Below are 64,971 nucleotides of genomic sequence, written 5' to 3' on the forward strand. Positions count from 1 at the left end.
AAGGGCACAATATGAAGCTTCAATTATTAAATCAATAAATGCATACATAGAAAAAGAAAAATTGAGACAGAAAATTACTAACGGTCAAAGACACCAAAACTCATGGTATGATGATGTTGATGATGACGATGATGATGACGGATAGATAAATAGACAAATAGATAGATTGATTGATTGGGCCGGCGGCCGGCCATCTTGCTTTTTAACATTTTTTATGCGGGAATTGCTTCCAATCAATGATGTAAGTAGTAGAAAATGATGTCGCGGTATAAGAAACATAAAATAAAAGGTCAGTGTTTTGAAATGGAAAAAAAAAAAGAGCAATATCGCAGAGTTGATAGAAAAACGTTAACCTCAGCCGTGAAAAACAAGAAAAAGAATAATCCCAGAAAATTAATTAGCACACAAGAAATATAAAATTAACAACCGCAAGAAAGAAAAAGGAGATTGAGAATCGCCTTTGGTTTCTATGGAGCCATGGAGATTGCAAACCGGAGAAAAGAGATAAAAGTTATAGTCCTACGAAGAAGCCATGGAGACTGTAAATTTGAATAGTAAAAAGAAATTGGAGCCAGTTAGAGAAAGGAGAGAAAATTAGAAAGGAGAGAGAGACCTAAGCCCTAGCTGAATGAATCACATAGTGGGTTTTACAAGTTTTTATTTAACTGACAAAGATATAATTAATCATGGTCACTCATATTAGAAAATAATTTTAACACTGGGATCCCTGAACTGTTTTGCAAAGAGGCATGAGAGCACTGTCAGATGATACGCTGAGGAACTGTTTTGCAAAGAGGTATGAGACCTAGGAATGGGTTTCAATCTTACCATTCCTTTTTGTTTTGATAGAAAAAGGCAATTTTGTTACATAATTATTAGAAATCATCCAGTACGATTTGTTTGACAAAATTACGTGGTGCATTCCAAGGAGAATCAAGACAAGTACCAGTTTTAGCATAATGTGCAAAACATGAGCTATATTATTTGACTCCCTTTGCTGCCCAATTCAAATCAACATCATTCCCATTTGCTAGAGGTGGCAAAATGGGCGGGATGGGCGGGATTTGCTTGGGTTTGTGATGGAACCGGGTCATATGGGTTTGGGCCCAATCTTACCCATATGTATTTTGGGACTAAGTTGGGCGGGATCACTTTGGGATGGGTTTAGATTGATCCCGCCCAATACCCAAATCTATTTTCTACATATTTTTTTTCCTTTAATTCATTTTTATTTTTTATATAATTTTAATATTTTTGATTTATTAAATTTTTTTTAATTTTATTAAATAAACATGCAAGTGCTTTATACTCAGGATTCCCATCAAAAATTGGATTAACAAATAAAGGAAAAAATAGATATACAGTCATATTCCAACATATATCAAGATGGCCAAGGTACTTAAGGTATTGAATATTTATTCTCATCATTGTCCAAAGATGACAGGTCTAAATTGACTGAAATGTTGAAAATTCTTGTGGATAATGACTAGGAAAACTACTAGATTATATTCTCTAGTATGACTATAAAAATTGTTAAAGATAATTTTTGAATCTAAGACTCCGTTTGGATTGGCTATTTTTTCAAAAAATAAGTTTTTCAAATACAATGTTACAGTAATATACAATAACTCAAAAAACATCCCATCCATATTAGTATATCAAATATTTCAAAAAAATTTTAAAGTAAAAATTTTTCATATATACTGCTATAATAAAATATTTCAAAAATACCCCCCAAAAATAGTTAAACCAAACAGAGCCCTTGTTATTTGAGCCCAATGGGTACCCAAGTATTCCCATCAATTAATGGGAACAATTGGGATTTGTCCCATTTTAAACCCAATATCAAAATCCAATACCCATCCCGCCCAAAGTCCCCATGGGCATGGGTAACCCATTGGGACTTGGGACAAATTGCCACCTCTACCATTTGCACACTAAACCTCCAAAATTTATCTAGCTTTCAACTATCAACTATCTTCCTCAAAAGCCTCAATTCAAGGGACTTGGGCTATTACATAGTAATTGATTTCTTCAACAAATCTTGTGTTGTAACTCTGATTGCGGTTAACCCGAAAACTAATCTCATTGTCTGCCTCTTGACATCAATTGTGAAACTCCAATTTTAAGAGTACTAAAAGCACTAAAGCAGGATTATAGAATTTAAGGAATAAAAATCATTGCAAACATGTGGTGGGAGAGAAGAGAAGAATTAACTCGCAATAATATGGGTTAATTCCACTTTGTCCCCCCAAACTTTGGACGATTATCCACTTAAGTCCCTAAACTTCAAAATGAGACACTTAAATCTATAAACTTATAAATACCTCCCACTTAAATCCCTGAACTTATAAAATGGGACACTTTAATCCCTAAACCCTCATAAAATGGGACACTTCGACCACCAATGGCATTCAGGATTTGTTAACAATTTTTCTTAAGTGGGAGGTATTTATAAGTTTAGGGATTTAAGTGTCCCATTTTGAAGTTTAGGGACTTAAGTGGGTAATCGTCCAAAGTTTGGGGGGACAAAGTGGAATTAACCCCAATAATATTGATTTCAAATGAGGAAGAAAGTCTCAACACAATAAACACCCAAAAAAAGACTCAGTTAACAAAATACTCTAAGTAATACATACATATCCTACTAGTAACCTACCAAACTTGATGAACAAGAAATAGCTAACACAAGAAATTGTCAAATAAAATACCAATTCCTAAATATAGAAACTACTAAAACTTGCCTCCCATAAAATTAAGAAACAATTAAATAGAAACTTTTGTATTTGGTTTATTTTTCCAACACTCTTGACTATTCTTCGTATTTTTGAATGGTAGAAAAAGATCGTATCTTTTAGTACCGAATGCTTTTATCCTTTTGTGTAAAAAACGCAGTAAAGATGCCCCTTGAGTAAATTGACATCATGTCTTGTTTATTTATTAAACGTTTGACCCTGCCGTGTTCCCAAATTTTCCATAGCCTAATTAAAGGATATGCTGTTTTGTGATGCGTTTGGGTAAGCTACTTTTAACTTCGACAAAATATCTTTGCTATAGTTTCATTTTGTATTTGTGTTTGTTTTTTTAAAATTTTAGAAGTATGATTATAGAGAGAAAGGATTAATTTAATTTCTAGAAGTGTTTCCATAAGATCTTTGTCCATTCTTGTTTATTTTAGTACAATAATTGGCTTTTAATATAGTGGGTCCTTTTGTTAGCATGATTTGCAAAAAAAAAAAAGCGCTACACTATTATTCTAAATACATTACAATACGAAAAGTGTTACATTGTTATTCTAAATAATTTAATCCAAATAATCTTCTATCCAAACATTGTTTTCCTTAAAGAGTTTTACTCTGAATAAGAGTTTATTCTTGAAATAAAATATTAAAATTGGTAGGCATTCAAGTAAAAGATATCGCTTAAATGGTTAGATAAACATTTCCGAAGAAAAATTAGCTTAAATTGATAGGCATTCAAGTAAAAGATATAACTTATTGTTTATGAAGAAAAATAAGATAAATAATTCAGCATTAGTTACCTAGTTACTGTCGTGGAGATACATCTTGATCTGTTATATGTTAGGGTCTATGAGTAGGAAATTGTGTCCCGTATTAGTTTGAGAGATAGAGAAAGAGCAGTTAATAGGTAAGGAATTGAAACCTAACAGATTAAGTTTTTGGATCAATGTTTGGTTTCTGATTGACATATTGGGTTCTTTGATAAAATCTCTCGAGTGTTTCTCTCTAACAAGTTGTATCATATATTAGAGCTTATGGTTACTAGATTAAGCCTACTCATTAGCAAGTGGATTCTTCTTGGAGTTGGACCGATAAAATTCTCTTCTTAGTGATAGATCGAAATATCAAGGAGTTTGTTTGATATTGGACCAGGTGCACCAAGTATTGGTAGGGGGTTCGTTTGGTATTAGACCAAAGAGTTAAAAGTTGGCAGGGTTTAAAATTTAATTTAGATGTTGAAAGTGGGCCCATAATTGGGGAGAGAATTGGTTTTGGATGTTAAGGTGAGCTTGTATCGAGTATTAAAATAGGTTTAAAGAAATGGTTGTAAACTTAAGTTCCATGTTAAGAGTTACTCATAAAAGGGGAGATTGTTAGGGTTCATGAGTAGGAAACTGTGTCACATATTGGTCTAAAAAATGGAGAAAGAGATCTCAATATGTAAAGGCTTGATACCCAGATCGAAACCTATCATTTTAACCTTTTGGGTCAACATAGTGTTTCTCCCTAACAACATGTTATTCTTGGCACGCAATAATTAGAAATGTTCTTCAGTTGACTTTTGCCAACTCTCTTACAAGTTAATCAGAAATCTTCTTCAGTTAACTTTTTCCCAACTCTCTTACAAGCTAAGCATAGACATGGCCATGGTTACACAATCGCCGGTTTCGGTTCTTTTAAAAGAGGGAACTCGAATTGGTCTTTATAGGAATAGTTAAGGTTACGGTTTTTGAATCTTCGGTTCCAAATTTGGTTCTGATTTTATTCCGATTACAGTTCCGATTTCTTTTGTTTACGGTTCCAATTTATGCTTAGACACTTGTTATAAAATTGATTCTAAAAAAAAATATATGACAATGAATGTTTTATTATATTACCATGTGCAAGGAAAAAGAAAAACGATGCAAATTTTATGAAAAAGATCTGATTGTTGATTAACTTAGATTGATCTTGGATTTAGATTAGTCATGGGGTATAAACTTACTAACAAAATAGGATGATGGGTTGTTGGGTTAGAATTACAACTACTTGTATTAAGTGCTAACTATTGATAATGAAATCTAAACTAATTAAATAGGTTTAGGTAGTAAATATTTTTTTAGCTGTTTGAATGGGTTCCAAACCGTCGGTTCCAATTCCGGTTCAAAATTTTGGTGAAGCTGAGCTTGAACCTTTGGTCATTATTATGATTACGGTTTCGGTACCCAAAATTTAGTTTCAGTTTCGATTCAACAAACCGCTAGACTAGTTCTGGTCTAGTGCTGGTTCAAATTTGAACCATGACCTCCCCTAGTAGAGCCTATTGGTCTATTTTACAATGGCCAACACGAGAAACCGCTTACGACATGATTAGCTACTTGCCAATGCACGACATTCATAAAAATTTTTGTATGTGGTTGTTATTTCTTTCATTCAGGATTTCTTTTGCAAATAAAGGCAGTGAAAAGTCCCACTCATGTCGAAACTACATCTCAAGGCTGCAAAAAACGTATTAAAGAAATAGCTTCTGATTAAGTACCAGAACTTGAAAAAGAAAATGCATATGCAAAGTACCTATTTCAAGTGACGTAACAAGTTAACTAATTTATTTATTTTGCCGACCACTAATTCTTGTCCTGTGAGTCAAGGCTAATAAACTTAGACACGAATTAGTGAATTGTACCAGAAGATCCATCTGGCTCTTTTCGAGGGATTTTATATAAGTTTAACCAATGGAAATCTTGATCATGAACATTGTCAACACACTCTAAATTCTTCATTTCATAAATTATAAATTCTTCCGATATGTGCTGAGATTGTTGAGCAGGTTGTTACTGTTTCTACCAATGATGGAGCCAAGGGGGGCAGAGGGGGCCATGGCCCCCCTAAGTTTTGAAAACTTTAATTCATAATATGTAAATATGTGTGTAAAATAAAATTGACTCCCCCTAAATTTTTACAATTTTAGTTTATATTATGAGAGTTGATATATATATATATATACGAATTAGTCATCTTTGAATTAATTTTTTTCTTCAAAAAAAGTTATTTATTTTTTATTGTACTAATTATTTAACTTTCAAAAATTAAACATATAATTTGATGTTCCATAGTAAATTAACCCAATGTGATGTATTAGAATAAAAAGACCCAATTCATAATTGTTAATGGGCTAAAACAAAAATAATTATCCGAATTGCTTGTTTTGAGCACTGCTTTAGATCCTAGAAATGGATTTATGCTGTTCAAAATTGATGATATTTGTAAACTTGCAGAGAAGTTCTATCCGAATGATTTTATGGAGCAAGAACTAGTACGTCTAAGAATAGAACTTCAACATTTTGAACTCGACATTCCAAATCATCCTGAATTGCAAGAATTATCTGGTATTCATGAGTTATGTCAAGGCTTGGTGAAGACAAGAAAATCAGTGATATATCCTCTTATTGACAGATTGATTAGACTTGTTCTTACTCTTCCTGTATCAACTGCAACTACAGAGATGGCATTTTCAATTATGAAAATAATCAAGACAAAGCTCCGAAACAAGCTGGCTTATAATTTCTTGAATGATTGTCTAACTGTGTATATAGAAAAGAAAGTTGCTGAAAAATTTAGCAGTGATTCAATCATAGATGAATTTAGTTCTAAGAAATAGCATAAAGCTCAATTTATTTCTAAGAAAAGATGTTGAAATTTCAAAGTATGTTAACATAACTTTTATCTTTTTTCAATTGAAAATAGTTACATATATATTACATGGTTATATATATATATATATATATTGCATAGGTGACATATTGGAGAGCATCTTCTCATAATGTGCAAATTGGATGGTTTGTGATGTTATAAGATATTTAATCAAAAGTTATCTTTTTTGTTAATTTTTGTTATGACTGTACCGCATATTTATGAATAGACATACTTTTATAATTAAATTTAATATTTGATATTTTTAGATGTCATATATTTAAATAGAAGAAAATTATTTTAAAAATAATATATTCAGATAATTTTATTAGGAAAAAATTTTGGCCCCCACAAAAAAAAATCCTGGCTCCGTCAACTTTCTACGCTCTGGTGGTATCTCAACTTGGTATAATCCCTGTCTATAATAGTGTTCCTCCATTTTTGATGCTGTGCTTTAGCAAAATTTCACTTACAGACCCGAGTTACAGGAATGCTGAAGCCACTTTTTGGTTTCAATTAAACACTTGCTAAAGGACTTCTCCTTTTTAAATTTTGAGAAAACTCGAGATCGAGTTTTCTGGCTCCACCAAAGTTATGTATGGTTTCGTTAGTACATATATTCATTGTTTTGACCGAGAATGTGTCGCTAATGTCATGACTCATACGTTCTTGTTACGATTCTGTGCTAAGACTATGCTGGTTGATGGAATTTTGTTTTGGTAAGCAGTTAATGGAAAATTACTATTCTCATTCACGAAATCCAACATCTGATTCACATACATGCAAGAGAAAACTGCTGCTATCTGCAGTGTTTTACAATTGTTACAGGAGAAGTAAAAATCAGAACAGCCGCACACATGTTCCAAGTTCCAACATGGTTCATGTGGACTACCAATGAGTTTTGATCAGATCTTCCAAATGTCACGATGTGACCCATCATATGGCATGGAGAAGAAGTTTTGGGCATATTCCGGAACTGTAAATTCTTTGTAGAGCGCAGGACTTTCTTCTGATATCAATTCTTTGAGCGGACCATACTTCCTTGCAGGTGTGGAAACACCACCGAAAAAGCACGGCACTGAAACTCTAGGTCCGATACGGTTTGCAATCACCCTGTGCTCTGCACTCTTAAACCTGTCATTCGAGATAATCTGACCAAAATTTGCATATTACAACATTAGTGACCATACGGAACAGGAAGATCAACTCCCTGCCATGAGGGGTAGCGGGAAAATTGATAAGTAAGTTATCTCAAATCTCTATCAACACAGACCTGAAGAAGATCTCCAATATTAACTGTCAAACTTCCTGGGAGGAGCGGCACATCTGCCCACTGGTTATCATACAAGACTTGGAGGCCACCAATTTGGTCTTGTAGAAGAATGGTAAGGAAAGAAAAATCTGTGTGCCTTTTAACTCCCTGAGTTTTGTCTGGCTCTGGACATGGTGGGTAGTAGTGCAATAGAAAATAGCACGATTCTGCACACCCCAAAGCATTTAGATTGTCCAGTTCCAAGCCAAGAGCTTCTGATAGTAACTCAAATAGAGTTTCTCCCAGCTTGTTTACATGACTTGCGTAATCAATTACTGGACTTCTGCCATGTGGTTTATGAGTACCAATGAGAATTTTTATAGGGGTCGATGCAAGAATAAAATACTACATAGCAAGAGGATAATTTCCTTGAAAATGAAAGTCAAAGTCTTGGAATTCCTAGACAAATTAGGATTTTAATGAGAAAAGTTACCTGCACACTTCAGGCAATTCATCAGGTTCAACTTGGTTAGAAGCCGTCAATTTGATCGCCAAACAGTCATTCCAATTAGCAGTGCTTGATTCAAACAGATCCCCATTGCTAAAATATCTCACCATTCTCAACAGATCACGAGAATAGTATTGCTTCTTCACCTCAGCATCTTGCTCGTGAAACCTGTGCGCTCCATCAATCATTTCATCCAACAGGCTTTGTGGAATCCCATGATTGATTACTTGGAAAAATCCCCATTCCTCCGATGCTTGTCTTATTTCATCAATTACACTATTGCTTTTATCTCTACCTTGTATGGCACTGAGATCTATGACTGGAACTTGTACCTGGAGATGGCCAATATTCTTCTCCTCGATGAGGTCTTCAGGAGGCCGAATGAAGATTCTGGGAAGATTAGTAATCCCTGAATCAACAAGGCCTTTCACACCAGCTTTGCCATCATCAAAAGCCTTGAGCTCTTTGAAACGATCACCATCTACGGTGGAATGATTTGCAATATCTTTGGCGTTGGAGTGATCCATCCTTTTGAGGTCAAAAGAAATCAAGCTTTACTCGAACAAGATTACTTGATAACTTAATTTTCAGGCTTCAAGTATTTACACAAGTTTATTCCAACCTAACATGTTAACCGAAAGTGTGTGTGTGTATATAGAGTATTGTATAATTCTATTCCGAATATCTTAAGCAATTTTCTAAAAGCCAAGGGTTTTGATAGATTGTTGAAGCTAGCGTTGCGAAGAATATATTACTCCATGGCGGATACTCTCCTTAGAGGTGTTAAAACGGGTGATTTGGACGGGTTATAATTGGGTCAACCCATTATATCTATTTAAATAAATGAGTTGGGTACGCTCAATTACCCATTTATGACTCATTTAAAATTTTACTTATTTTTTTAAAATTTTTTCACATGTTATTTAACATTAAATAATGGTATTTTATTGTTATTAGATTGGTAGGAATTTCAAATTTATCTCTTTAACACTTACTAAAAATTGAATTTAAATGTATAATTATTTTTGAATAGGTATAAATGGGTGAGTCGAGTCAACCCACTATCCAACAATTAAATGGATATAATTCGGTATTCTTTTAGACCCATTTAAAATTTAATGGACGGGTTTGGGTGGTTTATTAGTTGACAGGTTTGGGACGGAGTCAATATAATTGGGTTGTGATTGACACCTCCAACTCTCCTTACGGATTTAAAATTGAAATAATTATTAGTTGTACTCTTGATTAGTAATAGTTTTCTTGATTACTAGTTGTATTCTTGAATTGATTTTTTTTTTTTAAATCTCAGTTTCTTTTTTGCGTGCCAAAAGCAGTGAAAAAGCCCTTTATAATAAACAATTTAAAATCATGCCCTTTTTTTAATTAGGCACCTAATCCTGTCACCTTCACAAATTTCCCATATTCTGAAGAAATTTGTGCAGCATATTGTATATAAGCAGCGTTGACTTTAGAGATCACGAATATTTTCCATATCAGCCTGTGGATGCATCCACATGTGCGATGTAGCACTGAAGTACACAAAACTCAACCAGGATCCAAAAATATATTTTACTTGAATTCATATCGGATACGCACCAGCCATTTACTATTTATGATGCTTCGCAAAAATATATTTTTTCTGATACAATTAGTTATACCAATTATTAATTCAACTATATATCTCGCTATCATTTTCTTTTAATCTTTTTACAAGTGCTGAAGAAAAAAATCGAAATAATTGAGGAGTGGTGACTAGGGATGGCAACGGGACGGGGTTGGGGCGGGGGACCCCTCCCCCGCCCCCCGCCCCGTTGCCTATTAGTTCCCCCCGTCCCCCGCCCCGTCCCCCGTTTCCCGCTCCCCCCGCCCCGCCCCGTCCCCGCCCCGCTTGCCCCGCGGGGCACCCGCGGGGTTAATAAAATTTTATTATATAATTTTATTATAATTAAATTTTAATAAATAATCAAGTACTAAAATATCAACACATCACCAAATTATTATTCATTGTAATTTTACAATTGAAACTCATAAAAACAATCAAACAGAAGTTATTTGAATACAATCCAATATGATGAAATAAATATAACTAAAATAGTCAAATTTTCACTTTTAGTACAAATGCAATCACTAATTCTTTATTGTGTTTGTGCTTTTTTTTGAGAAAAAAGTGTTATTCTATTAAGTGTAATTAGAAATTTAGTATAAATGTATTAGTAAATTTAATATAACTAATTAATAAATTCTATTAGTAGACATGCATAATTATTCATATAATTGATAATATCAATTATATTACATAAACTAATATACATTATATAATACATCTAACTAATAATATCATTATCATAAGTTTATAACTAATTAACTTAACTTACATATTATATATATTTATATATATATATATTTTTTTTTTGCGGGTGGCGGTATACCCCCGCCCCCCGCCCCGTTTCTAAGCGGGGGAAAATAATTCCCCCCCGCCCCCGCCGCACCCCCCGCCCCAACCCCCGCCCCGAGAGCCCCCCGCGGGCACCCGGCCCATTGCCATCCCTAGTGGTGACCTGTTATTTTCGTGGAGATGCAGATAGAAGTATTAATTAGCTTCGGCATGCAATTATTAGAAATTTTTTAGCTACTCAACTTCATCTGTTGAAGACCTTTTACCAACTCTTAGAGGCTATTGGCCTGTTTTATAGGGTCCAAATGAGGAATCATAGAAGGGGATTGTTGGGAATGGCCTCAGGGTAGGAGGCTGACAAAAGAAGTCAAGAGATTAAGAGATATACAATGCCTGCACTTATGGCTTCAAGTCCAGAGTGTAAAGATGAGGCATATTGGACTGGAAATGCCTCTAGAAAATTTTCAGGCAAATTACACTTTACCCCCTGTAGTTTTATATTTTTTACATAACTCTCCTATAGTTTTAAAAGCTATACATAATCCCCTAATGATTTGGATTAAAGTGTCAAAGTGACGGAAATGATAATTCGTAACATAATCTTTAAAAAATGTCGAAATTACCCTTATAAATACATGACACACTAACCCCGTATGATTTTTTGTTTTAGCATATAATCCCCTTATGGTTTAATGCTTTATTATATAATCCCCTTATGATTTTCAAAATATATACATAACTCCCCTTGGTTAATAAATAATTTTCAACTTTGTATAAAGGTATTTTTGACATTTTAGGTGACTCCGTTACGAATGATCATTTCCGTTACCTTGACACTTTAATTCAAATCATGAGGGGATTATACATAACTTTTGAAACCATAGGGGGTTACATAGAAAAATACTAAACCACAGGGGGATAAACTGTAATTTGCCCAAAAATTTCAGTAAAATCTGCTGTGAAGGGGTTCAGAGTGTCCAGATTGTTTGGGGGGAAAAGGGACAGTGCCGGTTTTCGTTTATTGTTTGGTTGTCCGTAGACGAAGTCTGTCTACTAAAGACAGGTTAAAAGCATAAGGTGTTAAGATTGAATCTGATCTTTGTTAATTATGTAGAGGTGATACTGAAACCATCGAACATATGTTTTTTGAATGCTCAGTGTCCAAAGCAGTGTGGCAAAAAGTACAGAGGCTATGTTTGACATCAAGAGGGATGCTACAATGGCATAGTGAACTGGATTGGATCTGCACTGATTGGCCAACTAATTCATTCTGTGATCAGGTGAAGAGGCTGGATTCTAGTGCTGCAATTTATCACCTATGAAGCGCTAGGAACCAAGCTTCATTTTGTCAAACCCCTATGACTACTGTAGCTATTGTGCATTCAACTCTCTCTGCTGACTGAGATGTAGTAGCAGGTTGGAGTAAAGTTCCACTGTCCAAAGACGATAATTGGGAGCTAGCTATGGAACTTTGGCTGCCACATAGTTGTTTTAGCTGATGGATATGGTTTAGCTGATGACTTTTTTTAATTTAGTTTTGTGAGATACTATACTCTTTCATGCTTGATCAATAGGAAGTTAAAAGTTGCTCAAAAAAATGGGTTCAACTACATGGAAAATTTGTGTTTTGCCTTTTCTTCTACGTAAAAGACCAAGCAGTCATCTTATATGATACAAATCTTTTTTCATTACAACCTCAACAGTCAAGAAAATAGTACGACGAAGATTACAGGCTGTTGGAATAAATGCAACTTAACCCTCAACACAGCAAAATCCACCATCAGGCAGATAGCTGAAAGGAATTATTTTTACCATAATATGGTTACATCTTCATGTGCACTTCCAGGTTGACAAAGGTGGAGTTTCAGAATTTTGCCAAGTGCTAATTTCAGGCCCGCATCTCTCACCCTTGACTCCGGCCGAAGCAATAGATTCGAGTTCCACCTTATCCTCTGCGGACAGTTTTACGGATAAAGCTCCTATATTCTGATTGAGGTTCTGAATCTTGGTAGTGCCGGGTACGGGGCAAACATCATTTCCTTGGTGATGGACCCAGGCCAATGCTAGCTGTGATGGAGTACAACCCTTCCTTGAAGCAATGGCATTGACCCGCTCATACAACTTCTTGTTGTGCTCCAAATTCTCTGCTTGAAACCTTGGCAAATACTGCATTGTGTGAATTTCAATGTTAAGCAACTGTAAAGCCAGAATCTGGAGGGGTCAAAGCCCACACAGACAATTAAAATTAGAGTAAATTTTATATACACTAATAGTGTATGCACTATCACCGTTGAATTCATGACATATATGCTAAAGTTAAATTTCAATTTTAAATTTTGCATGGTTGTTGTTCATCCAATGCTAACGGTGCATACACTGTTAGTATAGCAAAGATTAATCCTTAAAATTATATCAGAATAATTGGAAATATTGTTTGAAGTGTACAAGTGCAGAGGAATGAACAATGCAGTAAGGTGGACAGAGTACTCCAGGTGGGAAACATCAATTGTAGAAGGTAGATTCTGACATGCAATTCCCATCAAAGACGAAGGTCAATCTAGAAATCAACTATATTTTGAACCATGGAGGTGGCACTACTACTAGGAAGTAAACTAATGCCTAATGAAGCTAGGTTAAAGGATTAACCAAAAAGGAAAAACAACAGCTTGATAGGACGACTTAGAAGTTTGTGCTCGGGACCAAACAATGAGCTTGAAACCTAAGGTCCATTTTCCCTCAATATTGTAAATAAACTTTTCCTTAAAGGTGCCATAGTTTCTTCCTGTTTTCATGTCCAGGACGTTCTCGCACGGCAAAATAGAACACTACCCATTGCTCTGTCCTTTTATAATTTTCCAGCATGCAAGGAAAACTTTCTTTTAAGAAAATATCTAAAAGTTTGACAATGCTTGTGCCATCTTTTTTTTAATTCTAACTATATAAAAAGCACACAATTCCTATCCTGTATGTACAAAAGGTTCAGTGTATACCAATACCCAAAATTGCATTTATTGGAATCCAAGACTACAAGACTTGTCAGATAGAAAACCTTGCTGCATCGCAGTTGAATAAAAATTCATTAAATTTGATCATTTTAGAAAAAGCTCAGGCTTGGGTATCAAAAAGTGCAGCAACATGTAACAGATAGAAAAGAATAGGGATATTGATCAAGACTGCAACTCAATGTGGAAAAAGTTGATGACTAAGAAACTCGTATCTACCAATTGTACACATACTACACCAAAAACTACTATTCTCTTTGGATATGCACAAACCTTTCGGAAGTCACCTTCGGTCAAATTCTCGATCAGCTTTGGACCTGAAGAGAAGAATCCTTGTCCAAGTGGACTGTATGCAACAATCCCTATGCCAAGCTCTCTAAAAGGTTACACCAAAATGAACTTAGAACTTCATATTTCTTCCAGACCATGTAGAAAATGAAGCAGAATAAATGCACTACCTGCAAGTGGGAATGATCTCTTCCTCGACATCTCTGGTCCACAATGACCACTCCAACTGTATAGCTGTTATTGGATGAACAGCATGTGCTCTTCTAATTGTTGAAGCAGAGGCCTCGGATAGACCTATGTACTTTATTTTACCCTCTTCAACCAGTTTTTTGAGTTCTCCTACCTGGGCAAAATTGAGAATACAACAAACAAGAAAATGCTAAGCTGGTTTATCTTTTTCCATACTAAGGCAGACAATTGAAATTATTCATGCATAAATTGAAGTAAAAGTAACACTAATTCAGTGCAGCGAACAACTTTGACAAAGTATACATCCAACTGAAATCACCACTTGGTAATAGTGCAATACGCAGCCAATAGTACTTCTCAAGATGATATTGTTATTAACACTGGTTGACTTGGCTCTATTGGACCATGCAAACACAATGCTTGTGTAGCATCAATAATGACATTGTTGACTGTTTCTAAATAATACTACTCAACTGAAATGAAAGGAATGCACAGGTCTTCTAGTTCTAAAGGAAATATGTACAATGTATAGCATCATATCCACCTGTACCTCCCTCAACAGGGCTGGCAAGCTAAAATACCTGTGCACATATACAAGACAAATATGTTGGTTCTTTTTACTTTTTGAGATGCCTGGTGCTAAATCAGCTTTACTGAAATGAAGATTAGTATGTACAGTAGTCCATAATGGTGAAGAAATTGTTAAGAACATCAAAATGAACTTTCTCTATTATCAATATATGTGCTGATTTCAGTTGGATGTGTACTTTGTCAAAGTTGTCAAAGAACATCAAATTGTCAAAATGGAGCAAACCGTGACTTCAATGGGCACGCGTGTATCGATGCGATGTTGATAATAGAGATCAATGCAGTCCACATCAAGCCGCTTCAAGCTGGCTTCACACGCAGCTCTCACATAGGCTGGATCACCGCATATGTCAAACTTTCCATCCTCGTAGGAGACTGCAAATTTCGTTGCTAGCTCCACTTTCGCTCTCATTCCTTCCTTCAAAGCCTAAAACCACACTTTCATGCCATTAATTATCAAAGACATACAAATAAACTTGAGGGGGCTAAGTGAGAGAAGCATATATATTCATGGGCTTAAGTGTGATTTACCTTAAATAGAAAATCACAAATCTACTTCTCTCAAGCAAGAGTAATTTAAAAAGGCAAATATGGTACCTTACCAATGAGTATTTCGTTAGTGTGAGGTCCATAGACATCGGAGGTGTCCAGATGGGTGATACCTCTGCTTACAGCATGGTGGTGGATGAGCTTGATCATGTCGGGCTCGGGCTTGGGCGGGCCGTAGAAGGCTGACATGCCCATGCAGCCCAGCCCTTGAGCTGAAACTTCACAACCTTGTGAGCCCAGCTTGATTCTTGGCACCTTCACTTCTGCTGCTGCTGCTGCTGCCGCCGCTGCCATTTTCAGACAAAAGACACAGACACAGTGGAAGTTTAAACAGTAGAACGGAGAAGAGTTGACTGTTTTAGCAAGTGAATGGTGCTTTAGGAATATGGCTTTTTATGGATGAAGTATGGCCAGCTGCTCTGGTGGCATTAGGGAAGGATTAATTAATGGCCATGATTAAATATGTCAAAATTCATTGTTAAGGAAAAAAAAAAACTTCTACTAAGCAACTCGGAAATTTCGATGCGGTTCTCCTAAGTAGCAAACAATCTTAGGCCTTGTTTGGTAAGCAAGTTTTTTATCAAGCTTGTTGTTACAAGTTTTTTAACAATTTTATTGGTTCCTCAAATTGAAAAACTCTCATATTGGTCTGTCAAACTGATTAAAAAAAAGAAAACTAATTAGTCATGCTCCATTTAATGTAAAGATATTTTAGAAACATATTAAGTTAGATTTACTCTTTCAATAAGGTTAATTAATTTTTTTAAACTGCGTGAAAAAAAAAATCAAATTTATCAAATTGGGCGCGAAGGAAGTACAATAATTATTATCAAATTCCCCGAGAAGGGCGATTTTTCCACCGTAATTGTTTCAACGATATCGATGTGATATTCGCTGGCTGTGATTTTGAGGTACACTAATTTTAAATTGTAGGCTTGTAGATTCCGTTGGCATATACATTAATGATTAAACGGTAAGTTTGTATCAAATTCAGTTGACAATTATATAGAATTGTGTATTTGTTACCTGAAAGGAAAACAAAAATTTGTGCATTTGAGCTCTAAATGGACATTTTATGTATTGAGTTGGAATTGGGTTGACCATTAATGCAGGCCCATTTGCATGTACAGTGATTGAGCTAATCTTTTAGATCTATAAGCATATGGACAAATCCTGCCACGCCTCAAATCCGGAAACCATAGATCCAAAGTCCACCATAGGCCGGGTCTGTAACGTCATGCGTTGTATCTGTGAAACCATTAGCGTGTTTACATTGTAGATTATTTGAGATAATTTTGTTAAAAAAAAATACTGTAATATTTTCCTTTCTTGAAGGACACATGGAGCGAGCAATGTATGCTGAGTAAGCAGCACACCTCCCCTGCAGGTTCATGTAGTTATATACTTGATCACACAAAATTGCATGGATATCTCAGTTTGAAAATATTGACATTGCTTCATAAATACATATGTCATTGAAAATTGAGTGGCATAAAACATATAACATAATATGAACATATTCACAGAGAAACTTGGTAAATCATGTAACTTGTCCATAACATCATTTCATCTCATAAGAATATAACTCATAATTTGCAATAGAATCATGAATATACAATCATTTTGATAAAACATGATATTATCAATATTTGATATGTTAGAGTTCAAGCTAAAAAACAAAAAGTGTTTGCACCATGATTCCAAATTGAATCCTAAGGGGCATTAAAACTACATTAGAATGTTTTCTGTCTCTTTTCATTTAACAAAATTTTTAAAAGTAACAAGCTAAAAAAAATAACATATAAATACTATATTATGATGTTGATGATCAAAATTTCATAAAAAACTTTTAGTACCTACAGAATAACACATTTCAAGATGTTACAATTGCGTGCAAATCACGTGAATTATTACTAGTGACATTCAGAAGTATAATAGATAACATTTAGGGTCCGTTTGTTTCGGGTGAAAATGTTTTCCAGGAAAATATTTTCCTAATTTCCCGTGTTTGGTTGCACAAAAGTTACTGAAAATATTTTCACTCATCTTATGGAAAACAACTTCCCTTCCAAACTTATTGAAGTTGTTTTCCGAAATGCATGCATCCCGCCTGTAGTATGTTCCAAACTTACTGAAAACATCTTGTAGTATGTTCTTTTTTTTTTTAGTGTAAACAGAAGGACTTGAACCCAAGACCTATTCCTTACACTCCCTCCCCTGTACCACCCAACCCAACCCAACCCTCCCCCTAGTATATTCAAAATAAAAAAAAAACCTCATCCTGCTCTTCCTATGCTAGTAATTAATTATGTATAATAGGGACATTCTTTTCTAGAGAAACTTTCAGCAGTGAAAGTGCAAGATATATGTCACAATAAGCATTGCATGTGATTGATATTTGACACTAAATGGCCAGCAATTTGTTTATTGCTTAAGGAGATATTTTTTATTCATAAATATATTTCTTCAAGATTTTTTAAAGTTAAACAATGTGATAAATTTTCTTATTTTGCATGGGAAGAAATATGTAGTTATAATGTGTAGAAATTAAAGATAGAGATAAAAATAAAAATATTTCAAAAGTTAAACAAACACCAGAAAAATGAAGTAAGAAAATATTTTCAATAAACTAACCAAACACCTGAAAATGATGAAAGGGAAATGATTTTCATGGAAAATTACTTCCACGGAAAATATTTTCCTAAAGAAAACATTTTACTTCCAATCAAACAGACCCTTAACGCATTCAATTGCAAGGAAAATTATGTTCTGCTTTTTTTACATGACCATATCTTCATTCATTACAACCTCTCTGAAGAAACTCCATTCTTCTTATAACTTTACTTGCCTTAACTCTAGAGACAATAGTATGATGAAATTTATTGGAACAAATACATATCACTCAACTCTTAATATAGTGAAATCCACCATCAGGCACATAGCTAGAAGGAATTATTGCCACAACAAAGCTATGTCTTCATGTCCTCTTCCAGGTTGACAAAGGTGGAGTTTCAGAAGTTTGCCAAGTACTAATGCCAGGCCCATACCTATCACCCTTGACTCCTGCAGAAGCAATAGATTCAAGTTCTGCCATTTCCTCTGCTGACAGTTTTACAGACAAAGCTCCTATATTCTGATTGAGGTTCTCAATCTTGGTAGTGCCAGGTATGGGACAAACATCATTGCCTTGGTGATGGATCCAGGCCAATGCTAGCTGTGATGGAGTACAACCCTTCCTTGAAGCAATGGCATTGGCCCGCTCATACAAGTTCTTGTTGTGCTCCAAATTCTCTGCTTGAAACCTTGGCATATGCTGCATTGTATGAATTTCAAAATTTAAGCAACTGTAACGCCAGAAATGCAAAAGGGAGTGAAGCATGTGTCGTCTACAAATGAAGACAATATGAATAACTTCAAGATGATTGATAGTATTATTTGAGGTGTACAACGTTCAGGGGAAGGAACAATCCAGTAAGGTGGAACATCAATTGTAGAAGGTAGATCCTGAGATACATTTCCCATTAAAGGGGAAACTATAATGCAAGAAATCGGGAGGGAGCAATGAACAGACGGTACTAATTACTTCAAGATGATCAGAAATACTGTTTGAAGGGCACAAGTTCAGGGGAAAGAACAATGCATCAAGGTGGGCTGAACACTCCAAGTAGGAAACATCAACTGTTGGAGTTAAGTTCTGAGACACATTTCCCATCAGAGAGGAAACTTGAAATACAAATCAACTAATTTTTGTTTGTTTGAACGATGGAGGTACTACCATGAACGATGGAGGAGGTACTACTATGAAGTATACTTCTGACCAATGAACCTCAGTTTTAGGATTGATGGTAAAGGAAAAATCATAGTTTCACAGGACAACATAAGTTCTGTGCCTGAGACTAAATGATGAAGTTGAAGTCTAAGGTCCATTTCCCCTCAAAACTGTAAAGAAACGTTCACTTAAAAAGCGACATAGTTTTTTCCTGTTTTGACATCTTTGCACTTTAAAATTCGATACTATCCATTGCTTGTGATTGTTGTCCACTATATAAATTTCCAGCAGGCAATAACAACCTTCAATTAATATAAGATCTAAAATTTGACAAAGCTAGTGCTATATCTTTTAATTTGAACTAAATACAGAGGACACCAAAATCTGCATTCATTGAATCAACTAAAGACTTCAAGACTTGTTCGAGAGACAAAAAAACGCCCGTTGAATTACTAGCTTAATAGAAATTTGATTAAATTTGATCATATTACTAGCCTTAATCAAATTATTGGACATCAAAAAGTGCAGCAACATATAACAGATAAACAAGAGTAGGGATATCAAGCAAGATTGCCACTGAATGTGGTAAAAATAGATGAGTGAGAAACTTATTCGAACTATAAACAATCTATACTCAAAAACTCCATCGTTTTGGATATGCACAAACCTTTCGGAAGTCACCTTCAGCCAAATTCTCGCTCAGCTTTGGACCTGATGAGAAGAAACCTCGTCCAAGTGGACTGTATGCAACAATCCCTATGCCAAGCTCTCTGAAAGATTATACCAAAAACTGAATTGAGAACTTCATATTTCTTCTAGACCATGCAGAAAATTCAGCAGAATATATGCACTACCTGCAAGTGGGAATAATCTCTTCCTCGACATCTCTGGTCCACAATGACCACTCCAACTGTACAGCTGTTATTGGATGAACAGCATGTGCTCTTCGAATTGTTGAAGCTGAGGCCTCAGACAGACCTATATACTTTATTTTACCCTCTTCAACCAGTTTCTTCAGCTCTCCTATCTAGAGAATTTCAATGGACAAGAAGATGCTAAGCTGATTTATTACATTCAACACTTAGGCAGATAATCGAAATATTACGTGCAAAAAGTAAAAGTTGCACTAGTTCAACGAAGACATGGACAAAATCACTAATTGATGAAAATGGCAATAAGCATCCAGTGATAGTTCTCTATGTACAGCCCACCAGAGGACTTAGTTCTACTGGACCATGCCAACATAATGCTCCTCCAATATGATTACATGGCATTGTTGACTTCTATATATAATAGTGGCTGTACATATCAATTATCAGTTGCCAATTTTGCTTGATTTCCTTTATACTTGCCTGTATTTTGAGTGATTAAACTGCAAGAAAGTTTCTACCTAATACTCAGGGAAAACAAGACAATTCTTTGCTGATTACATGAGAAAAAGAAGACAGAGAAATCGTTTCATAAAAGCTTAATGTAAGCAAGCTGCTGAAATCTTTGAATTGCTTGGAGAGGTCAATGGGGCAGTTGCAGCTGGCTTTCACAATTAGACAAAAAGCTGTGCTCTGAACAAAATGAGTACCATGTTTTTTAGATATCAATAATAAATGTCTATCCGCAGTGCTTTAGGCACCAACTGAAAATGATTGACAAGGTAAGTAAATAGCATATCATTACTCAAGCAGATAGCCTATCTCAAAGAAAGAGAATGCTCAGGTCTCTTGGCTCTAAAGAAAGCTGTACAATGTATAGCATGAAACTGAATTATTCTAAATTTGGAGTTGATCAAACTTTTGTTTCATGAAGAATGAGGTGGAGCTAAAATACAAGAAAGGCAAAATGAGCAAACCGTGACTTCAACGGGCACACGTGTATCGATGCGAGCTTGACAATAGAGATCAATGCAGTCCACATCAAGCCGCTTCAAACTCGCTTCACAAGAAGCCCTCACATAGGCTGGATCACCACGTACATCAAACTTCCCATCCTGAAAACTGACTGCAAATTTTGTTGCTAGCTCCACTTTCGCTCTTATTCCTTCCTTCAACGCCTAGAACCATGGTTTCATTATATTAATCATCAAGGACATGCACATTATTGCATGGTATAGCAAGTGGATTTGTGACTTCATGGATGGCAAAGTCCCTCTGGAGTTTTTCCAACACTTCATTGTTAAGGCTATCCCACTTCTTTATATAGCAAAGGATATGAAAATTATGTAATCCTTGGAGTTTAGAAGTCTGATACTCTTAAAGGACCCAATCCATTTTCTCTTTTTGTTTTATATTTCTTCAACTTAAATTGACAATCTAGCTTTTTCATTCACAAGATTTGATGCACAACATGAAGTACACAGAATCGTGCACATGCACATTAATACAAAAGTAGGGAACTGATCAATGTAGATTAATTAGTGCCCTTTTAGGAACCATTTGGATCAAAGGAAAGGAAAGATAAATAAATAAAACATCCTAGTGAAAAAGAAAGGAAAGGAAAGTAGAGGAAAATAGTTCTCATTTGTCTTATTTGGATAAGATATGGATGGGAAAGAAAGAAAACCTAAATATACTGTTTGGTAGAATGACAGACATGAAAGGAATGGTTTTCCTCTTTTTTTTTTTTTTTGAACAGCAAAAGAGGAACTTTACTTAACGATAAAATATTTACATAAGTTGCTTAGTCAAACATTCCTAGCCTGCTGTTGCATCCCACCATTCATATCTAAAGCAGGTTTCACAAATGGCAAGTTTATGTAAAATTTGGGCGCTTGAGGCATTTTACTAGAAAATCATCAACAAGATTTTCTTTCCCTCTGTTTCCGTCTACTTTTGTATGGAAATGATGTCTGAGCAAAACACAATCCATCCATTTCCTTTTCTTTCCGTTTTCCTCTCCTTTCCCCTCTCAAAATCAATCCAAATACAATCCATCCATTTTCTTACCTTTCTTTTCCCCTCTGTTCCTTCGTACAATTCTTTTTTCATAATCTTTAAAACTTTACTGCTCATAAAAAGTAAATTTTACTATCTCTTATTAGAGAAATAGTAAACTTTCCATAAATTGATGAAAATTTTAACATCAAAGACGAAAATAGTACTATTTTACCAACTCCATTATGATGTAGAATTTTGAAGGAAAAAAAAAAGAAAATAAAGAGATGGTAGAAGAGTTCTAAATCCTTCTAATGAGATAGAGCTATTCAACGTATTAAAAAAGAGCTAGACCTACCACCTTCTTTTCTCAACTTTGTTGCAAGTTTGACAATTGACACCACATGGATGCCATTGTCGGAATACTGAAAATTTTGGGTGACTGAGCTATTTAGAAAACAATTTATTAAAAAAAACTCTCAATTTTTTTTCAACCACTTTTTTTTCTCTTACAAGTATATTTTTTCAACAAGAAAAAAAAACTACAATAAAATTTTCATGAACCACCTCCAAAAATGCCAAACCAAACAAAGTCTAAGTTTTTATGTTATTTCCAGCAATTGGAACTTTTGATTGGCGCCTTAAAAGAGCCCAATCTTTCTGGTTAAATAGACTAATAAAATAAACATAATTTACACTTAACCCCTTGCAATAATTCACTTGTGTCATTTTGCTACTTCCAATTTTCTTTATCATCACTTTGCCCTTTCCCTATTTTTCCCCCATGTTTCCTTCCCTTTCCTTTCTCTTAGAAGGTGACATATCTCAATTGTAGAGATAAAACTTCAATTATTTTGATTCCCGTGTATGAGAAAATTATTATTATTAATTCAAAGAGTTCTTTACCAAAGAATAACGAGACAAATTGAAAATTAATTACTATTATACACCAAACATGTTGTCTGCTTGGTTACTTAATAATTATAGGTCCTGATAACCCAATTTAACACTTAAAATTAATAAATTCAGATCTTAATATATTTAGACACGTTTGATAACCAAAAATTGAATATCTGAATTAATTAAATGACATTGAATTTTTTAAGCAAAACTTGCTTCAAAAAATAAGTGATAAGTTATTCATTGATCACTTGATGTGACATACACTCAAACGTATCAAATTTAGTACTTAACAATTTAATTACTTTATGGATTCAGACTTTAGATTAGATTTCAATTTCTAGACTTCAAATTTACCCAATGCACCCATAGAGAATTATATTGCTCATGTTTGGAAGGCTTGCTCAAGTGAATGTTTAACTAGCAGAATTTTGTAAATATACAACGCATGGCTCATAATAAATCAATAACTTCATAGCAAAAATCATTTTATACAAAATTGCACCAAAATCAAAATCAAAGTAATTCATCCCATGTTTATAAAGGAGGACAAACTGAAAAGGCAGTAACATGAAAAGTTGAAGAAGAAAAAAGGAAGAACAATGTCATATTTGACTAATAATACTTACAATTTAAACAAATGGAGTTTAAGTGCTGACAAACAAAATTAAGGGGGCACATAGGGAGACAAATTTTGAGGTGCAGGGGATTAAGTATAATTTACCTAAATAAAATATTTACAAATATGCTCTTTTAGAAATTAAAAGTACAAGAGTTCCTGCATAGATCACAACAGCAGAAAATTTGCAAATATGGTACCTTGCCAATGAGTATTTCGTTGGTGTGAGGTCCATAGAGATCGGAGGTGTCAAGATGGGTGATACCTCTGCTAATAGCATGGTGGATGAGTTTGATCATATCAGGCTCGGGCTTCGGCGGCCCGTAGGAGCCTGACATGCCCATGCAGCCCAGTCCTTGAGCTGAAACTTCAAGACCTTGCGAGCCCAGCTTGATTCTTGGCACTTTCACTTCTGCTGCTGCAGCCGCTGCCATTTTCAGACCAAAAAACACAGACACAGTGGAAGTGGAAAGAGTACAACGGAGCAGAGTTGACTTTTTTTTAGCAAGTGAATACTGCTTTAGGAATATGGCATTTTATAGCTAGGTGTCAATGGGACTGGGCTAACCCGAGTTCGGGTCGTTTGGCCCTATAAAAAGCCCGATGAACCTAATATTTTAGTGAGCCGATCTGAGATTGAACCTAAAAATTAAGTCCGAATTAAATATGAGGCGAGCTTGAACTCTATTAGGTTTAATTATCTATATATATAATATTTATATTTTGATATTATGTATAATTATATATCCAAATATATTATTATTAAATACTATATATATATTACAAAATATAAAAATATATCTAAAGACTCTTTCCTGAGCTTTCTTGAGAGCCAATATTAGTGATGCATAACTGAATTTCTAACTTTTCTTATTGTTTGAATAAATTTTTGTGTTGGCATAATATTGATTGATTTCTTTTTTATCTACAAATATAAATTTTCAAGCATGTTTGGAGTCAAATCACAAGATTATAAAAAAAGTTTATACTTTAAAGATGTATTGGCTTATAATCGCATGTTTTATTACTATTTTTCATGCATTTTGAACGAATTAAATATAAATATTGTTGAAAAAGTTTTGATTTATATACTTTTTAAGAACTATTATTTGTTCATTTTTAGTTTTAATATTATAGTCTTGTAAATGTTAAATTAGTTTTACAACTTAATAGTTATAGTAATTATATTAAGAAAATTAAGGAGTAATAAGTGAGTTTGGCTAAACCCGATTAAGGCTCACAACCTGAATATTATGTGAGTTGAGTATGAGTTTCACATTTATAAAACCGAAACTCACAGCCCGAAATCCGAAAATATTCCAAATTAAATGAGTTGAGTTTGAGTTTATGAAAGTCCGACTCATTAAGGCAGACTGACAGGCCTACCTATGGCCGGCTGCTCTGGTGGCATTAGGGAAGGATTAATTAATGGCCATGATTAAATATGTCAAAATTCATTATTAAGGGAAAAAAATTCTACTAAGCTACTCGGAAATTTGGATGCGGTTCTCCAAAGTAGCAAACCATCTTAATTTGGTTCCTCAAATTGAAAATAGCAATATATATATATATATATGTATGTATGTATCAATTTGGTCCATCAAATTGATTAAAAAAAGAAGCCTAATTAGTCATACTTTATGACCGATGTATTTTTGCACCTGTAATCTCTAGAACATCGGTCTATTTATCTTACTCTTATTTTCTAAAACGTAATCGATTTTCCTTTCTTGAAGGACACGTTGTATTAAGAGATCCATCTGGCTCACTTGAAGATAGTTTACGTAAATTTAAGGATAAATTAGTGTTAACCCTCACACTACTTTTCTTTGATACAGGCCACATGGTCCAAGATGGTTGAATTTACGTGCAAGAATCAATTTGGGTAACCCAGACCTAGGCGAGGCAGCAACACCATTTGAGTGATTGCAAAGAGGTTAACAGAGACACTTCATTTGAGAATAGTTGTATCATATGGTTTACTAAATAAAGTGAAATCAATGATGTAGATGGAGATATAAACATCAACCAACAAGTTTGATCGATGCGAGCAAACTCAATGAATTACTTTTGTTCGGTAAGAAGTCCATCTGATTTAGAAAAAGAAGGGAGGAAAAAAAAGGTCAAAATCCAAAACGGGTGCAATCATTTCAGCTTCTTACATGTGTCCACAAATCATTGCCAATGCCATTGTCAAGCCACCTAACATTAAGGGAATTAATTATTAGATCAGGAGAAACAAATAAGGAACAATATTCAGGCAAACTGGATTTGTAATCAATTCCAACTAATAAACTGAGTATTGAATTCTAGGAGGTTGATTTAGACAGATTTGCACGCATGCTAACTTGTAGTCCTTTGCCCATGCAACCGATTCACATACAAAAGCAATTGTGTTTCTTTAAATTCATGGAATATTGTGCCTCTCCCCTCCCTCTTCTTCTGTTGGACATATTTCATTTATAGCGCTTACTATTAGTTTCGTCATTCCCCTCAATTACCTGTCTGAAATACATCAATTTCGTTTATTTAACAAAAGATTTCCCTGAATATGAAGAGATTGATGAGTTAGATGTACGCACTGTTTCAAAACAAAAGGATGAAGCAAAAGAGGGGGAAAAAAATATATAAATGGCTCAATTTTTTTCCTTGGAATGATTTCTCATCTTTGAGTCAGGAGTCAGGACTGAAAGTTTTGCAAGAATGACTCAATGGATTCTTGTGTTAGCCCTTCAAAATTCTAAAATTTTTAGACTAGTAAAAAGGAACAGTCAAGTTTGTATCTAGGATGTTCTTGTTTTGAGAATAGCCTAGTGTCTCTTTCCGGTTACTTCAATTGTTTATATGGCGACCACAAAAACCTTTTTCAACATCTAAGCCTTAAAGGGTTAGTTTCAATGTGTCGGTTGTGAAGGACCACTCATATCAAATGGCTAACTTTATTTGTCCTCCACGATGATTCAAAATCTCAATTTAGCCCTTGAAATTCAAAAAATTTCGATGTGATTCTTTAAAGTAGCAAAACATCTTAATCTGGTTCCTCATATTGAAAAAGTCTCAATTTGGTCTTCTAAAGTTGTAGAAAATATTAACTGGTTCCTCAAACTGATAAAAAAATTAAAATTCAAATTGATTCTCCAAACCAAGAAAGATGTTCCAAGTTGATCCTCGAAGACTATTTCAATAATGGCATTAATCCGACCCATTATTCACCTACTGTAGAATAGTGCAATGGTAGATATCTAATTTGTGGATTGATTACTCTCACGCACAGAGTTTTAAACTTTTTATACTATTGGGATTGAATGCATGTCACACGTACAAAAACAAAATTTCAATTAACAGTGAATACAAGAATGCTAGGATGACATTATGTCAGCCCATGTTCATGTGTATAAAAAATCGAAGCTCGAATGGAGGCTTCAAGTAAGTTTGTATGAGTTAAGCTTCATTTAGACCAGACCTGTAAAGGATATGCAGAGATCGTGTGTCGAAGAAATTGCAACTCAAATGGCTTCTGCAGATGGTGATCGTTTCAAAGATCTGAAGGCTTTCGACGATACAAAAGCTGATGTGAAAGGTCTTGTCGATGCAGGTGTTGCTAGTCTTCCCAAAATCCTTATTCAGCCAGCTGAAGAGCTCATTAGTGGGTTAAACAATTGTCATCTCGAGGTACAGCTTCCGATCATAGATCTCAGTGAAATAAGAAGTGAAGATAACAGCAAAAGCGTACTTGCTCAAATAAAGCAAGCACGGGAGGAATGGGGATTTTTTCAAGTAACCAACCACTGGATTCCAAAAAATGTGTTGGATAGAATGATAGAAGGAATTCGCAAGTTTCATTTGTTGCATCAATACTGTTCTCGTGATCGGTCGAGAACAGTGAGATGCCATAGTAATAGGGTAAAAAATAAAAAAATCTCCTCTCATAAATCTAATATACAGAAAAGTCCCTCGTGATTTTAAAACGTACAACATGACACCTCATGTTTTGAACTAAACTGTAAAGGTGACGGAATCCGTTAAACTTAACGGAAATGACTTATTGGATCCTGAAAAAAAAATTTTATACCTAATTTTTAACAAATATACCTATTCTACCCTTTAACCCTCAATTCTCTCTATCTAGAGAATAAAACAAATGATTTTTTTGAACTGTTTTTTGCTTAATTATGTCAGGGAATTTTGGTCATTTCGTCCATTTCCGTTAAGTTTAATGGATTCCGTCACCTTTACAATTTAGTTTAAAGTATGAGATATCGTATTGTACGTTTTAAAACTATTGGGGACTTTTATGTATATTAGATTTATCACCAGAGGTTTTTTTGTTTTTTACCCTATAGTAATTTTGATCTGTATCAATCAAGTGCTGTAGAGAAGAAGTTTTCATAATAAACCTGGTATAATTTTAAAGCTATACATAAGGCCCTGAAGTTTTTTATACTGATTTCTAGTTGTGACGGACCAGTGTGGCATTGTCCGTTAACAAAGAACCCGCAACTAGACTTGCTTTTCCATTTAAAGATTTTTGGATAAATTATACTTTAACCTCTGTAGTTTAGTGCCTTTTTGTATAATTGTCATACGACAAAATGTACACTAACTCCCATGCTTTGAAGTACAGTGTCAAAATGATGAAGATTGCCCTTCATGATAGAATTACCCAAAATGATAAGATTATTCCCATTAAAAACTTAAAATGACTTTAGTGGCTAACATATATAAATATAGGATAAATTACACTTTTGCACCTTACAGATCAGTTCTTTCTAATATAACCCTCACATGTTTTGAAAATCTATGTATAACCTCAACCGTTAACAAATAATTGTTGTCTTTACATTAAAGCACTCTTGACATTTCGTTTGGCACCATTGTTGAGGATCATTTTTGTTACTTTGATATTTTAATCTAAATTACGAGAGATTTGTTTATAATTTTAAATTATAGAAGATTTATGTGAAAAAGTGCTAAATCAACTGAGGATAAATAAATTTAACCAAGATTTTTCCTTTTCATTAATTAGGTAAGACTTTCTTGCATGTTGGCCTAGTTACCATAGTCAAAGAGAGAAAAAGAACAGAAAGGGGGCAATACAAAAAAAAAAAAAAAAACTCTAATTTTCAATTGATAGTTTCTTTGAGAATTCAAGCATTGTTGCTTAATAATTTTTACATCCTATAATTACAAATAACAATTTTACGAAATAACAATTTTATCTTTAATTATTAAGAAACTTGTAAAATGACTTTATTTGATATTTTAGTTTAACTTATTCTTTGAGTTGAATGAAAATAATTACTACATCTTAACAAAGTCCTCAAACCTTGATACATGAAAAAGCAAAACTATAAAATACTAAGAGTCCTCAAGACTCGATTCAATTGGTAGGAACATTAATCAATTAACAAACTCCATTTTTTCCCCTTCCCTCCTCGTAAGACATAATCTCCTTCGAACCAACTCAAAACTAGCAAAGCAAATAAGATGACAGATTCCCACACTTCAGTTCAGCGTTGGGTACTTTCAGGATGGAATTGGCATCAAAATGGATTCCAGACAACGATAATGGTAGTTTAATCGTGCTTTTCTCAAGTTAAACTCTGCCAGCCAGAAAACCACTACGTAATTATGCAACGATTTTGTGGCATTATAACCATCACTAAAGCAGAGGGAATCAACTAATGATGACTTATTATCTATGACAATATGTCCATCACTAGCTGAGGGAATCAACTAAAGCTGAGGGAATCACGTGAACGAGAAAGTCTCAACTAATAATGGACATATTGTCATAACTACTACTGAAGTTGCACTTCAGACAATAAAAGAAAACTTTTGAGCATCTCGATTGACAAATCTTCTAAGTTGAAATCACTCATTTCTATGTCCAAAAAAAAGAAAAAAGAAGACTTTGAGGGTTGGTTTATCCCACATCTCGGGTCTAAGAAACAAGATTGTTTGTTAAGCAACTAAAATTTCATTTTGCGCCCTTTTGAATGATATTTGTATCTCAAACTTTTATTTTCGAATATTTTGTGCTTTAAAGTTATTAATAACTATGAAATTGCACCTCAAAATTTAATTTTGAATGTTTTTCACCCTAAAGTCAATAATTCATCCCAAATTACTGTGGTTTCAATCAATATTAATGTCATTGTAGGAGCAATATGTACCTATGCATTGGCTTCTTAGCTGTAAAAGTGGGATTGGTGCTTTAGAATATCCGCACACCCAACCAAAAAAAAAGAGTAAATCTTTCCTACACTGACGGTATATACATTATTATCGTTAAATTCATGACATGTATGCAAAAGTTGAATTTCAAATTCAAATTTTGTATAATTATTATTTATCCAATGCTGATAGTGTATACACTGTCAGTGTAGGAAAGATTAATTCAAAAAAAAAAGAAAGAAAGAGTGAATGTATATGTGGTCTAGAGCACTTTGATTTGTAATATGAGTTGTTGGTGTAATTTGAGACACTTTGTTTTTAATAGAACTACTAGCAATTACATTTTATTATTATTATTAGTGAAACAAGTAAAACAGCAATATCTTTTCATTTATTCCAATACATGTCTTTTTTTTTATATATATATAAATGGTCTTGGTTTCTGTTTATATTCCTTTCCACTTTACCACCCAATCCAACTCTCCCTTCTACTTACATGTCTATCCATGCTACTAGTACCATATTAAAAGAAAAGAAAGAATGGCAATCTAGAATTCTTATTAGTAAAAGGCCATGATTGCGTTCAGGTATTGGAGAGGGCAATGATTCTTGATCATGGAATCGGATATATGACCACCTTGCCGGTAGCTCTGCCACATTGAAGATGGGAAAATGCTTCAATGGTGTGAGAGAATGGGAAAGGGCTTTTAGGGTCCATCACCGGCTTCAGCTTCTTCTCCTCTATGAGAGGTTTGAGTCTGGTTAAGACAGAACCAGTTGAAGTGACCACAAACACGAAAGCAGGGGGAACCACCGACTGGCCCCCCACGATTGTCACCACTCTTCCGCCTTCTTTTAAAGCCTTGATACCCCTATCAGCCTCACCTGCTCATTTTCGCACATTTGCAAAATGAATTGCTAGTTAGCACCAGAACTTTTACCTACTGTCCAGAACAGAGAGCAAGGGATTCATTCTTACCAACGGTATCATATACCACGTCAAATTTCTCTGGCAAATCTTCATACTTGTTGCTTTTGTAGTCGATAGCCAAATCAGCCCCTAAGGTTTTAAGTAACTCCAGTTTCCCAACGCTACAAGTTGCTGCTACTTTGGATGCACCAAACACATGCTTTGACAGCTGCCGCATATCAAGAAATCGTTTCAGTCATGCATGAATTTAGGTAGTACTATGATTTATCTTCGGTTCTAAGCAAAAGTTAGGCTGTCAATGGGACCCAAAAAAAGGCCATTGAGCCTAAGTCTTAATTAAACCCGCTGAGATTGGATATAAATATTATGTCGAATTAAATATGAGTTGAACTTGGGTCATATTAAGTTCAAACTCGATTAAGATATAAAATGTTAATAATTTATATATAAATTTATAGTAATTCATAATTACATAATATATATTATATATAATTATGTATTTAATTATGAGTTTGAGTCGAACCCAATTTGAGTCTAAAACTCATAAAATAGTGCGAGTTGAGTTTGATTTTTTTAATTTGAATTCGAAACACAAAAACTTGTATAATTTGTGAGTGTAGAATGAGCTTGCCAAAATTCGATTCTAAAGCCTAATTAACACCCCTATAAAAGGTCAGTAGTCTTCAGAACTACTTTTAATTTATCTAGCAACTCAAAAGCCAAACCTAAAATTGCTATGAAGGTTCTGCCAAATCTGAAAATTTGATTGATACATACATACACTAATTTTTTTGCTAGGAAGGTTCATTGTCTCTGCCAAGGATGACTTAGTACGGAAATGCTACCACTTGTTGTTTATTGGTTCTCAAAAATTAACACTAATTCCTTGGAACTGACCAACTAGGTCTGATTTTTTCCAGGTGTTTTAAAGTATTGAAAATTAAGAGGAAAAAGTGAACGCATAAAATACCTGAATGGTGAAAGTTCCAACTCCACCAGCACCACCCAGGACAAGAACTGATTCACAAGCTGAAAGCCTAGCCCTTTCAAGGCCCTCGTATGCTGTTTCAACGGCAAGAGGAAGACTAGCTGCCTCGGCAAAACTCAGATTCTTGGGCTTCAAAGCTAATACCTTCTCCTCCGCTGCAGTGTACTCCGCCAATGTCCCACATCCCTTTGGGTTCAAAGCATGCTCGTGAACGTCTCCGTATACTTCATCCCCGACCTTGAATTCCTTCACTTTGCTTCCAACTCTAACCACCACGCCCGCCACATCATATCCCGCTACAGTCTACCCGATCAAAAAACCAAAAAAAAAAAAAACAGTAAATCTACACAAGGACTATCTATCTAGTAACTAAAACAAACAACAATTTTTTCCAGAGAAAAAAAACAGGGTGTTTACCGGCGGAGGAGAATCAGTGGCCTTGAATTCACCATACATGCGTTTGAAGTCGACTGGATTCAGGGACGCAGCAACTACTTTGATCAAGACCTGGTTATCATTTACGTCAGGAACATCAACCTCGGATTCCAATTTAAGGACATCTTCGGGTTTCCCATATTGGCCATAGACCCAGGCCTTCATTTTGGAGGGGATGTTAACTGGAGTACTGGTTGCCATGGCTGAATAATTTGGCTGAGATCTGCTACTATTTCTTTCACTCTCTCTCTCTCCTTTCTAGGTTATGTATGGGATGGCAATGGCCTCATTTTTTACACACTTTGATGGTTTTAGGATTTGAAATTGTGTAAATGAAAAATTAAAGAGGGTGGTGGAGGCATTAGTTAGTGGTGGGCTCACTGCTTTTGGACTTTAAAATTGGGTGCCCGCTCCTGCGAATTATTGCATGACAAGCCGCTGTTAATGGCACAGCCGGATTTAATTTTCGCACCAATTTTTACGCAAAGTATCGAACATGTCCTTCTCAAGTCCAAATGTAATTTGGATTTAATAGATACATTTTGATCATTTTAGCAAAAGTTCTTTTTGATAAAAAAAAATTCATCAATAAGATTGTTGAATTCGTCCAACATTATTTACTTGACAAAAGTAAGGGAGGTAGGTGATACTTTTAAAAGTTTAGGAATGCTCAGTGATATTAAGAAAAACTTTAGGGGAGGTTGCTGATATTATATCTTATTTAATTGACAAATTGTATATGTTACTTGTGTATGTTATTAATTTGGTGAAAATGCTCCAATGGTCCTCAAACTATTATAAAATTTAATTTTTGACCCTTCGACTATTAATTGATAAGTTTTAGCTTTCTAACTAAATAAAACATATAATTCTAATCATTCCGTCAACTTGAGTCATTATGGTTAGCAGAGATGTAGGATTCATGAGATGGGTAAAATGCTCCCGTGGCTCTTAAACTATTACAAATGTCAACTTTTGCCTTTCTAACTTGTCTAGGCCTTCTGTCAACTTGAGTCGTTAATTCGAAGTGAAACATCTACTGATAAAGAATCCAAGATATGCCCAACCAACTAGTTGTTAGACAAATAAAGAAAGTTTAGATGTAGTAATGTAAAGTTTGGAGGAATCTCCCTAGAGAATTGATTATTTGAGAGATTTAGAAAATTCAATCTCGGAAGGGAACCAAGGCTTGTTGGAATATTCCCAAAAAATGAATTATATGCCAAATTTATGTCATTAAAAGAACTACATGAACCCAATTAATCTAGAACAATACCAAAAATGAGTTAAATTCCAGATGAAGACAACTCAATTTTTCAAGTTGCCTATTCTTGCTAGAATTTCTATTTCGATTTTCGGTTTTCAATTGATTTTGGTAAAGTTCAGCAATTAGAGATTTGGTAAACTAGTTTGTGAGTCAAAACAAGTTTACCCTAACACCTGTCTTATGAAGATGAAAATAGCCCTCGGTTATGCCCTTGCTGCGTACATGGTGAAGTTTCCATTCAACATAATGACTCAAGTTGATGGAAGGGCTAGGATTATGTCTCTATTTGGATTCCTCAATTTTTGGAAAGTTATATATAAATAAAAATAATTCCAAAAATACCACATCCATACAATATATCAAAAATAATTCCAAATATACAATATATATACATATATATATACCAATACCACCACCACCACCCATCACTCTCCACCATCACCGCCACCACCTTATTGCCACTATCCCACACCCACACCCATGACCCTCCCTTCTTTCTCCTCTCTTTCTCTCTCTCCCCCCATCTTTCCTCCCTCTTTCCTCCTCTTTCTCCCTTCTTCCCCCTCGTCTCTCTCCTTCTCCCTTCCTTTTCCCTGCCCCCCTAATTCCCCCTCCCCTCCACTAACCGCAATCTTCCTGGTCGTGACCAAATTTGATCGCAACTAGAAGGTCACGGCCAAAAGCCGCGACTCATGGCTTCTGGTCGCGACCTTTCTAGTAGTGACTAAGAAGGTCACAGCTAGAGTGGTGGCTAGAGTCGCAGCCACTACTCACGAGTGGGAGAGGGGTTTGGGGTTGGGGGAAAGGAGGGGAGGGGGAAGAAGGGAGAGAAAAGAGGGAGGAGGAGGAGGAGGAGGAAGAGAAGGAGGAAAGAAAGGGGAGAAGGAGAGGAAGAGAAAGGAGAGAGGGGAGAGGAGGAGGGAGGTGTAAAATTTGAAAAAAAGATACCCCAAAAAGTTGTAAATTATAAAAATAACCCAAAATATATTTTAAAAATACCTCTAAAAACAATCCAAAAAATATTTACACTAAAAGTTTTTTATATACACAGCTAAAGTAAAGTTTTTGAAAAACACCTCCAAAAAATAACTAATCGAAACAGATCCTACATGTTTTAATTAGTTGGAGTGATAAAATTTATTAGTTAATAGGTGGAAAACCAAAAGTTGAATTTTATAATAGTTTGAGGGCCAGTGTTGCACATGTTATGCTATTATTGTTAAATATAACATCTCAAGTTGATGGACGGATTAAGATTATATGTTTTAATTAGTTGGAGAACTAAAACTTATCAATTAATAATTGGACGGTCAAAAGTTAAATTTTATAACAATTTGAGGGCCACTAGGGCATTTTATCCTATTAATTATTGTCAACAAATTACTCCTATGTACATACATAGATTGAACTTCTACAAATTGACATGGATAAACACTAAATTTTACCGAAACTCAACACCGCATTATTTTCATCATTGCTTCGGATACAGTTACAAATTTAGTGAGATTAAAATAAATTTATACCTAATATAATCATTTTTTTGTTTTGGCCAGTCAGGACACGTGCCCCACTCACCAATAGGTAGATCCATTAGTGAAAAGCACATTTTTATTAGTGGATAGATATCCTTCTCCAAAGAACTTGGCTTCCATGCTTCAATTTGATTAGTAAATAGATATCCTTCTCCAAAGAACTTGGCTTCCATGCTTCAATTTTCGACAAATTTCTTCAACATGATGAAGTAAAATGCGATTTAAAACTTCTGGACTCCTAAAGCTGCGTATCTCGGATTCAAACTTATGATCCAGCAGTATACATTTTGAACCATATGTTGCGATGAAATCCACACCAGCCTGGGTGAAGAGCCATGTAAGTCCAATTGTGGCCAAAATTTAAAAAAAAATGCTTATATTAGGTAAAAAAGAAATTATTCTTACCTCACTAAGTTTGTAACTGTGCCCCAACTGACCAAAAAGATATTTCTTTTAGGTGTTGAGTTTCGGAAAAAAATGATGTATTTATCTTTTCTAATTTGTATAAGTTCAATATATGTATGTGCATTAATATACTAGCAATAACACTCATGGTGTTTTGGGAAGTTGTTCAGGAGCAACTTCAGATAAAAAATGACACGATTTATGCAAGTGGAGGCCACATCCATCTCTTATGATGCAGGGATCTTCCTCAATTTCAGTCTTAAAATTAGTGCAGATAATTAAAGGAGAAACAAATCTCACCTTCGCTAGAGCTAGCAGGTAAGTATTTCATTCCTGAATTTTACTCTTTTTTTTTTTAACTTTTTTAATATTTTTGATGGCATAGTGAGGAAGAAAAACAGAGATTTTAAATTATTCCACAAACAAATGGAGCAAGAAATAAAAGAGATAACAAAGTACAAAGATGTTTGGATAGAAGATTATTTGAAATAATTATTGTAGTATTTTTGTGATATAATTTATGTAAAATAAAAAATAAAAAGTGAGTGAAAAACGTGTTTAATATGCAATTAAATAATATTTTAAAAAAAAACACACACATGCATTGGAACCTAGAATTAGGGGTGGCATTCTGGTCAGAAACGAATTGACAGGTTAGGTTGAGACCCATGTACAATAGACAACACGCTGACCCGAACACGACCCTCGAATCGGCAGTGGGTCAAGATACTTAACCTGAATCCAAAATTTTTGGGTTGGCAGGTCACCTGAAACATAATTTCAATTTACTAATTTACCACTATTGTTTTTAACAGAACTAATTTCGCACAAGACTAATTACATAATCAAGTAATAAAAATTTCGATAAAATAATCCCAAACCAGATCTGAAATAAACTAAAACACCATAGAAGTGTTTTATCCGAAACCAGATTTAAAATAAATTAACACACTATAAAAGTAGAAAATAATATAATACATCACTTGTCCAAGCATAATAATTCCAACTTCACACAAGTTAAACAAATTCATTTAGAATTAAGTGGTTAATGCCTTTGGGAAAAAAGAATAACTTAGTTTAGTTAGATAAAATATTTTTATATTTATTAAAATATTTTTAATTCATAAACGGGTTATCAGGTCAACCCGTGGATGATCTGAATTCCACCTATTTTCTTTTGTCCAAGCATAATAATTCCAACTTCACACAAGTTAAACAAATTCATTTAGGATTAAGTGGTTAATGCCTTTGGGAAAAAAAGAATAACTTAATTTAGTTAGATAAAATATTTTTAGATTCATTAAATTACTTTTAATTCATAAACGGATTATCAGGTCAACCCGTGGATGATCTGAATTCCACCTATTTTCTTTTCTGATTCATCGAGTTCGACCCGATTCTAAATCGAACCCGTGAAAGTTCAACCCAAATCCATTAATTTCATGGTAGCTTCGTGTAGTTTTTTCAAGTTGCATTGAAAATTGCCACCCCTACCTAGAATAATTGGAAAGTCATATCAGGTTTAGAAAAGAGAAAGTGAAGGAAAGAAGTGTTTGATGATTTGGGCTGAAAAATGGGTTTGCGCTCGATGGACCTTGATGAAGTTGACGGGCCTGAATTTGGAGATGTGGATCCCATGTTAGTAAAAACGTGTAGTGTTAAGTCCATCTGCTTTGGCGCCAACTGCCCAAGAGGCTATTGGTAACTGTCTTGGTGGAGGTGAGAGGCAAGGATACCATATACTTGTCAATTAATTGTAGTTGTCACTTTCAAGTGGCTTCCTCCGACGGAATTTTCCATCGGTTAGGCTTCCCCTCAAGTTAGAGTAGGTTATACAAATGTCATCGTTGTAATTCACTTTAAAAATTTAGCTAACCTGTTATCTCAAATTTCTTATTTAACCCCAAAACTTGGTTATGTTTTAATTTTACCATTTTTATATAGTAATACATACCACAAGAATATAAAAATCCAAGTTTCCTAGTAAAATCATCTCCCTTGTCTTATACAACCATTTTCATATGCCCAGAACTAGTATTCAATGAATTTTTACCGAATTTTCTACACTATTATTACTATAACATATTATGACAATATATTTTTCTATAATTTTTAAAATTTTAAAATTTTTCTATAATTTTTAAATTTAAATACATTTTTCTATAATTTTTCTATTATTATAGTTATATGTATTTTAATATTAATAGTTTTTGTAAATTTTATGATTTTTTTAAATATTAAAAATATTAAAACCATAGGACTTACAACCCAGGCTCAAGGCTTTTACACTGCTTAAGTGGAGGCAAGGCGTTTTAAAACACTAGACCAAAGGCATGAAAAGTGAGAAGCCTTAGATGTTATCAATTACCGTTGTAAGGTCCTAGTGCAATCTATAAGAGAAGCGAATTGGATTGATTAACAACTAATATATGTCAAATTTTCATTCATTTTAAACTAGCCAAATTACCTAATTAAGTGACTACAAACTTAAACAAGTAGAAAGTAAAAGAGATAAAGTAATGAAATCACATAAATGGGCAAGTAAAAAACAATAAATTAAAAAGAAAGCAAACCAACTGATATGGTGCCCTCTATGGCACCTCTTTTCACTCTCAAGTTTTACCAAACTTGGAGTTCAACCTACTAAATGTTTCTTCCAATATTGGTGAAACAAACCAATTTGTACAAAGAAATGCTTACCTTTGCTCACACTAAGTTTTCCTACTCTAGTTATACTAAGAGATATTACAACTCTCCCTTGTTAACTCTCTCTAAATTACAATTGAATGCTCACCCAAATAATAACGAACACTTGAACTTTTCAACCTCACAAAGAACCACAAGTCTACAAGAAAAGAGTATTTTCTCATAATTCACTCTTAAAAACTTGTATTCAATGGAGGCAAAAGTTGCTCTAACATTTCAGGCCTTGGGGTATTTATAGAAGATGAAAATTTGGTCCAAGAAACTCTCCAATGATTAGAAAAAAAAAAATAGCTGTTAAAAACTAGCTATTGAAACTGTCGACTGTTTGAATCAAATGCTCTGCATCCAAATCACGCTTCTGACACCGGATCGGACGATCGATCTAAATATATACTATCTGACAGATATGTCCGAAAGAGATCAGTAGCTTCCCAAGTTTTCATTTAATTTTCGAACGGCTGATAGAGTCAGTTAACGTCTGATACTTCGTTCAATGTTATTTGCTTCAATGTTCGGATGATCAACCCTTCGCTATGTGCTTGATGCTGTATTCGATGATAGTGTTGGTAATAGTTTGTAATGAATACGTTGAAATCCATTGTCCCACATTGAAAGAGGATAAAGTGCATGTTGCCTATATATGAGTCATTGTCCTATTCCTTTACAAACTTGTTCCAAGATATTAGTTTGGAGGGAAAGTTTGGTGGGAAACTTATTTCAAGATATATAAAATCTTGACAAGGGCACTTGGGCACTTGGGGCTTTCTGATAGGGTGCATCCTCTGATAGTGCCTTGGACAGGTGCTTCAATCCTTTTAAATAGTAGGATTTCGACAGAATTAAATCACTTTTACTTTTCATTCGATAGTTCTTAGACTTTGTTGTATCCTAGAGGTAATTTGTCTAATAGAGGCAAATAACACCTTAAGGAAAGTGCTTTCACGCCTCAAAATCTCTGTATTTGTCTAGTATAGTTTTGTTATTTACTACAGTTTCTAACAGATAGAGTCCCGATTCGAAGTTGATTGTACCAAGTTTTAATCGTTAGAAGATACCTAAAGTACACATATCATTCACTTTAGTATAATTTAGCTAAGTTCAAGCACAATAATATTGTATACAATCTACTGAATAACTCAAGTTAAAACCAAAATTAATTAAGGTTAAGGTTTAGTCTTAAAGGTGGAATAATTATCCAAGTTCACTTCTTCCGTTTTCCTCGCGCAAAGCCTAAACTTTCTTATTTAGATCAGTTGAAAGCTCTCATTCAACTCTATGGCCAGTATGCTAGGGTTTTAAAATGTCAATTATACAACATATATGGCTACATTAGAACAATAGATGATGCCTAAAGCAAATTTTAACCAAGTTCATCAAAACTCTTGGCAAGAAAACGAAAAATTTCCAGGTTTAGAGTTTTCTCCAAAAATCAGTCTTTTCTAACTTTGAACTCAACATAGACCACATGTATGTTTAGATAAAAGAGGTAAATGGTACTTGAAGTGAGTTCTTGACCAAAACCAGCAAAACTTTGAAGTTGAAGCTGCAACCATCAACTCTACTCCAACAGTCCTCAATTATCAATTATGATCGGAATTTTCAGCAAAGTTCCCTCAACGCCAACACTTAACTCACTTGGATTCAAGTCAAATGCTACATGCATGTCAATATTAATGTATTATAGGGTGTAAACAGCAACAATATGCAATTTTTCAGTCAAAATTCATGGAAAAACTGGAAAAATTCTTCCTCATCTCTCTCGGCCGAAGCTGGAAAAATTCCAGCAAATAGACAGTTTGAAAGGTAAATTTTTCCGTCAATAGAGCTCTTCATTTTACACTCAAATCTAACATGCATGTTAAGTTTAATGTGTTATAAGGTGTATTGAACCACAATATAAGATTTTACAACCAAATTCTATAGAAGAAAACTAGAAAATTTCCATCTTCTCTCTCGGCTAGCCCACCAGAATTTTCCAATTAATTCTTGCAAAATTCTCATTCAAGTTTTTCAACTTTGCTCTAGATTTTCAGATACAACGAGAGGGTAGACATATAACTTAAATTTCTAGAAGAAAAATCCTCCAAAATTTGAATAACAAGCTGCATAACCATTTCCTTTCTTTCGGCCAAACAGAATTTTTTTCTCCAGCAAGTAACTAGCTTCTAAACAAGATTTTCTTCCAACAAAACTCACTTTTCTTAGCTAAACCCAAAATGCAGCATGAGTAATCAAGTGTACTGGATGAATGAAAGGTTGTTACAGAAATTTTACCTCCCTTTCCTCCCAAATGACTGGACTTCGGCTCCTCAAAGATGCAGCCCAACCGATTTCCTCTAGTTTCTTTCCTCTCAATACAACTAATTCCACACCATAAATTGCAGAGCGTCACTCACCCTTAACCCTCTCTCTCTCTCGGATGTTTTAGAGTAAAGAAGGAAATGAACTGAGTCTACCTTCTCTCTCTCAGGTCTAACACAAATGAATGGCAAGTTGGTTTCTCTCGGTTTTAAGTCAAGAAAATGGTAGGTTGAAAGATTAAGGAACCAGAAAATGTTTTCTCTCTCACTCCCTCAGTCTGGAATTTGTTTTGCATATCACGGGTCAAATAAGATGGTATACGCTTGGTTTAGTAGTTGGACAAATGTCCAACTCAAGCCAAGTGTCAAATGCATGAGCAAATGAAATTTTAAACTTTGCAATTTCACTCCATCTCACTAATACCTCACTAATTTCTTGTCTAATTTGTATTATATTACCATGAATGTGAATCATGCATGAATTTAGAATATTCTAATATACTTAAGTATAAGACAATCAATTAAACACTCCAAGTAGTCGATAATCCAACAAGATTGCACGTTCAAATTTTCCAGTGGTAGTGGATGCAATTAGGTTTAAAATTTCGAGCTCTAACCGTTTAGCTTTTGAGTACATATCTCATCGCAGACATAACTTTTCAACTATTTGGAAAGATTGTAATCTCTATAGTTTTCCATTTTCACCTTTCATTCTTTCCCTCTTTTATTAAATGTTCATGTTCTTCATGCTCTTGATTTAAGTGATATTTTGTTGCATTTTTGTGCACCTCTACAAGAGAAATCACTTTTAGTACCCATTTCTTCTTGGGTCCAATTGGGCTAGTGATATCTTTCAATGCCCAAATAATTTTCATCCTTAAATTAACATTTCCTTTCACATAACAATTATTTTTCATATGGCCGTATTGACAATAATAATTACACGTAACACCATGATTTCTAACATGAGAAGATGTTATAAAATAAAGACGATCATTTCTAAAAGTAGTAAAATTTTTGTTAACAATTGTATTCCTACACTTGTTTTTCTAAAACACCTTGTTTCTTCCTTTCAAGAAATTTACGAAGGTCATCTATTCTTTTTCTCAACAAAATTTGTTCCTTGATTTTTTTAATAAAACTTTGCTTTTTCATCTAACTTCTTTTTCAAATAATCTTTTTTGCATATAATTCAGCTTCATTTTTCTTGAAATTGTCATTCTCTTTTCTCAATATTTTGTTTTCTTGAAAAAGTTTGAAGTTCTCATTCAACAAAACATTTATTTTGATTTTCCTCCCCATTTTTAGTATAGGATTCCCTAAACCTATCTTGAAATTTAAGCATAAGGACTTCCATATCATCATCACTACTATCATTTTCATCATTAACCCAATTCAAAACACCATCATTTTGCTTTTTGATCATTTCTTATTTTCCTCTTGCTTTGGTGGAATTTCAAATTTGGTTATTATTTGGTCCACCTCTACTAAATCTTCTCTTATTGTTGAAGAGTTTTATAAGTTTGGATTAAAAGTTATTTTATAATTTTCATCAAACTCCATATCCTCACCATCAAATGAGAGTAAATCATTTTCTTCATGAGAAGTTTTGAGTGCATTGCTCCTTTGGACTCTAACTTTCTCTTCATCTTACACTTTTGATTTTAACTTCAACTCATAAAAGATTAGTGGATTGACAAGAGATTCAATAGATATGAAATTCAATTTTTTTTGCTTTTTGTATGACTATAGCTTTGATTTCTCATTCCTTAGGTAAACCATTCAAAATATTTCTATTTCTTTCACCTAAAGAATATTCCTTATCAAACACTTTAAGATTTTTAATAATATCATTGAATCTACAATACATCTTTATCAATATTTTAATGCAACTCCATCTTAAAAGATTCAAATTTGGTACAATCAAATATTTTTTTTTGTTCTCTAACATCATCACTACCTTCACAATTTCTTTCAATTTATTCTATATTTCTTTAGCTGACTTACAACCTTTAACTCAAGTAGATTCATTGGCATCTAAAGCATTGTACAAAATATTCATAGCCTTAGAATTCAAAGTAAGATTAGTCTTATCTTGAGCATTTAATTCATTTCTAATTTTGGGCCTAAATCCACCCAAATTCACATCTAAAATAGTAGTTTTATAAGGACATTTATTAACAACATACCGTAACTCAATATTAATAGATTGTAAAAATATATTCATGCATTCTTTCTAACTAACATAATTGACACCCTCTAAAAATTAAGCATTATTGGTTACCATATTTGCTCCTAAATCGATTGAATTGAATCTCAGCATATCAAATTCTAATGCTAATTGTAAGGCTCTAGTACAACCTAAGCGAGCGGTGAATTAGATTGATTAACAACTAAGCAAAATGAGACAAATTTTTACCCAATTTAAACTAGTCAAATTACCTAAATAATCACACACTTAAGCAAGTAGAAAGCAAAAGAGATAAAAACAATGAAATCACGCAAATGAGCAAAAGTAATAAATTAAAAAGAAATTAAACCAATTGAAATGGTACCCTTTATGGCAGCTCTATTCATTCCCAAGTTTCACCAAGTTTGGAGTTCAACCCACTAAGTGCTTCTTCAAATCTTGATGAAGCAAACCAACTTGTGCAAAGAAAAGCTCACCCGTTGCTCACACTAAGTTTTCGTACTTTAGTTGAGTCACAGAATTTTACAATTCGTCCTAATTAATCCTCTCTAAGTTACAATTGAATACTCACCTAAACAATGAAGAATACTTGAAACTTGAAACCTCACAAAGAACTACAAATGTACAAGAAAGGAATATTTTCTCACAAAATCACTCTGAGGAACTTGTATTCAATGCAGGCAAAAGTTGCTCTAATATTTCAGGCCTTGAAATATTTATAAAAGATGAAAATCTGGTCCAATAAAATCTCCAACGGTCAAAAAAAATCTAACTATTAAAAACTAACCATTAGAGTTGTTAGACGCCCGAATCAAATGCTCTGTATCCAAATCATGCATTCAACACCCAATCAGGATCCAAATAATAAAATCTCCAACGGTCAAAAAAATTCTAACTATTAAAAACTAACCATTGGAGTTGTTAGACGCCCGAATCAAATGCTCTGTATCCAAACCATGCATTCAACACCCAATCAGGATCCAAATATTTATTTTTTGACAGATGCATTCAAAAGAGATTAGCAGCTTTCCAAGTCTTGCATTTGATTTTCGAATGGCCGATCAAGAGAGTTGACTCGGATACTTCGTCCAATTTTATTTGCTTCAATATTCACACGACCAACCCTTTAGTATGCATCCAATGCTGTATTCGATGATAGGGAATATCTCCATTGTGGTGTTTCAGACGTCCGATCAAGTAATTATGCATCTGAAGCTGCTTCTAATGTTGAGCGACAATTTTCATTTTTTTTTGACTTTTCATTCTTTCTTTTTCCAAATATTTGAGCACCTGTTCTAGCAAAATTTTCATTAAAAACATTAGTCCAAATCATCATTTTGGCTTGTTAATCATTAAAACCAAGAAGTGATCGACTTAAGTCTTCAACTGTGATTACTCCTAAGTGTTGATGTCTTTCCTTTCTTATTCAATTTATTAACTTTATATTCAGTCCTAATCTAAATTATTTGTTCACTATTGAAGCTAAAATCGATGTATTCGTAAAGAACTAATTAGGAGCCAAGTGATTTTAACTTTTCCTTAAAATCTTGCACTAGAAAAAGGAAAAATACAAGTGGTACGACCGTATAAATAGAGTTTGAATTCCCTGAATTTGTAGATTGTACCTTGCCCTTCATTTCTTTAAGACTCAAAAAGAATGCTACTCTTTTAACTTTCCATGCTTAACAGATCGGTCTTCTGGACATATTCATTAGTAATTCTTTTCAACACCCATCCATTGTGTAATTTCAAACATGTGTCTATATTTTGCATGTAAAGTTTATTTTCTCAAACATTGAAGATGGGGCATCTCTCTTGTTTTATGGTACATATGTACAGTAGCCTACAGGCATCCCTAAATACTCGTATTGTTCTTCTCAGGTGTCCCTGAGTGCTTAAAATGAGGATGAAACAGCTTTCTTTTGTTGGGATACAAGACTAATAGGATTGGGATCAGTGTTTTAAAAGGCAAAAATTTTGGGCGGACATTTTATATCCATCCAAACGGGGCAAAAACGGCCCCATGAATTTTTATTTTTAAAATATTTTTAAAATATAAAAATACAAAAATATTATAATATATATACACACACACACTAACATCAAAAAATATTAGATAAAATAAAGAAAAATTATAATCTTATGTCCACATGAGAAAAATAAAACCTGTTTCTATGACTAATTAGTGTGACTAATGCTATGCTATCAGCAGAAACCCAACAAACCACTGTAAACTTCAACATTGCTTGCATAAAAGGTTTGATGTCATTTGGCAAACTAAAGTTCACAATTGCGAAACTGTTTTCTAGGGCACTGGCAAATGATCTTTATGAGTTTTGACTATCAGAGCATCTTTCCTCTATTTCTTTAGAGCATCCTCAATGTGAGGCATAAAGTTTTGATACTTTACCTCTACATCATTAAATTCGAAACTTACATCCATGTTCACCAAATTAAAATTGTAAGCTAACATAAGAAAAGTTTTCAGAAATTGCAAATTTAGCTTAAAGGTCTCAACTTCCTCAAGCAAGCAAAGAGAAAATCCAGCTTGGATGTTTTTCTGGAGCTTAAAATAATGGAAAAGTGTTAAAATTTTAAAGGTGCATGTTTTCTACGCGTTAAAGGAAAAATTTGTCCGAATGTCCATGTATTCATCTTGATCCTTGGGGCATATGCCTCATGACACTAAAGCCCCATTTGACTGCCAAGGACAATTCAAGAATGCCTCACCCCTTCAAAATACTGATTGGGATCTCACAAGTATAGTTTTCACCTAACAAGATTTGTAGCTAGCCGGTTTTGATATCCTTCTCTAATCAGCACTTTCAATAGCATGTTGGAAGCAAGAAAGCCTACACCATCGGCAAGGATATTAGAACAGTTTGCCATATTTGTGACTTGGTTTTCCTTTAACTATTCTACTTAGCTAGCTACCAAACCTGGATCCATACCCTACAATCCCCTATGTCTATAGAATATGTTGTTCAGAACTTTTTTGCCCTATGGATACCTAATTCTATGGTGTCAAGAACTTTTTAGCTTTCTATTCGTGTTTACCATGATATCAAGAACTCTTCTACTTTCCATTGGTGTTTACATAGTTTTTTTTGGTTTCTTATTCACTTTAGACCTTTTCTACATTTTTGTTAGTATGATGCAGTTTACAATGACATGGCCTTGGATTTTCTTTTAAAAAGATGAGTTTTTTCACTGATAAAAAGGAAATTCAATAATCTTCAGCAGTCCTGAGATACGTAGCACATGTGTTCTTTCTCTTTTCTTGATTACATTTAATCTATTTTTTTTGTCTTTTTCACTATCGATATAATCAGCCTACCACATATTTATTTGTACAATCATGTGTCAAACATATTTATATTGGTACCTCTTGTGCATTAGGCATCTAATATTCTGGTGCACAATTTGCTAATGAAGTAGCTATTTGACAATTTATCTTACTGATACATTTTGCAGGCTGTCTTACTTACTGCTTCATATTTACAAGTTCCTTTGCGATTGGAAGATTCTCAATCATATATTCATAACTATGCACCTTCCATTGAGGGGGTGTCATGTGATTCAACTTCAAATTTGTTAGTTTTGACAAATGCAAAGCCTATAGAGTTTCCTCTCCTTTTAGAAGGGTAAGACTCAACAAGAGCAGCTTATGTGATATTCTTACTCAATAAGGTTTGCTTCTATTTCGTTGTCTTGTATTCTAATTATATGCAAAGTAAAAAAGTGAATCAGCTCTAAATAACTTAGTGTGTAGGACATCATAATTATTTCTAATTCTAAAAGTATATATCACTTAGCAAACTGAGGTATTCTGAAATGTGAACTAAAACATTTCTTTCTTCTTTTGTATATACCATTTCAAAATATACATGCTGAGTTCCTAGTTATGGTATTGACTCTTTTCTAAATTAAATATATTTTGGCAAATATCTCTCCCTTAAAATTTCAAAAAAGAAAAAAAAATTGTAGTATTTTTGCCTATTCAATAAAATTATTCATTTACAAACTGAATAGTATCTTGTTTAACTAATGAAAGATACCATGACTGACAATTTGTTTTAAGAATATGAATGAATGCTATTCCTGATTATTGTGTTGGAAGGTGCTCGTGTACTTATAGCCAAAAGGTTAATTATGGTGTGGATTGAACATTGATCAAGAGATTGAAGAGAAAAAGTGGGGATGGATTTATTTCACATTTTCTTTTTCTAGAGTATTTTTATCATAGTTATTAAACTCGGCTCGAAGAGTATTTTTATCATAGTTATTAAACTCGGCTCGAAGAGGAGACCGGTAAAGGAGGTGGGTCAACGGGTCACTGGTTCAACCAGTGGGTGAGTGGTTGAACCAGTGGATCACTAAATATATTTAAATATTATGTCTTATAATTTTTTATATAGGATATATGATATAAATTGTAATAAACAAGGTCATAACGAATATTCATTTAATTTAATTTGCAATAGAATATTTAATTCATATAAGAATCAGCAAAACATAAATTTAATTAGTAATCCACCAAACTTCAAGTGTAAAATTTTATATGTTTAGTGTAATTATCTAGGTAACTTACGAATTTTAAGTGCAAAAAATTATTAAAAATAATATTTGTCTTTAAAATAAATTATGTAATATGTTATTTTTGAAATCTATTTTATAATTTATAGAATTTAGGGGTCATAAGTTTTTGTTAAAAGATTTCAAATAAATTTCTTTTGGAGAAATAAAAAAAATAAAGATAAAATTGACAAAACGTTCATATAGTATAAGAATGGCAATTAACTAACATGTGGCAAAGTGGTCTGGTGGTGAGCATGTCATAACCCTACCCAAAGGTCTTGGATTTGAATCCAAGCAAAGGTTTGGAAAAAATTTTTTCCTCAAAACCGATTTGTTCACAAAATCGGCCGGGTTCACGGTTTAATCTGGTTGAACCGCCGGGCCGTTGAAAAGTCAACGGATCATTTGCAGAAACGATCTAATTAGCGAAGCGAACCGGCCCAGTTCAATGGCCGGTTGCCGGGTTGACCGGTCGAACCACTGGGTCGGGCCAGGTTTAATAACTATGATTTTTATGCTTATATCTTATAATGAATTTGGTTTATGAAAATTGTTTACACTTTTGCATTTTGTTTGCCTTCTAACTCCAGAACTGTCATTTCTAGGGATAAAGCCCTTTTAATTAATTAAATACTAAAAGTACCATATATCATAAAATTGGTGAAAGTGTTTATTTTTCTTTGATAAGTTTGTTGATGCAGTTTGCTTTTAGAAGTTTGTCCGCTTAAGTTGATAACACACTTCCTTATTATTTTCCTATTATGCAGGTAACCCTGACTATGTTCTTGTTCTATGTGTAGGACTTATAGCAACTTTTGAGTTATATTGGCATCAAGAGTTTAGGACCACGCCATGTTTTAGTCAATCTGAAAAAACTTTTAAAAATCATTCCTTCCCTGGAGTATATAGATACATGTGCAAGCCTACATTAGTGTTTTGGTTTATGCAAATCAAAGATTTGTATTCTTAGTTAGGTACCCAATTTTTCGACAGAGCACCTTACAATGGATTGTAATCAATTATTTGGTAGAGAATTGCAGAATATGCATGATAGAAATTCTTATTTGTTTACTTTTTCCAGCTTGTGTGATATAGGTCTTTGATCTTCCTAGGATCATGCAATTCTTTTTTTTTTTTTAAGTTAAAATGGAGGGTCTAAGTTTACGCCCTTCATTTTAAATTCATGCATTATTATTAAGTAGACACTATTAGCCATAATATCATAAATTCAATTTATACTTTTCTAATTACTTTTTATTTTGTTCAAGTTACTTGTGACATTTTATTTAGTTAAATTTTCTAGCCTTAGTAGACCGTACAAAATAAAAGTGGTACAACTTTTTAGCTAAGCTAAAGCAGCTTTCTACGAAAATTAGGGAAACCTAACCTATCCATGGTAATCTCCCCACGGACAGTAACCGGCAAAGCACGAAAGTCATCAAAAACACCATCTTGCTCCGTATTTGCACCCAAGTTAGCTAGATAATCAGCGGACTTGTTCGCCTCTTTACAACAATGGGTTATCTCATGGAAATGCTGCTTGACACTGAGCAATTCATCCACCACCCGTTGCAGCCTCCAAGGGCAACCATGTGTCCCTTGCAATATCTGCACCAAGACAAATGAGTCGGACTCGACATGCAACTCTTGGAAGCCTCGAGCAACACATAGCCGCACCCCAAAGAGCATGGCCTTGAGCTCCGCGTGTAAACTGGTCAAGGACCCAAAAAAACAGGAATAACCGACGATGAATCTTCCTTCCCAATCACGCACAACTCCCCCACCCCCACTCACACTCGGGTTCCCCCTAGCACAGCCATCCGAATTCAACTTAAATCCTGTCCTAGGAACCGACCATGAGATCGGCAAAATGGAAACCCTTCTTTTCAGACCAACCAATGAAGCGTGAAGAACATCCCAAGAGACAAAACAACATGCTATCTCCGGAAAACTACAATGAAGTAAATCACACAGCTGTTGAAATACCTGGTCTGCCACCTCCGTCCACCCCACCTTCCTTCCATAAAAAATTCCCTTGTTTCTCACCTTCCATAACTCCCAGCAAACAAGCATAGGTAACATATGATAAACAAACTTGAGGTACACGTTGTGCCCTTTGCGCAACCACCACCGTAACACCATGTGTCTCAGCATGGAAACCATTGTCCAATCTCCTAGGCCAACCTCAAATCTACTCCAAACTGCCTTATTCAAATCCCTTGTAAAAAATGTGATTAACCTCCTCCTCTGCCGGTTCAGAACAACAATGACACTTAGACGGACCCTGTACCCCAAATCTACGCAACAGGTCCATTAACGAAATACGCAATCGTAGCAACCATAGCATGAAGAATGAGATTTTGATAGGACACCCCTTTAGCCACACGTGCGAAACTACCCAAGAACAATTAGAAGCCTGCGAAACAAGCGAGTAAGCCGAAGAGACCGTTAACGAGCCGTCCTGCGTCAAAGCCCACACCATCCTATCAGAACTACGAGCGGATGGAGGAGGGACCTTCACCACTTGCCGAACCAACTCAGGCCCAAGAACCTGATTAAGGAGCCACCTATTCCATTGTGCCTGAGAGACAAAATCTGCTACCACATGTTCATGAAAAATGTCCATCTGCTGACATATAGCCCCAGTTTCCACCAATTGTCATGCCAAAAATCCATCGATCCCTCACTGAGGACCCAGCAAATATGCTCCTCTTCCAATTGTTGGACCGAACATAACCTCCTCCAAGTGTAAGAAAGCGAAGAACCCTTTTCTGACAAACAGGGGTGCACCCCGCTACTATATTTGGCTGCTAAAAATCCAGCCCATAGGGATCTCCTTTGCCGAAAATTCCACCAAAGCTTAATGGAAAAAGCGTCATAGTATTGCTTCCTATATTTCCACAAGAAAGGGAAAAGGAATATCACAAGATTTTCACAAACTAATTTGAACATCGACATAGTTATCAAGGTTGTATTGAGTTTCTAAATCTGTGAAATAAGAGAATAGAACAGAAGATTTTAACATTCATGTGCAATGGTGCACATGAGATTTGTTTTTATTCATAATACAATTGAGAATGTTTAAGTCCATTCTATTGACAACATTTTTTTGATAATGTTGTTTCTTATTTTTGCAACCATTGGAATGGCTTAAAAAATCACTAGTTTACAAGCATGTTTATGCATTCATCTTTTTTTGGGAAATGCATGCAATTTAGAAACGTTATGCATTTCCTCTACTATTTCCTCCCCTTCTCAATAACAGCAGCAAGTTAGATTTTATTTCCGTATTTTAGAGGTATATCATTAAAGGAAGGATTTGATGCTATCTGACGGGTATTTTACATACGTGCAAGCTAAAAAATACCGAATTACACCCGTTCACTGCAAGTATACAGATCAACTAGTAGTTTAGGGTATATATCGGGTCGATCCCACACAGGAAGAGTGAACAATTACGCGGTATACTAAGAGGCTTCTCTATTAATTTAGAGCTATCAATGAATTATAACAAATTTAACGCTACCTGAAATTATACAAAAATGAACAAATAAAAGCTCCTTAGGTGGTGTGGTATCCTAACTACTCATGCAGTGCTATATTCTGGATCATTAATTACTACCTCAGGGCTAGTTATCCGCTTGGTGTAGTTAGATTACCTTATGCATTTGAATCCTACCTTTCGTAGTGAATCAAATTATATTCTTATAAAACTAATGCGCCGGCACATAAGTATTCCTCAATGGCTTACTGAAAATTTAGCTACGCGATAGTTCATTTCATTCAATAAATTACAAGTGAAACAGTGAATTCTACTAAAAGAACTCGACATAAGTGCACTGCTACTTTCGTGAGTGTACTTCGCTATGTTTAGCAACTTCTTGAATAGTGTTAAATCTCAAATTTCCATTGCAGGAATAACACCCTTAGATTCAATCATATATTAACTGGTAACAGATTAATCAATGAATTTAAAGAGCAAAGTGCTAAATAACTTGCTCGAATCGTAGCAATCAAATAACGCAATAAACACTGCACAATCATAGAAAGTTCAAACCAACACCCAACGGATATAAACTTTAGAAACACAATAATGACACAAAATCCAGAACTTGTATACATTAACTGAAGCATTGGAAATCAAATACAAAAGATAAAGAGTTTTGAAGGAATACAACCCTTGTCACATGAGCTTTCTTCCTTGGCCTTCTTCATACTCCATCTTCATCCTAATTCTAGCAATAATAAACCAAGATATTGGAAAATATGCTACCAACCTACTCTATACCTAAGCTAAACTAACACTAGGGAGATGAAAGAGCTACATTTCTGCAGCTTCAAGCTTTCTCCCGTAGCTCACTCTCTATTTTCCTGCTATGAACTCCAATCTCTCTTCAATCTTGCAATCTTGGCTATTTTATGATGAAAGATGGTCAAGAAATGAGGCCTCCACCTTCCTTTTACAGCTGGAGATGTTTCTCACATGTCTAGCAACGCATGTGAGTTGGTGGAGGTGAAATTGAGTTTTACGCGTACAGAGCAGCCTTTTCTGACCGCAATCCGGCCAGGAATCCGGCCACAAATCCGGCCAAATTCCGGCCGGATTGCTACAGTGACCATTTGGTCACTTCTGGTTCAATTTCCAGCTCTGCTCCGATTTTGCATCAACTTCCACTGAACTTTTCTTGATGATAAAAGCTGATTTAGCTCTTTACCAAAACATGAAACTTGTAGCCCTTTGAGTTAGCTTTCCTATGCATCAAGAATCACCTCATTTGGATCTGTGTAGGCTGAGAAATGACCGGAATACCCTTACCTGCTCATTGCCCTGTTCCAGTTTCGACCAGTAGAAATTTGCTATTGTAATTCGGCATTTTGACCTAGAAAACCTTTAAACTGGATTTAGATGTCTTCACCAAAGTTGTAGATATATCTCTTATCTTCAAATGGGTTCAAGAATCATCTCAATCCGATCATTGTAGCTCAAGTTATAGCCGAAATACGAAAATGTGTCAAAACTGTCAAAATACACAAAATCCAAGTAAAAAGTGATAAAAACCTCATTTAATTGAACAAAAGCATTTTATACCAATTATAGCCAAAATAAATCATTTTCTTCCAATAATATACCCAAAGTGACTAAAAATAATATAAAATATCATACAATTATTACGTAAATTAGTCACTTATCAAACTCCCCCACACTTAAATCATTGCTTGTCCTCAAGCAATCCACACATAATCAACTACAATGATTTAAGAGGTGAAACAATATATGCACTTTTGTCAAATTTAATTCCTCATGACCTGAAAAATAATCATTATTCAATTATTCAAATTACATTAAATACTCATAATATCAAGTAAAGGAAAGATAAGTATACCTTAATTCAACAAGTTAAACGTAATCTCTTACCCTAACCTAATTTCACAAATAAGCAAATCACATAGTCGATTTATAGCCTTCCTCCTCCTATAATCATCTTTTTCTCAAAATTTTACAACTAAGAGGGATTTATTCATACTGGTTTTACTTAAATAGTGAGAATGTCTTTTTACGCGAAAATCGACACTTTTAGGTGAAGATCCCCGGTTACTCAACATTTCACTTATTCAAGTTGCTATGCATACTCTTAATTCAAGTACCTTTTTACGCGAATGTCGACATTTGTAGATACCAACCCCCGGTTACTTGGTACGAGAATCATTGGAGTAGAACAATTTTTATTTACTTTCTTTTCTTTTCTCTTTTTTTTTTTTACTTTTCTTTTTTTCTTTTCTACTTTTTTTCTTCAAAAATAAAGGACAATAAATAGATATTCCCTCTTAGAAAATATATAAGAACAATCAAAGGAGGAGTATAACCTTTTATCAACTATATCAATCACTTACTTATAAAATTAAGTAAAGAGAAGAAATTTCATTAAACATATAAAATTATAGGCATAATTTTCCTCACTTTACCAAATATACTTTCTAAAATGTAAAAATCCTAATTGCATAATAACCATTTTCAAGTTAAATGAGGACTAAACTTTCCAAAATACATATAAAGTTTCAACAATTGGAAGAATTAAACACTTAAGGTTGGAATACTTTGGCCCTTTTTGAAATAAAAATGAAAAAATTGAAGAACTTTTGGGCCATAGTGAAATATTGGACAAGATGTTAGAAAAATTTTGACGGAGTTTCCCCATATAAATGGAAGAAAACTCCCTGCCAACAAACCCAATTTCAATCAAATTATCCACATGGCAAATAATTCAAACACAATTCTAACATTTCTAAGCATTTAAATCCACAAAATATCATCACATAGAAAGTATTTGCAAGTTCAAATATTTCCTCCCCCACACTTAAACTTCACATTGTCCTCAATGTGAGAAAAGGAAAATAAATAAAGAGTAAAAGAAAATACTCCCCTCATGACTTGCGCGATCCAAATCCATGGCAATGTGATGAATTTCCAACCGTATTTGAGAAAGAATGGAGAGTTCACTTATTGCACCCTGAAAAAGACAAAATCAAAACAAATAAATTTCTTAAAAATAAACGGTTGCAATCAACAAGAAGAAAACATGCAAGTCAAGGAAAAAGGAAAAATGATCGAGCATGTGGAACCATACAATGTTCATGGGATAAAAACATGAAATGAGCTAATCTTTGCTAATGAAATATATGCATTAGTATCCAAAGCAAAGGGAAGCTAATTTCACACAAAAAATCCACAATCATGAACAAAATAAGTTCCATTTATACATTTTGTCATCAATGATCAAATCCCTTCAAGTACAAAAGTAATCTCAAAATGGAGGCAAACACACCAAACCAAAATATACATGACCTTCGTGAGAATTCATGAAATACTAAAAACTATTGAACCACAAAAATTGTAAGTGCATTTATGAATTTCATCAATTAAGGTCATCTTCAATTCACCTCTTCTTTTAGAATTACCTAAGAATTCACAAAATCATTCAATCAAGCACCTTTTCATTCATTAGATAATCTAAATTACTCACATGAATATCAAAAACTCCCACTAAGCTAATTAAAATGCTACATTTGGCTACTTAATATGCAACTTCGTTACCAAGCCAAATTAAGCATAAAACTAGCAAGAATTCACCAAATAAATACAATAAATGCAAATCACAAAATATATTTATCACTAACAATCACCAATAGCATCAATAAGCTGAAATAAATGCACCTAACTTCACATATTAAAAATTGCCTAAAAATAGAAAATATTCATTCATGGCAAAATTCAAATAACAAAGTTAGGTGAAGAATTGTTACCTCAAGGTGGTTTGGTGATGTTTAGAGATGAATATGATGTGAAAACCCCCAAGAAACTTACTCCAATATGACCTCAATTGAGTGATTCAAGAAAGTACAACCCTAACTATTGGTAAGGTTGAATCCACTTTAGAGTTGTTTTTGAAAAAATATGAACTATGAAATTCACTCTAGAGGATAGGAGAAAGTGATTTGGTGAAGGTTATTTGAAGATTAAATGGTGAAAAGTGGTGTTTTAGTGAGTGGTGTGTGTTTGAGGTGTTAGTGTGTGAGTTGGGTTGAAGAAGAAGGGAGAAAAATTGTGAGGAATCCGTGAAACGGATTCATCTTACGCTGGTTACTGTTCAAAATCCGGCCAGAAATTGGAGGGATTCGTGGAGGGATTCTGGGCAGAAATTTTTTTATTTTATTTTTTATTTTTTTTACTGTTGCATATCCGGCCACTTTCTGGCCAGATTTCCGGCCGGATTGTTGGCCGGATTTGCTACAGTGGATTGTTGGCCGGATTCTGTCCAGAATGCTAGAAAAAATTTTCTTTTCTCCCCTGACTATCCGGCCTTCAATCCGACCAACATTTGGCCGGATTTATGGCCGGATTTGCTGCAGAAAAAGCTGTTTTCTGCAGTTTTTCCTCCAAATTTGCTTGGCCAACCTTCCACATTCAACCTACTTCATGTTCTTTGAATAAAATTCAAATTTAACATGATCATGCATGAATATAACTTAAACATGAAACACTTTAAATGCATGAAGTGCAGCAATTGAACATGAAAACTCCCTTTTTGCCTTAATATAAACACCCTTGCAATTGAGATCATTTGCATGAACTCTTGCCATTGCCACCTACAAAACACACAAAAACATTAATCGAAGAACTAAAACTTACTAAAAACAAGCCAACATGAAGAAAAGTGGAGTTGAAAAGTGATCCAAGCCTTTGTTTTTAAAAAGGATCCGAGGTCGTTTTTGAAAGGATCCGAGGTCAGATCATTGTGCTCAGAAAACGCGGCTCAAGAAAACGCGCCTCAAGGTGCGTTTTGTGAAGTCGCGTTTCTTCACCAAATTTGCAGCATTGAAAACGCGACTACGTGAGAAAACGCGACTTTAAGTCGCGTTTTTGAAGGCGCGTTTTTGGTTTCTGAACAGGCTGGAAAACGCGAATTGGTAGAAAACGCGACTTCCTGTCGCGTTTTGAAGGCGCGTTTTCTTAATTATAGGCGCAGATTTGAAAACGCGATTCTATGAAAACGCGATTCAGTGGCGCGTTTCATTGAAAAACGCGTTTTCTGCTGCAAAATTTAGCAGAAATTCAACTTTTGAATAATTACAAATGATACCCCAATTTCCCAAAATGCATCATAGATCATTTGTTTGCTAATATACTCAATGCATGCACATGTAAAATGATCAAAACATGCATTTTAACCCCTTGTAACGAATCAAAAACAACAATTACTCAAATCGAGGGGTTGAGTTCCTTGATCAAACTTCGCCTTTTTCACCTCATTTGGTCACTTTTGCTTTCATTTCCAATACCTACAAATGAAAAATAACAAAATAACTCAAACACATACTTTAAACATAAAATCACACCAAAGTAACATAAATAACCAAAACATTGGGTTGCCTCCCAATAAGCGCTTTTATTTATAGTCGTTGGCTCGACTATTGAACCTCATTTTTCAAGGAGGCTTAGTTAACGAATAATCCACCATTTTTGGTCGTGGTGGATCATTACATGGTGACTTTATCGCGAAAGCCACATAATCTAATGATGTGAGAAATGAAAGTGCCTTACATATTCCAAGTGTTTCATAGATCTTACCTTGAATATACACCACTTGAGAACTTACCAACGGGGATGCCATGAGAGTATCTTGGGCAGCAATACCCTTAGAACCTATACTTTCAATGCACTCCTCAAGAGGGGTGAAAAATGAGTCATTAAAACTCATCTCTTGAGGCTCAAAGTTAGTTCCAAAGATATTATCTTGTGAAATGGATATTTGCTCATTAAAACACACTTGAAATTCATCATTTTCATCAAACTGCAACCCATTTTCACATACAACATTCCCACCATTCATGCTAGGATCATTTTGCAAATTATTAGAGGAAATAACTTCACACAATACATGTAATTGATCTTGTATTCTATCAAAGTGAGAAGCCAATTCATCTATCCTTTCCTCAATCCTATCAAAACGGTCGGAAGTCACATTAGCTAATTTTTCTATAGCTAACTCCCAAGATGGCTTAGAATCATTAGCTACCATTTCAATTGCCAACTCCCAAGATGGTTTTGATTCATATTGGACACATTCAGGTTGGTAATTATAAAAATATGAAGAATCACTATAAGTACCATGATTATCCCAACCATAAGCATTAGCACTATATCGATCAAAACAAGGATTGTAATGCTCTAATTCATCATAATAATCCACATTTTGTGCTTGCATACATGTATTAGTATCATGATAACCTCCACACAAGTCACAAATCACATGATAAGAATTAAAAACATTAACATTCCTCCCTTGCTCAATTTCATGTATCATGGTGTCCATTTGAACTTGTAACTTAATTACATCAAATTTTGCCTTTAAGCACCTTAAACCATCTTCAAAAGATATACATTCAGTAAATTCTTGGTTACCTCTATTGAAGGAGCTTTGCACTTGGTAACCATCCGTTGCCAATCTTCCACTTCTCAAGCATTGTCCTCCAAATTGACCTACTCTTCTCATCACCTAAAATTGCTTTTAAACAACTTAAGAGCAAAATTAGTAAGAAGAATAGGTTATAAAACACATACACATAAAAACACTAAAATAACAGAAAATAACATTCACACTATAACTAATATTATGTCTAAACTAATAAAGTTGCTCTTCACACCGATATTGCCAAATCTTCCCCGGCAACGGCGCCAAAAACTTGACGGGTATTTTACATACGTGCAAGCTAAAAAATACCGAATTACACCCGTTCACTGCAAGTATACAGATCAACTAGTAGTTTAGGGTATATATCGGGTCGATCCCACAAGGAAGAGTGAACAATTACCGGTATTACTAAAGCTTCTCTATTATTTAGACTATCAATGAATTATAACAAATTTAACCTACTGAAATTATACAAAATGACAAATAAAAGCTCCTTAGGTTGTGGTATCCCTAACTACTCATGCAAGTGCTATATTTGGATCATTAATTACTACATCTGGGCTAGTTATGGTGTAATTTCCTTATGCATTTGAATCCTACTTTCGTAGTGAATCAATTATACTTATAACTAATCCATACCTATTCTCATGGTTATGAAATTAGCTACAAGTTCATTTCTTCAATGAAATTACATGAAATGAATCACTAAAAACCACATAAGTGCACCTCTACTTTCGTGAGTGTACTCCCTATGTTTAGCACTTCTTGAACTAGTGTTAAATCTCAATTTCCATTGCAGGAATAACACCTTAGATAATCACAATTAATGGTACCAGATTAATCATGATTTAAAGAGCTAAAGTGCTAAATAACTTGCTCAAATCGTAGCAATCAAATAACCAAACAATAAACACTCACAATCATAGAAAGTTCAACCAAACCCAAGGTATAAACTTTAGAAACACATAATGAACACAAAATCCAGAACTTGTATATTAACTGAACTTGGAATCAAATACAAAAGATAAAGAGTTTGGAAGGAATACAACCCTTGTCACATGAGCTTTCTTCCTTGCCTTCTTCATCCTCCATCTTCATCCTAATCTAGATAATAAACAAGAATGGAAAAGCTACACTACTCTATACTAAGCTAAACTAACACTAGGAAGATGAAAGAGCTACATTTCTGCAGCTTCAAGCTTTCTCCCGTAGCTCACTCTCTATTTTTCTGCTATGGACTCCAATCTCTTCCTTCAATCTTGCAATCTTCGCTATTTTATGATGAAAGATGGTCAAGAAATGAGGCCTCCACCTTCCTTTTACAGCTGGAGATGTTTCTCACATGTCTAGCAACGCATGTGAGTTGGTGGAGGTGAAATTGAGTTTTACGCGTACAAAGCAGCCTTTTCTGACCACAATCCGGCCAGGAATCCGGCCACAAATCCGGCCAAATTCCGGCCGGATTGCTACAGTGACCATTTGGTCACTTCTGGTTCAATTTCCAGCTCTGCTCCGATTTTGCATCAACTTCCACTGAACTTTTCTTGATGATAAAAGCTGATTTAGCTCTTTACCAAAACATGAAACTTGTAACCCTTTGAGTTAGCTTTCCAATGCATCAAGAATCACCTCATTTGGATCTGTGTAGGCTGAGAAATGACCGGAATACCCTTACCTGCTCATTGCCCTGTTCCAGTTTCGACCAGTAGAAATTTGCTATTGTAATTCGGCATTTTGACCTAGAAAACCTTTAAACTGGATTTAGATGTCTTCACCAAAGTTGTAGATATATCTCTTATCTTCAAATAGGTTCAAGAATCATCTCAATCCGATCATTGTAGCTCAAGTTATAGCCGAAATACGAAAATGTGTCAAAACTGTCAAAATACACAAAATCCAAGTAAAAAGTGATAAAAACCTCATTTAATTGAACAAAAGCATTTTATACCAATTATAGCCAAAATAAATCATTTTCTTCCAATAATATACCCAAAGTGACTAAAAATAATATAAAATATCATACAATTATTACGTAAATTAGTCACTTATCATTGATTATAAAATTGGTTGTGATTAACTTTGGAAGATTTGATTTAAGTAATGGGCAGGCAAGTTGAATATTCTATACCACGGATAGAAATTTGTATACATGTGCATGCTCTTTTTATTTCGAATGTGCATGTATTTGGGTTTGTTTACGTATAATTTTCTTAGTTCAAGTAAAAATCTATATCTATATGTATTCAAGAAGGGGTTTTTAGCAGAAACCCTCTCAATAGTTTCTAAACTTCTCATTCTTTTTTCTAGATTTTTGTATTTATTTTAATACATAAAAAGTAGTGGGTCATAACCCACCTTATCACCAATCAAATTTAAATTTAAAATATTCTCACTATCTATTAACTCATCCTACAACCACTCTTACAAATCCTCTAATCATCATCCCACGTTTCTCCCTACATTTCCTCCCACGTTTCCCACTCCAATTAAGAGTCCACTCCAACTATCTCTTAATTCATCCTACAACCACTCCTACAAATCCTCTAATCATCATCCCACGTTTCCCCCTACATTTCCTCCCACGTTTCCCACTCCAATTAAGAGTCCTCCAATTTAAGAATTCCACCCCAATTAAAACTCCTCCAAAGAATTCCACCCCCAATTCCCCCACCCCCTCTCTCAGTTTCTTATTTGTTTTTGGTTCTCTATTGATTTTGTAAATGTATTGATTTTGTTTCTTTTGTGAGCAGTTATGGAAGAGATTATGTGCAGAGACTTCAGCGGAAATCAACCTTCTTGCGGAGAACTGGAAGTATATTCTTGCCGGCTTAATTTTCCAGGTCAGTCCCCTCTGCCCCTCTGCCTTTTAAGTATGTTTTGCTTTTGATTTGCTTTTTGTCATGAATGATATTGCATTGATTTTCTGATCATCCATTATTTCTGAAATTTTTTTGCAAAATCCTATGAACGGTCGTTTGCTTATTGTTACACCGTAAAGCAAAGATACTCAATAGTGGGATAAAGTATAAACACAAAATCACAAGCACATGCTCCAAAAGACCCATTACCCATTAAAGGCATGATTTATGCATCGACCATGCTGTTGCTACTCAAACAGCAGCAATTCAGCGAAAATGGAAAGTGGAAACGATGTGTGTGAAATCGAATGCTTAGTATTTGTAAGTATTTCATTTTAACAACATTCACATTCATTTGTAGAAATATATCATTCCCTTTTTTAATATAAATTTTTATTTTTTTTTCAGGATCCATCTTCTGAAAAAAGACAATTCTTGAATGATATACACATTCTATTATATTTCAAACTATTGTTAAACATATATTACATTTTAATTTTGTTGGTACAATTTTTTCACCTTTATTTGTTCACCATTTTATTTTCATTTTTTTCAATAATGTCAGTACCGTGCGTAGCACGGATATTCACACTAGTCTATATGTATTGCAGAGAGGATTTTTAGCAAAGACCCTCTCAATGACTTTCAAACTTCCCATTTTTTTTCTAGATTTTTGTATTTATTTTAATACATAAAATCTAATTAAAAACTCTAAAATAGTGGGTTATAACTAATCCTATCACTAGTCAAATTTAAAATTTAAAACTTTTCCACTATCTCCTTCATAAACCCTTTATAGTTTGTTATTTATACTTTAAGTCCTTTTGATTCCTTAATTAAATAAAATACATTTGTCAAGCCAAAATTCTCAGGGATAATTGGTTAGTCTCATTTTAAAATTATTCACCCTATTATATCTTTATCACTTTAGCCCCTTTTATTCCTTCATTAAAGAGGATTAATTTATCTAGCCAAATCCTCGAGATAATGTGATTAGTTCTATTTTTTAGTTATTCATCCAATTATTTTTTATCGCTTTCCTTCTGAGTACAATAATCATTTGTCAACATTTTCTAATAAAATACTTGATTACTCTTATGTTTTAATAATTTATGTTACAATTTTATTGCAGTCTTAAACTTATCATTTTTCTTTTGTATTCAACAAGTTTAGGGAACTCTAATAGGTTTACTTTTTATAATTTTTATGTTGGATTTTATTCAATAGGTTTGTTTTTTAAAGTTTTAAAATTTGAATGTTGGAGTATGTAAATAACAATTATGATATTTTATTTGCACTTAGAATAAACTCAATATTAATATCGTGCAAGCATCTAGATGACTTTTCATTTAGCACATGTACACCAAAAAGTGCATGTAAAGAAAAATTTATTTATGAATTTTAAATTAATAAAGGTGTATCTAGAAGGTTGCTTTTGGTGGTATTTTAGCAAAATTTTGATGATAAAAAGGTTTTATTTCACCAAATTTACATCCGAAAGTTTACTTTTTCTCGATGATTGCAATTCTAGCTTTTTAGATTAAAAACACTTAAAAATGAGGCAACAACTTGGAAAAATAATTCTAACTTTTTATATGTCCAAAAACACTTAAAAAGTGAGATGATGAATCCTAAGTAGTGAAAGGATTAGAAAGATAGGACTGTAGGGTTAAAGAAGGTAAAGATTAAGGGAGAGTTATCAAATTAGATGATTTATGTGAGTTTGAGCAAGTTATAATTAGGTTAACCTATATATTCCTATTTAGTGAATGGTTCAAAATAGACGAGTCGTCAATGAATATAGTTTTATATGGGTTTTGATTATCCAATCACCCATTCTCGGCCCACTAGTAAATTTTATTTACTTTTTCATCCACATTTTGTTTAGCAACAAAATAGTAAATCATATCAATATATCAAGTTAATAAATCAATTTTTACCTAAAGAAAGAGAAAAAAACAAAAAAAAATTACTTAGAGGAGCCTAAAATGGTCATCATAGTGAGTTTTAAATTTTGTCACTTTGCGACAATCTAAAAATAATTTAGGTATTAGTGCAAATAATCAATTAACAGTCACGAAATTTATTAAACTTTTATGAAAGGAATGGAGGAAGTAGGATAAATTTTAAAAAATAAAATAATAGAAATTAAAGCCGAGAAAAAATGATGAATACATCTTTGCAAAATTTAGAATATAATTATTAGAGTAATTTAGATTTACCCACTAATGATTGAGTTTGAATCTACGTCTAGTTTAATTAAGTCAAAATAAGTGATCCAAATTTGTCCATTTCATACCCACTAATTAATGGGTTAATTTGGTCACCCATTTGAATCCAATTAAATTACATATGCAAACTCATTTGTTAATAGGTGAGCCAAGTAAATAGGTTATCATTTACACTTAAAAATAGATGAAAATAATAGTAGAATAGGAGACAAGTGGGCTGTAAAATTGGGTAAGAGATGGGGTAATTGGGTGGGAGCGAGATAGAGCAAAGAGAAAATAGGATTTGGTGGAACGAGAAAGAGTTGTAGGGATACAAGAAAATTGGATAGGAAATGAAGTAACAAAAGAAGGTTGTAGGGATACGAAAAAATTAGATTCAGAAAGTAAAAATAATAGTAGTGGAGAGTAGGAGGAATATCGAAAAGAGAGGAGGAGAGAGGAGAGAATGTTGTGTTTGGCCATATTTTTTCCTCCGTCCTATATAAAGCTGTGCAACGCACAGGTCAAAATACTAGTTTTTATGCAAAGTAGTACACAAAATTTTGGAGGCATATGGCCAACCGTGGAGTTGGAAAACCAAAAAAAAAAGAAAAAAACACTTAATAGTGTTATAATATAAATCAATCTCTCAATTTCATTCTGACTTTATTTCTAAATTTTAGACATACCCACCCCTAAAAAGAGAAGACTGTTGCAAAACTTAAAATTTCAAGCGTTCACACTTGTGTGAGTGTGAATATATGAATAGGATATAATCATATTATTAGGATGTAACAAAATTGTGTCCCACTAATCAAGAAAATCTTTGGCTGCAGGATATCCTTCCAACAATTGCTTAACAACCGCTGAAGCGAAGTAAACTTCACTTGGCATTGTCTAAGTGGAAAGTCCCATGAAGTCCTGTTGCTAGGGATGTTGAGAGGAAAAGAAAATTTGGTTCTTCTACTACAGAAGTCAATTGAAATGAACCCTTCGTTTGGGTTAAGAAAATTGACGAAGAATTTGAAATCCATCTAAATTGCTCTAATTATTTAAATTGCTTAATTAAGAGATATTTGGGTATGTTGTAATACATCAGCTATTAAAAAAATATTTAAATACTAAAATAATTGAAAGTTTACAAATTCAAGTATCTCTTAAATAATGTAAACAACTAAAAAAATTTGAGAGGATTTTAAATCTTTCGCCAAATACCTCAATCAATCGAAAGGCAATCTTAAACGATAGAATTTGCCTCGTACATACTGATTTAGGAAAAGGTTATGGAAGAAAAGTTCTAAATATCAAGCGGTCTAATACGGAACGGTCTTTACACTCTAAAGAAAAGTTGCTGATATGTCACAATGTTGAAATTTATTAGATTAGAATTATCAACAGAAACTTGCAGAATAGATCATCATCATCAAAGGCGAGAAAACTGATGATAATTAAGTACGTTCAGAAATTCTTCGGTTAGACTAGTACAAGTTTGTGTACAAATATATATTCTTTCATTTATATTTCTGAATGTCACAGCTCACAGGCCACACATTGCGGAAATATCCTAATTAAGTTTGACTTAAAGAGACAAACTTATATCAACATTAGGAATTAAAATACGAACACATCAGTGGGAAAAAGGTAAAGAAATATTTAATCCCACATAAACACCTAACAGGAATTGGCTCGCATGGGGAAATTGATGAAGAATGTTAGATATGTCATAGCTTCTTGGCCGTTTGAGATGACGGAATTTGGGGCAACACCGACCAAGAAAAAAAAATCGATCCACGAAAACAGCCTAGCTAAAAGATTTATGACTAGAGAAGATGAAAGATGAAAGAAGATGAAGAAACACATTAAACTCCATATTATTAGTTGATTTAATATATATATATAGAGTTGATTTTTAATCAAATCGTGGGTTGATTTTTCTGTTTGGTTGGTTTTCCCCTAATTCCATTACATTTAATGTTCAAAATTGAAGAAGTCCTTAAACTGAACATATATATATATATATATATATTTTTTTTTTTGGTTCAAGGGCTTATATACAGCAATTTATAGTTGAGGGATTAAAACCGTACAAAATGAATAGTTTTGAGACTTGCCGAAAAAGTTTCCTCTATGTTGTGTGAGCGAGTCTCCCTTGGCGCTTATATTACGCAAATAATTTCCTGCACCAAATTGGAGCAGTCCCACGCAGGTGGTCAATTGAGTGTACATTAATTGGCGCTGGACTGGACTGGACTGCAGGTATATATCTCCCGCTAAAGTCTAGACTACTGTCTTGATCATCCCCAAGTTCCGGGAACTAGAGGAGTCAAGTGGACCCGACTCGGAGGAAGGGAAATTTATTCAAAAAAGAAAAAAATTCAGCGGAAAAGGTTTTATAATTAAGGCTAATTTTGGATAACTAGAGAGATACTAACTAGAAACTCGAAAGTCCCATGAAGTCCTGTCGTTGGCGATGTTGAGAGGAAAAAAGAAAGGCTGGTTCTGCCATTAATGAAGTCAACTGAAAATGCCTTATATACATCCTGACCTATTTTGTAAAATGGCTAACAAAATTTCCGACGCCCTTTGCACGCTGAAGACTTGGTGCATGCGGTTGTTAATTGACATCTCAGATGTTGTAAGAATTATTAACGGAAACTTGCAGAATAGATCCGCATCAAATTAATGAAGGTGAGAAAAAAAAAAGATGATTAGGACGTTCAGAAATTCATGACTTAAGACTCGTACAAGATTAATTATTGTGTGTACAAATACTCATAAATTATGATCCCCTAATCGTGTTTCCACCTCATGATTATCGAAGTTAATATGAAATACAAAAAAGAATAAACTAGCAATTTTTGAAGTTAATTTAATTTGGTCCCTTGACTTTGCTTGGAGACTAGTTAACTTTGAAACTCATTCCTTAGTTTTTCTTTAAATTTTACAAGATGCCATATACCATTAAAAAAATAAAGGAAAACATGCCGATTAAAAGCTAGCTATCAATGAAATCATAGTAGGTTGTTGCAAACTGGTCCACACGTACTTGCTAGAATGTAGACACTCAATGAATTAGGTGAATAAAG

General features: G+C 34.1%; 5 protein-coding genes across 6 annotated transcripts; all 5 read right to left on the bottom strand.

Annotated features, from left to right (window-relative positions):
- Positions 1 to 7,315: 7,315 nt before the first annotated feature.
- Positions 7,316 to 8,697, bottom strand: LOC113766074 (1-aminocyclopropane-1-carboxylate oxidase homolog 1-like). Its single transcript, XM_027310302.1, has 3 exons — positions 8,156 to 8,697; positions 7,684 to 8,005; positions 7,316 to 7,561 (listed from the first exon to the last, which is right to left on the bottom strand). The coding sequence occupies exons 1-3, from the start codon at positions 8,695 to 8,697 to the stop codon at positions 7,316 to 7,318; spliced, it is 1,110 nt and encodes a 369-aa protein (XP_027166103.1).
- Positions 8,698 to 12,303: 3,606 nt separating this feature from the next.
- On the bottom strand, positions 12,304 to 15,475 carry LOC113767026 (probable aldo-keto reductase 2). Of its 2 annotated transcripts, none has more exons than XM_027311198.1 (5): positions 15,230 to 15,475; positions 14,859 to 15,059; positions 14,026 to 14,198; positions 13,841 to 13,943; positions 12,304 to 12,761 (listed from the first exon to the last, which is right to left on the bottom strand). In XM_027311198.1, exons 1-5 carry the CDS (start codon positions 15,473 to 15,475, stop codon positions 12,396 to 12,398), a joined length of 1,089 nt encoding a protein of 362 aa, XP_027166999.1. In that variant the 3' UTR covers positions 12,304 to 12,395. The 2 variants fall into 2 exon arrangements, with proteins under 2 accessions (XP_027166999.1, XP_027167000.1); XM_027311199.1 differs by having other exon boundaries at positions 12,307 to 12,731; positions 15,230 to 15,391.
- Positions 15,476 to 17,932: 2,457 nt separating this feature from the next.
- On the bottom strand, positions 17,933 to 23,804 carry LOC113767025 (probable aldo-keto reductase 2). Its single transcript, XM_027311197.1, has 5 exons — positions 23,537 to 23,804; positions 20,797 to 20,997; positions 19,805 to 19,977; positions 19,618 to 19,720; positions 17,933 to 18,494 (listed from the first exon to the last, which is right to left on the bottom strand). The coding sequence occupies exons 1-5, from the start codon at positions 23,768 to 23,770 to the stop codon at positions 18,159 to 18,161; spliced, it is 1,047 nt and encodes a 348-aa protein (XP_027166998.1). The 5' UTR covers positions 23,771 to 23,804; the 3' UTR covers positions 17,933 to 18,158.
- A 6,103-nt stretch (positions 23,805 to 29,907) lies between these two features.
- LOC113765674 (2-methylene-furan-3-one reductase-like) lies at positions 29,908 to 32,144 on the bottom strand. The gene is made up of 4 exons (XM_027309912.1): positions 31,850 to 32,144; positions 31,415 to 31,735; positions 30,493 to 30,652; positions 29,908 to 30,398 (listed from the first exon to the last, which is right to left on the bottom strand). Exons 1-4 carry the CDS (start codon positions 32,066 to 32,068, stop codon positions 30,127 to 30,129), a joined length of 972 nt encoding a protein of 323 aa, XP_027165713.1. The 5' UTR covers positions 32,069 to 32,144; the 3' UTR covers positions 29,908 to 30,126.
- Positions 32,145 to 48,196: 16,052 nt separating this feature from the next.
- Positions 48,197 to 49,472, bottom strand: LOC113766076. Its single transcript, XM_027310303.1, has 2 exons — positions 49,253 to 49,472; positions 48,197 to 49,143 (listed from the first exon to the last, which is right to left on the bottom strand). The coding sequence occupies exons 1-2, from the start codon at positions 49,470 to 49,472 to the stop codon at positions 48,197 to 48,199; spliced, it is 1,167 nt and encodes a 388-aa protein (XP_027166104.1).
- Between the last annotated feature and the right edge of the window lie 15,499 nt (positions 49,473 to 64,971).

Source organism: Coffea eugenioides, chromosome 3 (assembly GCF_003713205.1).
Source record: "Coffea eugenioides isolate CCC68of chromosome 3, Ceug_1.0, whole genome shotgun sequence".
NCBI lineage: Eukaryota > Viridiplantae > Streptophyta > Magnoliopsida > Gentianales > Rubiaceae > Coffea > Coffea eugenioides.

Excerpts from the sequence above, each read along its gene's own strand:
- LOC113766074 (XM_027310302.1), bottom strand. The coding sequence starts at position 8,697 with ATGGATCACTCCAACGCCAAAGATATTGCAAATCATTCCACCGTAGAT. Across the intron at positions 8,006-8,155 it reads GAATTGCCTGAAGTGTGCAG|AAGTCCAGTAATTGATTACG; the intron begins GTAACTTTTCTC and ends ACCACATGGCAG. Across the intron at positions 7,562-7,683 it reads ATATTGGAGATCTTCTTCAG|ATTATCTCGAATGACAGGTT; the intron begins GTCTGTGTTGAT and ends AATTTTGGTCAG.
- LOC113767026 (XM_027311198.1), bottom strand. The coding sequence starts at position 15,475 with ATGGCAGCGGCGGCAGCAGCAGCAGCAGCAGAAGTGAAGGTGCCAAGA. Across the intron at positions 14,199-14,858 it reads GCGTGCCCATTGAAGTCACG|GTAGGAGAACTCAAAAAACT; the intron begins GTTTGCTCCATT and ends AATTTTGCCCAG. Across the intron at positions 13,944-14,025 it reads GAGATCATTCCCACTTGCAG|AGAGCTTGGCATAGGGATTG; the intron begins GTAGTGCATTTA and ends GTAACCTTTTAG.
- LOC113767025 (XM_027311197.1), bottom strand. The coding sequence starts at position 23,770 with ATGGCAGCGGCTGCAGCAGCAGAAGTGAAAGTGCCAAGAATCAAGCTG. Across the intron at positions 20,998-23,536 it reads ACGAAATACTCATTGGCAAG|GCGTTGAAGGAAGGAATAAG; the intron begins GTACCATATTTG and ends CCATGGTTCTAG. Across the intron at positions 19,721-19,804 it reads GAGATTATTCCCACTTGCAG|AGAGCTTGGCATAGGGATTG; the intron begins GTAGTGCATATA and ends ATAATCTTTCAG.
- LOC113765674 (XM_027309912.1), bottom strand. The coding sequence starts at position 32,068 with ATGGCAACCAGTACTCCAGTTAACATCCCCTCCAAAATGAAGGCCTGG. Across the intron at positions 31,736-31,849 it reads CCACTGATTCTCCTCCGCCG|ACTGTAGCGGGATATGATGT; the intron begins GTAAACACCCTG and ends TTGATCGGGTAG. Across the intron at positions 30,399-30,492 it reads CGTGGTATATGATACCGTTG|GTGAGGCTGATAGGGGTATC; the intron begins GTAAGAATGAAT and ends GAAAATGAGCAG.
- LOC113766076 (XM_027310303.1), bottom strand. The coding sequence starts at position 49,472 with ATGGACATTTTTCATGAACATGTGGTAGCAGATTTTGTCTCTCAGGCA. Across the intron at positions 49,144-49,252 it reads TGTTTCGCAGGCTTCTAATT|ATTTGGGGTACAGGGTCCGT; the intron begins GTTCTTGGGTAG and ends CCTGTTGCGTAG.